The sequence below is a fragment of the Glycine max genome, chromosome 16, assembly GCF_000004515.6.
Source record: "Glycine max cultivar Williams 82 chromosome 16, Glycine_max_v4.0, whole genome shotgun sequence".
In the NCBI taxonomy this organism is placed as follows: Eukaryota; Viridiplantae; Streptophyta; class Magnoliopsida; order Fabales; family Fabaceae; genus Glycine; species Glycine max.
Genome location: NC_038252.2, coordinates 9,125,347 through 9,197,435, shown reverse-complemented (window position 1 = coordinate 9,197,435; position 72,089 = coordinate 9,125,347). Strand labels below are relative to the sequence as shown.

At 36.6% G+C, this 72,089-nt stretch overlaps 2 protein-coding genes across 2 annotated transcripts; one reads left to right on the top strand and one right to left on the bottom strand.

Annotated features, from left to right (window-relative positions):
* The first annotated feature begins 18,640 nt into the window (after positions 1 to 18,640).
* On the top strand, positions 18,641 to 29,040 carry LOC100793997 (linoleate 9S-lipoxygenase 6). Its single transcript, XM_006599073.3, has 9 exons — positions 18,641 to 19,048; positions 19,775 to 20,055; positions 20,578 to 20,818; positions 21,253 to 21,594; positions 21,854 to 21,939; positions 22,603 to 22,692; positions 26,046 to 26,344; positions 26,980 to 27,243; positions 27,964 to 29,040. The coding sequence occupies exons 1-9, from the start codon at positions 18,826 to 18,828 to the stop codon at positions 28,736 to 28,738; spliced, it is 2,601 nt and encodes an 866-aa protein (XP_006599136.1). The 5' UTR covers positions 18,641 to 18,825; the 3' UTR covers positions 28,739 to 29,040.
* A 4,028-nt stretch (positions 29,041 to 33,068) lies between these two features.
* On the bottom strand, positions 33,069 to 58,010 carry LOC100791527 (protein transport protein SEC23). The gene is made up of 12 exons (XM_003547710.5): positions 57,092 to 58,010; positions 56,141 to 56,314; positions 54,302 to 54,463; positions 52,839 to 52,981; positions 51,754 to 51,829; positions 51,500 to 51,675; positions 51,321 to 51,402; positions 38,887 to 38,964; positions 35,388 to 35,549; positions 35,022 to 35,285; positions 34,314 to 34,418; positions 33,069 to 33,390 (listed from the first exon to the last, which is right to left on the bottom strand). Exons 1-12 carry the CDS (start codon positions 57,824 to 57,826, stop codon positions 33,250 to 33,252), a joined length of 2,298 nt encoding a protein of 765 aa, XP_003547758.1. The 5' UTR covers positions 57,827 to 58,010; the 3' UTR covers positions 33,069 to 33,249.
* Positions 58,011 to 72,089: the final 14,079 nt, after the last annotated feature.

Here is a 72,089-nt window from a genome sequence, read left to right as displayed (position 1 = left end):
GCATATCTAAGGTATCTTTCTACCTAAACATACATATATATGTTTTGTGAGATATTTTTGCTATATACATGCATATCCAAGGTATCTTGCTACCTAAACATACATATATATGTTTTGTGAGATATTTTTGCTATATACATGCATATCCAAGGTATCTTGCTACCTAAACATACATATATATGTTTTGTGAGGTATGTTTGTTATATACATGCATATCCAAGGTATCTTGCTACCTAAACATACATACATACATACATACATACATACATACATATATATATATATATATATATATATATATATATATATATATATATATATATATATATATATATATTGTGAGATATTTTTTTGCTACATGCATGCATATCTAAGGTATCTTGCTACCTAAACACACATACATATATTTTGTGAGGTATGACTACCTTCTGAGCTCGTGCTTGTTTTATTTAAATTCCTAGGATCATGAGCAACTAGGTGTGTCCTACTATGACTTGCGAAACAAAAGGTGATCAAATAACAAGCAGAAATTTAAAAGTTACTAGGTTGCCTCCTAGTAGCGCTTCTTTAACGTCTTGAGCTGGACGCCTGATGTGGCGTCCCCAAAATAATGACTGGTTTAATAGTAATGATTTAATTAACAAAAACCATGGTGAAATTTTTTTTTTCCTTTTTCTTTTTCATTTCTTTCTCTTTTCACCAAAACAAGGTTTCGAAGGAAAATCCTCACTACAGAGTCCTGAATGGCCAGTTCACAACTCTATTCGGAGTCATTTCTTTCTCACCGCTCATAATCTCTAAACTATTTTGCTTTTTCAAAAGAAAGAATGTACCAGCCATTACTTTAGGTCGTCACGTGAAAATAAAAGAATAAAATACGGTCGATAAACTCTTTTACAAATAAAGTTGCTAACGCTTTCTTTTCAAATAACAAGATCGATCATAAATGCATTCATCATTTAAAGCTGTCCAAAATATGGGAGTTTTACAAAATATATAGTGTCATCCAGAGCAAAGGTGTCCATAGTGGTGGCTTCAGCCACATGTATACAATCATCAAATTCCTATACATCAGGTCTACCCATACAAAAACAAAAGAGTAAACCTAACAGTCAGTCCTAGATACACCCACCCTCAAAAAGTATACAAAACTAATCCAAGGAGCTGTCCACTCCACCGTGCGCTGAAGCGTCCGTGCAGGTTCATCTGGATGCACCAAAGAAGTAGCCGTGAATCGAATGGTGCCCCGAAATCGGCACCTCGTGTTGCCTTCGAGGGTCTCCCAAGCTCCCTCTAGGCACTCCATCTCTACTCGATCACGGATTAGCTGCGCCGCCATCACGATCTACAAGAAAGAAGAGAAAGGGGTAGACTCTTTCACAAGAATCTAACTGTGCTGCACACAATTTGTCTCATAACCACTACATGCAAGTAAAAGGAGTATTTTAAGGCTTTCCATCTCTGGTAATCGATTACACAACCTTGGTAATCGATTACCAGAGGCTAAACTTGAATTACACAGCCTCAGGACATGAAATATGCAATAATACACTGTGTAATCGATTACACATGCCTGGTAATCGATTACCAGTGACCCATTCCTCTGTGTAATCGATTACACAGGCTAGTAATCGATTACCAGAGGCTCCCTAAGTTTCCTGACTTCATTTTCAAGCCTGGTAATCGATTACACCCCTTGGTAATCGATTACCAGAGACCATCTTAGCCTCCTGTCTTCAATTTTAAGCCTTGTAATCGATTACCCACCCTTGGTAATCGATTACCAGAGGCCACAATCCACATATTACACAAAATTCACAGCTGGCCAGCCACCACAAGCCTCCTTGCTTTGTGGTCTTGTTTTCCTTTTATCTGTTGACTGCCAGGAGCTCGCCTGCTTAGGTACATCACAGGTTCTCACTGACCGACTATGCCCGGGTTGGGTCGGGATTGGTCAAGCTTGGTTTTGGGCAATAGCACTCCACCTGACGTCCCCAAGGTCTCCTGACCCCCGCGACATATCTCCAGGTACCACTCTGTGATCAACAATAAAAGCAGGAAGTTTCACCTTTCAACACTTCCTCATCTCAAGCTTGTAGGATTATGGGGTACCCATCACATGTGGTACTAGGTGGCGGTCGGGCGATGGTGCACAACAAGTTTTCCACATCCAAAAAGCGCGCATAACCCACCATCCCCTGTTGCCCACCTCCATCTGAGCTCACGTACTCCCACGTAGCCCATATCCTCGTTTCTCTCAACACCGGGTCCCCATCAATCCTCCCAAGCTTCCACAACATCCAAGCAAAACAACATTCACACAGCACAAGCTATCACAGCCAAGAAAAACAGAGCAAAGGCAGAAAACTCTGCCAAAACACCAACCAAAAATCACAGCTTTTCCCACTCAAAGACCCCAGTAACAATTCCTTCGATCCAATTCGTTAACCGTTGGATCGACTCCAAAATTTTACTGGAAGTCTATAGTGCATAAGCCTACATTTTGACCGTTGGGATCTACTAGCAAACATCTAGAACTCATTCTACATTAGACTTTCCACAGCCAACCACACACAAGCATTTTCTGCACTAAGCTAAAATCCTGCTGCACCTATTTTGACAGCAAAATTCTGCATAAGTGCAGATTTCGAAATTCACACTTCCCCTCATCCAATCTTGCTCAAATCAAATCCTACAAGTCCCAAATCGTGTATCAAACATGTCTAAACCAAAGCCAAGCTTCAAACCACAGCAACACAAAATCTAGGTGTCCAAAACCCCTCAATTCAATGACTTTTCTAGGTTTGAAAGGTGAAATTTAGAATGAGGTAAATTTGAAGCAAACTCTCACCTCACACAAGTCCATAACATCAATCTAAACTTTCCCAAACTGGATTTACACCTAAAATTCCACCAAATCAAAATTTGACTCTTCAACACCCAATTTTGCCCTAGAAATGGCTCTTGGTTCACTTTGGTCATTTGTTTTTCTCTCTAGCTCAGCCTAACCTTTCTCACATGTCCTAAATGACATTTCAAGCTAGTATTAACTCACTTTAACCTCCATTTACCACAGAATTCAGACTTAGCCTTCCAACTCTCAAAGTCTCACTCTTTTTCCACTCATAACATCATATTCTCACTTTCTAACCCTAGGTTAGTTCTACCCTTCATCTCTAACAGTTTTCCATCAGCCATTTCAGCATATAAACATCACAAACATCATCACAAAAACCCTAAAACAGAATGGGTATGTCTAACTCATCCAAACATGGCAATTTCGACAAGTTTTCAGCAAATGCCTTCACAAATAATCATCACACAGCAGAAAACTAACAAAACCACCCATCATATCTCCCAAAACCCCATACCCACGAAATTTAAGAGAGAAAAAAGTCCACCCAAACTTGGATTTTCGAAGTCCCACTCGTAGCCACGCACTTCACGACTCCGAAAATGCCCTCCTTTCGCGATTTGGAGCAGAAATGAGCACCAAAGGTTGGAGCTTTGTTGGGCAACAATGGTGGATGGGAGAAAAGAAGAAGAAGGCTGCGTGAGAGAGAGAGAGCTGTCTGAAATTTTGTGGGGCTGAGTGAAGAGAGAGAGAAAAGCTTTTTGGCCTTAAATAAAAAGGGTTTTCTCTTTTTCTATTATTTTATTCAAGCTCTGCCACATGTCCCTATTTGATTGGAGCAAAAAGGGCCCACTTTCTCTTTTTGACTGTGACCCATACTCAGTCACAAAAGTGAGAAAAATCTGACCTTTGAAACGCTAAAATCCTGCCTCGGTTTGCGTGCCGTTTCTCTGATTCCAGTTTCTCGCGTTTCTCTGCGTCCGCCGGGGCCAGTTTTCGAAAGCAAGCAATATATATATCAAAACGCTCAGAATAAAACCCCGAGCGTGGTTCAGAGGTTGGTTTCGTTAAATTATAAGTTGCACCCAAAACGATGATTTTTAACTAATTAATTAGGAATTAACCCATAACCCCCAGTTATGGATTTCTCTCCCTTAATTAGTCCAACCCGCATATCTTGCCTCCACTATTCCTATTTCTACCAAGAACATATCTATACATATACACTGAATAATACTTATATATATATATATATATATATATATATATATATATATATATATATATAATCATTCAAAATACATCGTTTCCAAAAATTCCGGGTGAAATTTCCAGGATGTTACACCTGATGACTTGTCGGTCACAGACCTAGTACTTTTGCTTACCTTTGACTTTGGACTTTGGTCGCCTATTGGTCGGTCATGTGTCATAGGCAACGCTCTAACCTTTTTGTGGATGAGCTGAGGTGAACTCTAGAGGTGGTGGCGGTGCGTCTATTGCCCGCTACCGGCCATCCCAATGCTGTTGTGGTGTCTCGCCCTACGCCTGCCTGGGGGCGCAGTACTTCTTGATGAAACCCGGTTAATGCGGGGCCTAATGACCTTGTTGGGGGTGATGGGCACTCCGTAAAACTGACAGAGGCTCGTAATCAGAGCTGGAAACCCCAGGACCCTGTTGGACTTCTCCGGGTCCACTGGGTGTCTTGTGGGCGCGATCCCTGCAAACAATAGATGACATCAGATATCAATTGAGCGATGTGCATACTTACCTATGTCATGATGGCGTGACCTTGCTGGGGGGAACGGGCACCCTGTAGGACTGATAGAGGCCCGTAACTAGAGCTAGAAACCCCAGAGCCCTGTTGGACTTCTTTGGGTCCACTAGGTGTCTTGTGGGCGCGACCCTTGCAAATAGTAGATGGCATTAGAAATTAGTTGGAAATAATGCATACCTACCTATGTCGGGACGGCACAGACCAACTGATACTTCCGTAGGGGGAGATCGGTATTACGGTCGCTGGGCAGAATGTTGCTAAGTAGCAATGTCATTCATATCTGGGTAATAGTGGTCATGTTGGTGCGCATGATCCGCACTCGTTTCTTTGCAGCGGCACGGGTGAAATCTTGCCCCGGTATGCATAGGAGCTGCACGATAGCCTCCTCCTCTGGTTGTACTTGCATAGGTGGCCCTCCTCCAGGATCAGGGGGTGGTCCAAGAACTGATAAAAGGAAACTATTGGCCCCTTAACCAGGAATGCAAGTCTCGGTTAAGCATTTAAGGGTAAAGGACCTTAAATTCTCTTCAGGTGCGGACGTGGAGTCCACTGAAGGCGAGAGTGTGTAGCCCTCTGAAGGCGAGGACGTGTAGTCCTCTCAAGTTGAGGATGTGTAGTCCTCTGAAGGTGAGGACGTATAGTCCTCTGATGGCGAGGACGTGTAGTCCTCTGAAGGCGAGGGCGTGCAGCCCTCTTAAGGCGAGGACGTGAAGCCCTCTGAAGGCGAGGGCATATAGCCCTTTAAAGGCGAGGACGTGAAGTCCTCTGATGGGGAGGACATGCAGTCCTCTGAATTTGAGGACGCCTAGTCCTTCGAAGGCGAAGGCATGCAGCCCTCTGAAAGTGAGGACGTGAAGTCCTCTGAAGGCGAGGACGTGTAGTCCTCCAACGGTGAGGGAGTGTACCCCTCTGAAGGCGAGGGCGTGCAACCCTCTTAAGGTGAGGACGTGTAGTCCTCTGAAGGCAAGGGCATATAGCCCTTTAAAGGCGAGGACGTGCAGTCCTCTGATAGCGAGAACGTGCAATCCTCTTATAGCGAGAACGTGCAGTCCTCTAAATTTTGAGGACGCCAAGTCCTACGAAGGAGAAGGCGTGTAGCCCTCTGAAGGTGAGGATGTGAAGTCCTCTGAAGGCGATGACGCGTAGCCCTCTTAAGGCGAGGGCGTGTAGCCCTCTGAAGGCAAGGACATATAGCCCTTTAAAGGCGAGGACGTGCAGTCCTCTGAATTTGAGGATGCCTAGTCCTACGAAGGCGAAGGCGTGTAGCCCTCTGAAGGTGAGGACATGAAGTCCTCTGAAGGCGAGGACGTGTAGTCCTCTGACGGTGAGGGCGTGTAGCCCTCTAAAGGCTAGGGCGTGCAGCCCTCTTAAGGTGGGGACGTGTAGTCCTATGAAGGCGAGGGCATATAGCCCTTTAAAGGCGAGGACGTGCAGTCCTCTGATGGCGAGGACGTGCAGTCCTCTAAATTTGAGGACGCCTAGTCCTACGAAGGCGAAGGTGTGTAGCCCTCTAAAGGTGAGGATATAAAGTCCTCTGAAGGCAAGGACGTGTAGTCCTCTGACGGTGAGGGCGTGTAGCCCTCTAAAGGCTAGGGCGTGCAGCCCTCTTAAGGTGAGGACGTGCAGTCCTCTGAATTTTGAGGACGCCAAGTCCTACGAAGGAGAAGGCGTGTAGCCCTCTGAAGGTGAGGATGTGAAGTCCTCTGAAGGCGAGGACGTGTAGCCCTCTTAAGGCAAGGTCATGTAGCCCTCTGAAGGCAAGGACATATAGCCCTTTAAAGGCGAGGACGTGCAGTCCTCTGAATTTGAGGATGCCTAGTCCTACGAAGGCGAAGGCGTGTAGCCCTCTGAAGGTGAGGACATGAAGTCCTCTGAAGGCGAGGACGTGTAGTCCTCTGACGGTGAGGGCGTGTAGCCCTCTAAAGGCTAGGGCGTGCAGCCCTCTTAAGGTGGGGACGTGTAGTCCTATGAAGGCGAGGGCATATAGCCCTTTAAAGGCGAGGACGTGCAGTCCTCTGATGGCGAGGACGTGCAGTCCTCTGAATTTGAGGACGCCTAGTCCTACGAAGGCGAAGGCGTATAGCCCTCTGAAGGTGAGGATGTGAAGTCCTCTGAAGGCGAGGACGTGTAGTCCTCTGAGGGCGTGTAGCCCTCTGAAGGCGAGGGTGTGCAGCCCTCTTAAGGTGAGGACGTGTAGTCCTCTGAAGGTGAGGACATATAGTACTCTGACGGTGAGGACGTGTAGTCCTCTGAAGGCAAGGGCGTGCAGCCCTCTTAAGGCAAGGGCGTGTAGCACTATGAAGGTGAGGACGTGTAGTCCTCTAAAGATGAGGATGTTTGGTCCTCTGAAGGTGAGGGCGTGCTGCCCTCTGAAGGTGAGGACGTGTAGTCCTCAGAAGGTGAGGGCGTGCAGCCCTCTGAAGGCGAGGACGTGTAGTCCTCTGAAGGTGAGGGCGTGCAGCCCTCTGATGGGGAGGACGTGTAGTCCTCTGAAGGTGATAGGAACTAGTACCCAAGGGTACCCTTATGAGAAAGCAAGAGATCGACTCATGGAGAGGGCCGGTCATCCCAAATTCAAAATTTTGGACATTAGATGTAGGAAATCTATGCAGTTAACATGATTTTTAGGGATGAGATGCATGCAACCTTTGTCATGTGATTTGGTACATGCGGACTTCATATGAAACAATGCAATGCAATGTAAAGTTGTACAATGTTCATGTCATTCTTTCCTTGTTTTGTGAAAAAAAAAAATTTGGAAAACACAGATTGACTGTCCTTTTGAAAAAGGTGATAATTCATGCAACCTTATCCTATCTTTTGCAAATCTCTCCGGGAACTTCCTCAGAGTGTATGTTCTGTTTGATTTAGTCACTTGACCATTTTGGAGTGACGGTCATGGAGTCGTTTGATGTTTAATCAATCCATTGAAATTCCAGGGTTTGTCCCCCTTTTTTTTGTTTAAAAACATCGACGGGTGAGAACTTTTGATTTGCCCCTATGTTTACTTGAGGCTCATGCACGGTGTCCCTCATTGCCCCAGTGTAAGGCTTTGAGGTACCAATCGTTATCTTTCGTCATGACCTTGTAGCTGGGAACCTATTGGGTGAGAACTTCTAATCTGCCCCTAGGTTTACTTGAGGTTGATGCACGGTGCCCCTCATTGTCCCAGTGTAAGGCTTTGAGGTACCAATCGTTGTCTTTCGTCATGACCTTGTAGCAAGGAACCTATTGGGTGAGAACTTCTAATCTGCCCCTAGGTTCGCTTGAGGTTTATGCATGGTGCCTTTCATTGCCCCAGTGTAGGGCTATGAGGTAACCATCGTTGTCTTGTCATGACCTTGTAGCAGGGAACCTATTGGGTGGAAACTTCTAATCTGCCCTTAGGTTTACTTGAGGCTCATGCACGGTGTCCCTCATTGCCCCAGTGTAAGGCTTTGAGGTACCAATCGTTATCTTTCGTCATGACCTTGTAGTTGGGAACCTGTTAGGTGAGAACTTCTAATCTGCCCCTAGGTTTACTTAAGGCTCATGCATGGTGCCCCTCATTGCCCCAGTGTAAGGCTTTGAGGTACCAATCGTTGTCTTTTGTCATGACCTTGTAGCAGGGAACCTATTGGGTGGGAACTTCTAATCTGCCCCTAGGTTCACTTGAGGTTTATGCACGATGCCCCTCATTGCCCCAGTGTAGGGCTTTGAGGTATCAATCGTTGTCGTGTTTTCACAACCTTGTAGCAAGGAAGAACGAAAGAAGCGATTGATTCTCGAGAAATAATTGAAGGATTTTTTTCAGTTGATGGATTAAGTCAAATGACTCCTATTCTTGATAACTCACTTCTCTCTAAAAAGACAAACTTTCCAGAATGATAAAATGAGGTCTCATGAACGTCTATATTTTTACTTGAAAACACAGTGAATCAAATGCCTTTTTTATTTTTATTTTGAAACTTATTTTTGCTTTACTTGTTGTTTTACGGCACCCTCACCAAATGTGTAGCACGAGTAATTTCTGATTGAACGGTCTTGGAAGTCCAAACTCAGGAGCGCAGGTCGCTTGAGCAAACAAACCAATGGCTTGCACCCACATTCCGGTGAAAGTTGAATAAGCAAAGATGCATTTGTGAGAGGATGAGGGAGACAAGGATGTTCAATTCATCTATTTTAGCATTGTAACTGTGGTTTACAATAATGGCATAAACTTGGAAATCCTGATGAGTCATTAGAGACACCTAACAACAGCTTTCAAAATTTCCCCATGTGTGGTGTCGCTTGTCAATGTCGGGACTTATACGCGATTCTCCTCAAATTTCTGCCAGCCCGCATCAATTAGACTTTGCACCTTACGCTTCAGGGTCATACAATGCTCAATGGAATGCCCCGGGGCTCCTCCATGATAAGCACACGTTGCGTTCGTGTCGTATCCTTAGAAAAATGGAGGTTGAGGAAACCTAGCAGGGGTTATGGCTACCATTGCATTATTAAGTAGATATGGGAGCAAGTCAGCATAGGACACCGGAATTGGGTGAATTCTACAGGCTTTTTCGCTGCAAAATTCATTTCTTGGTTGGTGTTTTGGTTTGTGCTAAAGGTGGTGTTCGTCATTGGAAGTGCGGTAGACAGGCTTTGTGGTTGATTTAGGGATGGCCTTTGTGGATAACTGGGTGGTGGGTAAAGAGAGGGTTTGTTATTGGCTGAGTAATGACATTGTTGGGTTGGTGGGAAACTTGGTCATATAGGAATGACAGTCACAGCATGGGTTTCTCCTTCACTCTCACCCTCTTCATTCGCCCCAGTTTTCTCATTCGTCCAAGCAGGATGATTAAATTTTCCTCTTTTCAGACCCACTTCGATCCTTTCGTAAGTGAAAACTAAATCAACAAAGCTTGAAGATGTGTAACCCACCATTTTTCATAGTAGACCACTGTTAATATGTCTACTACCATTGTGATAATCTCTTTCTCTGTTATTGGGGGCGCTACTTGAGCTGCCAGATCCCTCCACCTTTGGGCATATTCCTTGAAGGATTCATGCTCTTTTTTGCACATGTTCTATAGTTGCATCCTATCCGAAGCCATATCAGAATTGTACTGACACTTCCTAACGAAGGCAACCATTAGGTCCTTCCAAGAATGGACTCGGGAAGGTTCCAAGTTAGTGTACCAGGTAACAGCTACCCCAGTAAGACTTTCTTGGAAGAAATGTATTAGCAGTTCCTCATCTTTTGTGTATGCCCCCATCTTCCGACAATACATCTTTAGATGGTTCTTGGGACAAGTAGTCCCCTTGTACTTGTCAAAGTCTGGCACCTTGAACTTGGGAGGGATGATGACATTGGGTACTAGGAACAACTCTTCTAGGTTAGCAAAGGCATAATCTTCACCTCCTTCAATGGCCCCGAGCCTTTCCTCTAGATGATCCAACTTTCCCATTTCTGCCATAGCATGAGGGTTTTTACTTGTTGTGGAATGCAAGAGGTGTGGTTGTGGGTGATACTGAGGGCCCTCCAAAGTGTTTTGCAGGAGTATACCACCAACTGCTCACCCTTCAGTGGCATATCCGAGGCAAGGCTCGAAGTCGGCTAGATTGTGGTGGGGCATTCCATGTGTCTCCCCCATGGGTTGAGAGACATGTGCATGATCAGCTTGAGGTTGTTGGCTTTCAATGAGTATGGGAGCGAAGTTATTGACATCCTCCTTGGGAGGCGAGCCATATGGCGGGATGGCGTGCTTGTTTTGAATTTGCACATCATGGGGCCGTCCGTACTTCCTAAATCTTTGCCCACCATATCTGAGGTTGGATGATTCATTTGGTTGAGATCAGATGGGGGCATCGGGTTTACCTTAGCAACAGCGCTGGTAGCGGCAACTGCAACCGTATTGGCTTCCATTATCTTCTTCATGCTCATCATGGCCTCCATCATTGTGGCCATTTGCTCTTTTATGGCCTCCATGTCGGCCTTCCTCTACTCTTGCACCTCCTCTACTTCACTCATTACTCTAGCTCTAGCACAAGTTCGGTAAGGGCGTCGTAAAGTGTGTTCTTTTCTTTTTGATAACAATGATTAGGTTCGTTTTTTTTTTCAAGGAAAGAATGCAATGAGCAATGCAACCAATGAAAAGGATGGATGTATGTGAATGATGCATAGTTTGAAGTATTGCGAATTTTTACGCAGGACATAGGGTTGAATCAATTTAGATTTTCAACATGGTCCATGACATCTTTGTCAGGGTGAAACTGGAAGTAACAAGGACATGAACAGTCCTAAATGTGTTTGGCAGTAGATGAAGCAGCGATGTAACTCGATCCATCTTTTGCCCCAATTTTTGAAAGATGGTTACTTCCATGCTTCAACTTGACTTGATGAACATTTTCATAAAAGCATGAGCTTGGTTCAATCCCGTAATCCAAGGAATGGCAATTCCGATCGCCAATACTTCAACAATATTTCATAGAGATGAAAGACTTGGGAATACGTGTGCTATGCATGGAAAATGTAATTATGAAATTGAGATGCCCGAAGAAACATCTTTCCTTAGTTAGCCATGCATTAGGTACCATGTTCAATCATTTTGTTTTTAAGTGAAATGGGTTTATGATCCCAACATGGTTGACTCATGGTACCGAATATATGCAACTAAGAATGCAGCGTGAATTTTCATGCTTTTTTTTTTGTTTTAGTTTTGCAGAGGAAAATGCAAGGATCATGCATGAGCGAACATGAAAACAAAAGGTATGCAGTTTGTAGAACAAAAAGAATGTTGAACGCATATGCATGATGATGCAATGACTCATGCAAAATGTGATGTTGGAACATGATAACGGACAAACGCAGGAACGATATGTTCATTATGATGCCATGAAGAGATGCTTATGCGATGAATGCATGCTAGAGATAAAATGCAGGAGTGATTTGATTCACACTAATCTTTGGAGTAAAAACACGAGATAAACTCATTTTATTCAGAAAGTTATAACTAGTCAAGATCTGAGTGACAATACAAACTTCCTAGCGGTTTCATATGGGCCATTAAGTCTATCATATGTTGACAATAGCTGAGAAGTCCGTGGATCTCCTCGGGGGCGGAGTAGGTGTCCGTCATTGCTTTGGCCTTGGCTAGCAATCGGGAAAGTTCTTGACTCCCGTTCAAGGTAAGAGCAAATCGGTCCATCCACATTGTTGCCTCTTGATGTAACAAGTTGATCACCCTTCCTTAGTGTGTCTATGAGATAAAAGATGTGAACTGTAGTATTTTGTGGAGGACCTTTAAAGTTACTTTTGAGTTCTGTTGCTTGAAGTAACTATGTTTAGTGAATTTAATCTATAATCTTTTTCTTTTAATGTATGACTATTTGGATAATAGTCTTGTGGTCGTGGAATTTCAGTGTGAAATTTCATTTGCATTATTCTACATGGACAAAGTACGTAGGTTAAAAAAAATATGAATATTTCACTTTTCTTTTTTTTACAAATTCGTTGCTTTCAATGAAAAATCCTTCTTTATAGAAATTAATCCTATATACAGTACAGTATATTTTTTAAAAAAAAATTGATGCCACTTGAACAATGAATATGTTTAAATATGTTTATAGCTCTTCAAAATATTTTAGTCGTTAAGAAAATCTTATTCATGTTAAATATGATTTTAATTTCCCATTACATAGTTTTCAGCTTCTTAGGCAGACTAAATCACATCATTTTGTTAATTATAGAGATAAAAAAATGAATAAAATTTTAATAAGGAGAAAAATTAAAAATCATGATATTTTGAGTTATAAAAGGTACAATTTGTTTTAGGATAAAAATTGTTTATGATAGTGTGGCACACATAAAAGAAAGTTAAATTGTAATTTTGATCCTGTAATTTTGAATTTGTGATTTTATTCAATCTATTTCTAAATCAAGACATTTAATTTTTATATTTTTTAAAATAAATAATTTTTATCTTTTTGTCAATTGATCATTTAAAGTCAAATGTTAACTCAACTTTTTATTTAAGGACAAAGCAATAAATCAGTAAAACACTTGGTTTGTTAAATTATTTTTTATAAACTCTATTTTACACGTACCATAAGTTAAGAGTTATTAAGTTTTTGAATGATTAAAATTTACAAATTAAAAAATAATATTTAATATTTAAATATATTTTATATTTAATTTTAGATGCATATATTTTTATTGCAAAATTTTATATTTAATATAAATTAATAAATTATTATACATAAAAAATTGTTCATAATTTATTACAATTTTTTAAAATTACATAAGCTAAGAAATAGATTATTTAAAAAAATTATTTTATGTAATTTATACAAATTATGTAAATTTAAAATAATATTTAAATTATCTAAAAAATTAAAACTTTGTTACTTATTATAGTTAAAATAAATGTTTTTTAAAAATTTATTGTAATTTATTGTTCATTCAAGTAATAATGGTGGTGCAATATATATCTTTTGAAAAATAAATGTACATAAATAAAATTATTCAGTTTAAAGATTTTTAGTAGTGAAACAAATATATAAATATTATATTTTTCATGAGTACCATGTTCTCTTTAAACTTATTAAGTATGTTGAATTTTATTATAATTTATTTTTTCTCTAAGTAATAATATTAATGCAATACCAATATGAAACATAAAAGTTAAGGAATATATATATATATATATATATATATATATATATATATATATATATATATATATATATATAATATTTATTTAAATTTGAGTGTACATTTATGATAAAAAAAATTAAATATTTTTTAAAGTTGTACAATATAATAGAATTTCTTCATGTCTTGGTGAACAAATATAATGTTAAAGTAAAATTTCTAATACAATAGTTATAGAAGAAATATGAAATATATATAAAAAACTTAAACAATAATAATAATTAAAACTTATAATAACATAACACTAAAATGAAGAGGAAGAAAAAAAATAGAAGCGATTCTTGCAAAGAAAAAAGAAAAAATAATGAAAGACAAAGAGAAAGATTATTCATATAAAAACTTTCTAATAAAAGCATCATATTGATTCAAATGTTTATTTAATTTCATAAAAATTATTTAAAGAAACAATTAGACCTAAAATCAAAATATAAATATTAAAAGCACTAAAAATAAAAATTCAAATAATTTTTTTTATCAATGATGAATATAGATCCATATTATACCTTATTAATTTAAAAGAGTTAAATTTTGATTTTTGACGATAATCGATGACACGTTCAAAGTTTCCTTTCATACATAAAAAATGAAGAATAAAAGAAATGACATTATATCAAAACATATAATAACATAACATTAAAACAGAGAAAAGAAAAATAATGAGAGTTATAATTGCAAAAAAAAATAATGATAGAAGATAAAGAGTAAGATGATATACCTGATTAAATATGATCTCCAATTTCCATTTTTCATCCCTCACAAAATGTATTCAATAAATAATTCATATAAATAACTTTATAATAAAAATATGATATTGATTCAAATGTTTATTCAATCTCACAAAAGTCATTCAAAGAAACATTTAGACCTAAAGTCAAAATATAAATATAAATGATTGAAAATAAAAATTTAAACATGTGAATTTTTATCAATTATGAATATAGATCCACCTTATACCTTGCAAATCTAAAAGAGCTAAATTATCAATTTTGATGATAATCAATAACACATTCAAATATCCTTTTATATGCATAAAAATAAAAATAAAAATAAAGAATGAAAGAAATGATATTATAATAATGAAAGAAGAAGAAGAAGAAGAGGATATGAAGCACACAGGAAAGAAATTGGGTGGATATTTACAACCCTTTGAAGTAGAGTTTGTATAGAAAATAAAGCCATCAATTTGATAATGAATGTTGAAAATGGAAATTCAATTTTAATTATAATCAATGACTATAAATATTATTAATTTTAAAAATAATTTCATTATTAAAAGATTTAAATAATAGTAAATTTTTTATAAAGAACCATGTGAAAAAAAGTAAGAAACAAATAATATATTATACTATTTTAATATATAATAATAATAATAATAATATCTACTATTTTATTATATATAATAATAATAATGTCTTAGACAATTTTAATATATATTATTTTACAGTATATAATATTATAAATATTTTTAGTTATTTTGAGAAATATATACTGTACCTTTTTTTAAAAAAAATAAAATTAAGCACAGTCAAATATTATTTAATTTACTATTAATTTGAAAATTATAATTTGAAAATTTACTATTATATTTCACAAATAAGTTAGCTTAGAATTTAGATTTATTTATTTATTTATTTTACATAAAATTCAATCTTAAAACTCATTCATGTATATATAACTGTTTTCTATTAATCTTGTTTAATATGATTCAATAGTATTTTAATAGATGTAACCATTAAATTTTATTGGTATTCATTGTGTAACTTCAATATGATATTAAAATAATCTAAAATATAATTAATTTTTTTATTATTGAACAAAAATTTATTTTAGAAAACAGTATTTAAAATTGAAAAATATTGTTAACTTTATCGTATGATAAATTTTGCAACATATTTTTTTACATATAGCTATTTTTATATAAAAGTGAAGCCAATAATATTTATTATTTAATTATTACATTTATACCTTTTTAAAGAATTAGATTATAAAATAAAATTTACAATAAAAATAATGTAAAAAATCTTATATTTATATTAACTATTAGTCTTCTATCATTAACTTACATTTATCTAACTAGTTGTAATTTAAAGAATTAACATTGAATATAACTATTAATAATTTTTTTTAATTATATATATATATAATTATTTTTTTCATATTATATCATATTATTTTATTCCTTTAAAGTCATAAATTTAATTTATTATTTTTCCAGAAATATATTTTACATTTAAATTAATATTAAAGAATAATATTAAATTTGTGCATTATAGTATATTAAATTTATGCATAAATAATAATATTAAATTAGTGTAAATTTTTGCATTTATTTTATTTAAGAATTTTCTCTTCATAATAATTCAATATATAAAATTAAATATTATAAATAATATAAATTATTATTAATGTGAAAAGTTATTGATTTTATTAAAAATATATCAATGACTATTTATAATATATAAAAGCCGAACTCCATACTAATACGGTGTCATGTCAGCACAATTGATGACTTGGAGGAAGAAGAACATTTTTCTTGTGTTTATCACTTCTCTTTACCTTCACCCTTCTTTAATTCTTTAATGTTACTCACAACTTCAATTTTACTCACAACATAACAAAATCCTATACCAAACTAGTAAATATATTATCCTTACTATATCATTAACTATAAATTTTGTTTAAATAATAAATTTTTATAATTCATTAATATATATTTCTTTACACAATAAAATGTAATATAAAATAATATATTTTGACATCTCCCTTTTTAATAGGTTATTTTCAGAAATGAAGTTGTTAAAGTTAATTTGCGGACAAACATAGCCTAAAAAAATGTATCTTTTCTTTTCTTACTATTCTTTTCTTTTCTTTATATAGATAGATAATTCAGCCAAAAAAATATGAATATTCTTTTCTTACTACTTTTTTCTTTTCTTTATATATACATATAATTCAGCGAAAAAATATGAATAACTAGATAAATGGATGGTTAAATTATACTTAATATTTATATTATACGATTATCATATGCCATTTCACTTTAGAAATTGAAATTATTTTTCTAAATTTAATTTTTATATTAATTTTTAAATATATATAATCTTTAAATAAAATTTAAATAAAAATTGATCCATAATTTCCTATCTCTTTATTTCTATATTAGCATGTTTATTTAATTTGATATTTATTTATTTATTTGAGATATTTTTTTACTATCATAAGTATTGTTTTCAATTCAACTTATTTAATAAATAAATAATTTTAATTCAATTAAGTCTATATCATATGAGTATTCAATCAACTTAACTCCAAGTACTAAGATCTATATCAACCTAAACAATCCTGATTTTGCAAAGTTCAAGATAGGGTATAATGAACTTCATTCTTTTATTTTATCTTATTTTACACATTTTGTAACATCCAACAAACAAAATCGTTAGTTTATTCTAATTCTTTGATTGATATAGTTAAAAAATTATAAATTTTATTCTAAATAACTACTTTACAGAAAAAAAATGAAGCAACATCAAATAAAAGAACTATCTTCTTCAAGTTTTGCCAACATTGGTCTTGGCAAGAGAATGTCGAAGAATAAAAGATCTTTGCAATATATAATGTGTATGAAATGGGTATCAGAATCATCACATGTATGCTAACCCACCATAACCTTCATATTCATAATATTCAATAATACTTGATTTTTTCTTAGTTTTAACATATATAAGATAATAGGATAATGTATTCACAATTCATGTAAAAATCAATGAGATCGACGACACATTTGATTGAAATTATGTTGCATGTGAGAGATGCCAAAAGAAAGTTACAAAAGAGGAAAATCAATATACTGATAGAGAATGCAACCAGTCATCCAAGTATCCAACAACAAGGTTTAATATTTGTATATAATGAATTATTTTTTATAACATAATTAAATAAATATTACAATTTTTAAATTTTTTTTTAGGTTCAAGATACAATTGAAAGTCTCTGATGACACCGGTGTAACAACATTCACAATGTTCAATTGAGATGCATAACAAATTCTAAACACAACAGGATCTGAAACTCTTTCACACCCAAAATGCAAATAAGGCTGACATACCCCTAATATTGTATACCCTTTGCAAACACACTTTTAATTTTGAAATCAAGCTTACAATTGGAAGGAAGGATTTTAAACCTATACCATCACAAGGACTTTTATCACAAAAAATATCATTTAGCATGATTCTCTTCTCAAAGAAATTAAACAAGTAACCATATTTATAATTTATTTACATTTTTACTTCTTGTACAAAATATTAATAGTTTTTTCCACTAATTAATATTTTTATTAAAAAAAGAGTCCACTTCACCACAACAAATATCATCAAATGAGTGAGATGAAGAACTAATCATAAGTCAAAGCACAAAGCTACAAGCATTCAATAAGTCAAAAGGTGCATCTTCATAATCTAATGAAGAAGTTTATCAAATCTCACAAAGTTCATTAAGAAAAAAGGCGAATAAAAAAACTGTCACAAGTCAAAATCAAAAGCTAAAATTATCCAAGAAATGCATCTTTATCATCAAAAGAAGAAGAAAGTCCATTAAAGAAAATTCTGAAATAACAATCTGTCATAAGTAAAAGCTTAAAGCTACTAGCATCCAAGAAGTCAAAAGATGCATCTTCATCATCAAATGAAGTTTATTCAATTTCAGGAAGTCAATTAAGGAGAAAGACGAATAAACAAATTTTTCTGACATCAAAATTTAAAAAGGAGCACACCAAAGAAAACAAAATTCAACATGTCACCAGCAAAAGAAAATAAATATAAAAAGTCTATTTAAATGAATAATTTTTTGTGTTTATTCACATCATTTTTATATGTTTTACCATTATGATTGACTATTTTTCTTTCATTAAATATATTTTTTTTACTGTTTTATTATGTCAATTTCACTTTATTATTATATTGTTCTTATAAAATTTATACACAATGCTTACTTTTATCTTCACATTAATCAATTTTAGTTGAGTGGTCAGACTATAATTTTGAAATATTTCCATATAAATATATTGATAAATAAAAGATATCTTAATTTATACATATTTTTTTATCTCCTTTAACAGAAAATGACATAAAATATCATTGACAATTATATTTTTAAATTTGATTTATCAAATAAATAATTTATTTAAATATTTTTTTAATTATTTATAAGCCCGCACATCGTGCGGGTAATGTTCTATTTTCTTCAAATTACTAATTTTAATGACGTGACAACATGATATTGAGAAACTCACTTTTATATATGATAAATAGATACATAGATTGGTTGGTGGCATTTTCTTGGACAAGAAAACCACATGGTCAAGACAAGCAACGTATCAGATGCTATTACTAACGAGAAGCTAAGTATTAGAACACAGCTAAACTAAGGGGCAAAATTTGATCACTATGGCTTATACAAATGCTTTCATTGCAGATTTTTGTTAGAGACAAAGAGAAACAAACACCAACAAAGTAAGGAAGAAATATGAATATCAATGGAATGCCAAAAAAGGCTTCAAGTAGTGTGCCCAAATGGCAGTACTCTTCTTCCGTCACAACCAAAATGTTGAATAACTTGAATCCTATATGCCAAGCTACCCAACAATTAACTCTCAAGGGGAAGTTTGTGATCACGCACAATCATAGCAAATCAATACCTGGAAAATTAATTTCTGTTCAGATTTATAGTGGGACAGAGGTGGATCCTGGTTAGTGCCCCTTTTACATTAGTTTAGGAATCTCTTTCATGAGAAATAATCACTTATTTTTGTTAACTTTAGGAAAGAGTTTTTTGAAAATAAGCCGTATTAATTTATCCAAAAAAGCTGAACCAGAGGTTTTATATTTTTTAATGTTATTGAAAAAATTTAATCTATCATTTTTATAAATTTGTAATTTAGTCTAGGTAATTTTTTCTTTTCATGTAATCTCTTTATTAATCCTTTGTTCTGTGTGATATATCCGGAAAACACACCAGCAATTAAAAAGGGAATGAACTTTGACATATATAATTATGTAAGTAAATTACAAAATTATAATTTTTTTTGTATAAAAAGTCAGTGTCTGTGCATAATTTAATTAAAAGAAAAATTGAGGAGGGGCTATGAAACACTGGTTCTTGAAAGTTAAACACTGAATGAGAAATTTTGTGACAATTAGAGGGAAGATATATGAAACTCATGCTATTTTTAGATAGCAAAAAAAGTAAGCACACTTCATAGATACACAAACGAAAGATGATGAGAGTGGCTATACGAAAAATATGAAGACTAGATACAACTTTATATTAAGAAATTAAATAAAAATGCACAATACTTAGAAGGACAAAAATATATTTAAACTGTTTTGCTTTTGAAGGACTAGTTTTAATTGCATGATTTACTATACTTTTATATGCTTATTATTATGTTCTCAACTTTGTGTTGCATTGACAGAGACTGGTAAAGGGAAGTTGAGTGAAAAAGCATGTTTCAAACAGTGTGAGAGCATGAAACATAGCCATGATGCACAAACCATGATATATAAAATCAAGATTCATATTGACTCACATTTTGGAACTCCAAGAGCTTTTCTGATTCAAAACAAGCACAAGAAGAAATTCTTCCTTCAATCTGCATCTATTGAGACTAATGACCACATCATTCACTTTGATTGCAATTCCTGGATATATCCAATCAAGAAGACCAAATCTGATAGACTCTTCTTCTCAAATAGAGTATGTTCCATATTCTTTTCCTATTAAACTAATCAGTTGATTCATATAGGTGACACTTATGTAGGAATTAGTCCCTATATGATAAAAAATTGAAGCTTTTGTCCATTGACGTGCTTTATTAGTACACATCAGTCCTACTATTACTATGGGTGTGTTTGATTTATATTTTCAAAAACTGTTTTTGGTTTTCAAAATGCAACTAAATGAGCTTGGTTTTTAAAACACTTGTGTTGGTAATTGATTGCCAAGTAGTGTACAATTGTTTTAGAAAAGAGTCTTTGAAACCAAAAAGTGAGAACAGAATCAAATAGGCGCTAAGTTTCTTAAGTTTTATCCTCCAAAAATACTCCAGTTTTAGTCCTTATATGCCCTTATAGGAGCTAAAACTCAAGTTTCTTCATACAGGATTGATTCCGAAATGAGTTTCATCTATAGAGACCAAATGATCAGTTTAACCTTCTTTTCCTGTTTTACTGCCAATTTTATGTTACATTAAAGTGCATAACTGTGTGATCATGACAGTGCTGTCTTCCAAGTCACACACCAAGAGCACTAGTGGAACTAAGAAAGGAAGAGCTTGATAGATTGAGGGGAAATGGAATGGGAGAAAGAAAGGAATGGGATAGAATTTATGACTATGACTGCTATAATGACCTTGGTGATCCTGACAAAGGTCCAGAGCACCTTAGACCTGTCCTTGGTGGCTCAAGGTTATTTCCATATCCTCGTAGAGGAAGAACAGGTCGAAAACATAGTACAGCAGGTACTTAGTTTACTTTCTCCTTAAATTCAGTTCAAGGTAGAAATCTAAATTGACATGAACCATTGGAATTGTAGCCTATTAACACGCTTTAAAACACTTGGTTTAAGGTTGGTTGAGTTTACAAGGTATTTTTGAATGAAGGGTGGAGACACCCTTAGTTTCTTACCATATACAATCTTACTTTAAAGGAGTGAAATCCTTATAAAATATGTCTGTGTTACAGACTAAGCTTAACAATTCCAGTTTCATTATCTGCTTTGGTACTTTTTTCCTTGCATTTGTGATTGGAGAACCCCAGTGGAAAATGAACCTAAGTAAGAATATAGTCCTTAGAATTTAAGGGTATGTGTTACATCAAGTTTGCATTAATAGTCTAGCAGCTTTTTGAGTTGATTTTCATTCCTTTGCTCATGTATATCCATTGAAAATTTTAGGTCCATCGTGTGAGAGCCGACCACAACCAATGAACTTTGACATATATGTTCCATCAGATGAGAGATTTGGCCCCAATAAATTGAAGGAGTTGAAATCAAATTGTGTCCATGCTATGGTACATTTTTTATCACCAAAGGCAGAATTCTTACCACGACGAATTTCTGCTGACTTTCATTCATTCGAAGAGTTGCTTGACATGTTTTCTAGCAATAGGAACCAAACAATAGAGGGATGGATGAGAGACAACTTGAAGAAACTGATACCTGTTGAGCACTTAAAGGAAATCAATCATGCAATGAAAGAAAACCATGGGCAATTACCTATCCCTCAAATCATATCTGGTAAAAAAATCTTGATTCCATTTGTTTGTATATAAATATTTTAGTTAGTTGGTTACAATTTTAGTTCAGGAGATCAGTTGCATAGTAAATAACTCTTGGATGAAAAAGGTAACTCATAAGGAAATTGTACATTTGGTAAACTTAAATTTCCAGTTTACTCTCCTTAAATTAAAGAGAAGAGAATTTGTGTTCTATCAGAGCTACTAATTATGCTCAATTATTTTAATGACATTTTTTTCTGGGATCTATTGCTTTTCAGAAAATGAATGGGCTTGGAAAGATGATATGGAGTTTGGACGACAAATGATTGCAGGAACTCACCCCACCAGAATCCAGTGCTTAACGGTACTTCATACACTTATGACCTAGGTGTTAGAAATAATCTGTTATATATGTATAAAAGAGCCATTATGTTGCCTTTATGTCCCTGGGAGGAAAAAACGGTCGTGTATCGGAGTAGAAGCCATAGGGTAAACATCCACTATAGAAATAAAGAAAAGTAAAAGTAAAATTTCTTACACTGGAAACATGTAATATCTTGAATTCATTAGAATGCAGTGTCAATGTAAAAGTTTTTTACACTATTTTCCAATTTTGAATACTTATATATGATAAGATTATTGACTTCTATAATAATTACTTTAAAAGTTATATTTAGAGTATTTTTTAATTGAGTGACAATGTAAATATTGTTACACTGTCAATGTATCAAAATCTCTAATATCATTTGAAATAGTTGTAAGCATTGCTCAACTTGCTTGAATCTCATGCAATGAATGTAAGTAATATGTCATTAGTTTTCTCACTGTCCTAAATTTTCTTTTGAATAAGTACATGGCTAGATAGTTTCAGTTCAGCTTTCACATGTTGGTCAATCCTGTTGGTCATACTTCATCACTTTAGCAACATATCCAGTCTAATAATTGTTAGTTCTATAGTTGTGTAATGAAAATGGTATTTAAACTCACATTTTGACCTAACTATTGTTGATTTCAATTTTCCTTTCAGACATTCCCGCCTCAAAACAAATTCGGAATACAGAGTTCGATAAAACAATCAATCATAGAACAGAGGCTAGAAGGATGGACACTTTCTCAAGTAAGTAACAAATCTCAGGAAACTGTGATATTTGGGAAGATCATTTTTTTTCATTTCTCTTAGGAGATAGTAAATAATTTTGAAGTTGTAACAACTCTCGTTTTAGTCACAATCGTTGTTTATTTAATTTTTTTTTACCTTTCACGAAACCTAAAATTAGAAAACTAAAATGCAAGTTGTAAAACATGAGCCCTTTTGGAACAGTAAGTATCATGGTTCAGAAATGCGCCTCAGGAATTTGAAGAGTAATTTATGAGATCGATGATTAGTTATATGTGACACCCTCTACCCCTCACATATATATTAATAAAGGAATAAAAATTCAAATATTAATTAAAAGTATTTTTAAAACATTTTTAAATACAAGCTTTTCAAATGGGTTAAAGGCTCACATTCACTTTCTTCTACATCATATTCAAACTTGTCCAAATAAATAATAAAGTCATCTCGACTCAAAGAAGGTCATCTAAGTCTCAAACAATTAATATAGAACCTATATCTTAATGTCACATCCTATCAGAGCGTGGTGTTCCTGTGTCCTCTAGCATGAGGTTCTTCATAGTCATCCACCTATTCATCTGCTCCCCCGAACACAAAGTTCAAGATCATCACAGGATCCAAACACAAACAGCAAACCAGGAGTGAGTTATCACATTTCTAACTACTAGAGAGAAACAACACAACATATAGTAGCCAAATATAATTTACTTAGCATATTTCACATTATTTCATCACTTTGTCATTCATCAATCACACTTTTCATCCATCAATCACACCTTTCAATCATCAATCACTATACACAGGAATCACACACTCCGATCAAGACATAATAACACATCAATTTCATAATAAACAATTAGCAAGTGTATGCGACAGTTATGCTAAGACTCAAGCCTATATGCAATGTGGTACAATGTCAGTGAAAAACCTCGTCGGGCGCCTAGGAGTACATGACAAGACAAACCACACAATAATAAGTCAAGTCACTCTCATTAGGTAATATCATAGGGAGACCAGTCAGGGTCACAGTGTTTTACGAGAATGCTCCAACCATATGGGATCAACATAGGCTTAAAGGAGCACTCAAACCGTGTGACCCCCAAGGCCTACACTCCGAAGAGTCTGTTAGGGCTTTTCCCTCCTGATTTAGGTCCAACCCAGAAAACATTTTAGCACACAGACTCTATCTATGAACTGTACAAAACACACGACTCCTCAATTGTTCTCAAAATAATTTTAACTCGTCGCCCTTTAAGGGTCTTATCATTAACTCGTCGCCCTTAAAGGGACTTAACATCAACTCGTCGCCCTAAAAGGGACTTAGCATCAACTCGTCACCCTAAAAGGGACTTAGCATTAACTTGTCGCCCTTGAAGGGACTTATGATTGTGTGATTGTACAATTCATAGTTCACAACTCAATGCACACAACACTTCAATGCACATATATATCTCAATCATATACATACTCAATTTATCACATACACTTAATCCCAATCACAATGGTATAATCTCAATTTAACATGTTATCACACCTCATGAATCATATACACTTTATCTATGAACTATGCAATATACACATTTACTCAATTGTTTTCAAAATCATTTTAACTCGTCGGGTTCCCACAGTGGATCCCATCACAATACTCGTCGCCCTTAAAGGGTTTTACAATTGTGTGATTGCACAGTTCATAGTTCACAACTCAATACACACATCTCATCTCAATACACATGTATTTCATTATCCGTCACATGTTCAATTTATCACATACTCACAGTTTGAATCATCATTTCATAACCTCAACATAACAATTTATACAAAAGATTTTATCACAACATGGGATGTCAAGCCTCTAAAATAGTTTCTCACAATTGTATCAAAATCAATTAATCAAAATTATGGGTTAAACACAAAGACATCAAGAGCACTCAAGTTTATCAATCAATTCTCATCAGGACATCAATTGGTACATAGAACACAATAATATTGCATTCATAATCATAAAGAAAAATTATAATTCAATAAATATCCTAAAATAAATCCAAATTTAATTCTCTAAGGATCCCTACACATGTTCTCACTAATCCCCAATTGTGAATAACTCATCCCTTACCTCTGAGCGGACTCACGTGTCTTCAGCCAGTGATAGTAACATCTCTAGCGGTTTCCTGAGATTCCTTTAGTTATTCCTCCGACTGCTCCGATAGAATTCCTAAACGTCGGAGAGACTGAGAAGAGATTGAAACCTCCACTTGTACTGTCTTCATGCGATTCCTTTTTTTCCCTCCACAAATATTATCTCGAACATCCCAACGATTGAAGTGTGCGCAATTGAATTTAGAACAACATATCCAAATTTCATGAAAATCCAACGGTTAACGAAACCGAGATCGTAGTTTTACGGAGACAGTTCTGGGTTTCTACGGGAAATTAAAATGCTACAATGCGAAGGGTTTTCCTCTAAGCTCAGATAAGATTTTGAAATTCCCAACGGTGAGAAAGTTAGAAATTTGGTTGCGAACGTGGTACTCAAATTTCACGACGATCCAACGGTGAAAGAGTCCGAGATCGTCATTTTTCTGAGACAGGTTTGGTGGGCTGCGGGAAAAAGAAAGGGTTTTGAGAGGAGAAGGGGAAAAACGAAAATGATGCCAAAAGGAGACACTTGACTTAACATAACAATTTATACCTAGGATATTCAGCCTATTATTTGCTCTATATTTATTTATTTTTTTATTTTATAAAAACAAACTCTATTTTATTTTCTATCAAACAAATAAATGAAATACCTTTTTTATTTTATCTCAAATCATTATTTTAATTAATAATTATATCTCCTTATTTATTTATTTATAAAATCTCATCATTTTTCTAAAATTCTATTTATTTATAAATAACAATCTTTTTTAATCTAGATTAAAAAATTGGGATGTTACATTATATCTCATGTTCTGCATGTCCAACCTCAGCTTTAGGAGCAGGTGAACCTTAGAAGCTTTCGAATTTGTTTTTCTTCTTTTCATTAAGTTTGTCCTGTTGGGTCAAATTCCACCATGGAATAAGCCCAATGGTGTCCTTTTGAGCTTAGAGTTTATTTGTGATGTTATGTTTCAAGGGTATGCTATAAGGGAATAAAGTATGTGGTGAGTTCTTTATGCTATGTATTATTCCATTCCATCCCTTTTTATCTATCCAAAGAAATCTTAAGACTTTCTGCGTGCATGCTATTATAATAGTTAATATAGCAAAATTTAATAAAGCACCTTTGCTTAATTGATGGGTAGTTTATGGCGGTTTTTGTTCAATGGTGGTGTTGTTTATATATTGTTCTCTTTCCTTTCAAAATTGTGTAGGCAATGGAACATGGAAGAATATTCATGCTGGACCACCATGACTATCTCATTCCATATTTGAACAGAATAAATGCAAATGGGGTATGTGCTTATGCATCCAGGACTCTTCTATTCTTAAGGAGTGATGGCATGCTTAAACCATTGACAATAGAACTTAGCTTGCCAGGCCAATATCCTCACCTTGAAATCCATAGAGTTTTTCTTCCAGCCAAGCAGGGAACACAAGCAGCACTTTGGCAGCTAGCTAAAGCTCATGTTTTAGCTAATGATGTTGTTTACCATCAACTAATTAGCCATTGGTGAGTTATAAATCCTTCCACAATCACAGTTAGTAACTCATTTTAACTCTACAAAGATTCTTGAACATAATTTGCTCCACATTATGTTTTATACACTTTCTTTTACACCACCGGCACCTCATGTAAAATGTCAAATCATGTGAGATAGAGAGAAAAGAGGAAAAAGACTTTCTTTTGATAGATGTAAAGCCAAGTATGTAAAAAAGTGAAGTGAATAATCATGTTTAATACTCTAGAATTCCTCAAAATTTGTTTTCTTTGTAGGAGGCAATAATTATCCTTTTACATATTATTAAAATTGTAAAAACGGTTATCCTTTTCCAATATTCATTTCTAACATTCTTGTTGGTTGCTAGTGGCCAATGAATCTTTCCTGACTTTGTCAATGAAAAATGAATTCTTGATTAAACAAAGGATCGTTTGTATGTGAAACATTGAGCCTTCAAAAGCTAAAGAAATATTGCTTTATTATCGAAAACAATTAATTAATTCACAAGCAAAAGTAAAGGTATAAGGTAATGGGGTAACGAGGGAAAAAGGGAGATAATTAGCGACTCTTTAGCAACTAACACTTTATCGATTACCACCACATTACTTACGGCTTTTTAAGTGTTCTGTAATGAAAACTTTTGTAGGTTATACACCCATGCAGTTATTGAACCATTTATCATTGCCACCAAAAGAAGGCTAAGTGTTATGCATCCAATCCATCGGTTGTTGAATCCACATTTCAAAGACACCATGCACATAAATGCATTGGCAAGACTGATACTTATAAACTCAGGAGGAATTTTCGAGAGAATATTATTTCCTGGTGAGATCTGTATGCAGATATCATGTGACCTCTATAAAGAGTGGAGATTTAAGGAACAAGGACTTCCTGCCGATCTACTCAAAAGGTATCAGAAACCACCACCTTCGTTTACAAGGTTTAAACTTTCAAAAAATATGTGATACATAAAAGAAAGGTTAAATTACTTATCTGGTCTCTATAAGTGACACTCATTCAAGAATTGAACCCTAAACGAATGAGAAAACATAAATTTAACCCCTATGCACTCTTATTAGTATACATTGGTCTTTGTTGTTACTATGTTTTCTAAGTTTTAGTTCTTATAGTATACGTCCTTATAGGGACTAAAATTATTTTTTGTAGAGGGACTGATGCATAAATGTGTGACACACATAAGAACCATATTATTATTTAACCTAAAATAAAAATGCCAATGTGTAAAAGAGGTGTAGTAAAAGGTAGCAATAAGATTAATGTATTCACTTGGTCCCTATAGTTGTTTTGTCCCAAATTTATAATTTAGCCCCCCTATATGAGAAAATGATAGGTTTTAGTCCCTACATAGTTTTTTTTTTTTTTTTGCAATATGGTGTATCATCATTAGAAAGTTTGTAGCTGTTTACATCGCCAGAAAGTCTTCTTTGGTGTTAACAATTGGAATGATATATGTAGAGACTAAAGCTTACAGTTTTCTAGTATATGGACTTAAAATTGGAATTTGGAACTATAGGGATGAAGTGAATAGTTTAATCAAGTGAGAAAATATCATGGTTCTATTACTTTCTCCTTCACACATGTGCTAATCTAAAAACAACTAATATTGCAGGAGCATGGCTGTAAAAGATTCAGACATAAATAACCCCACTGGGATTCAACTTCTATTGCTGGACTATCCCTATGCCACTGATGGACTTGAAATATGGGTAGTCATCAAAGAATGGGTCAAAGACTTCTGCTCATTCTTCTACAAAGACAATGAGGCCATTGAGGGTGATGTTGAACTCCAAGCCTGGTGGTCAGAGATTAGAACAAATGGCCATGGTGACAAACACAACGACACATGGTGGTACCAACTGACAACACTCTCAAACCTTGTGGAGGCACTAACAACCCTCATATGGATTGCTTCTGCCAAGCATGCATCTCTAAACTATGGCCAACATGCATACAATGGTTACCCTCCAAACCGCCCCACGCTATGCCGAAAGTTTGTGCCTCTAGAAGGCAGAGTGGAGTTTGGTGAGTTCCTTAAGGACCCAGATAAGTTCTTCCTTGGGATGCTACCTAATAGGTTTGAGATGAGTCTTGCAGTGGCATTGGTGGATGTGCTCTCACGACACACTAGTGATGAGGTCTACTTGGGGTGCCAGCAATCACCAGGTTGGATAGACAATGAAGTGATTCAAAATAGGTTTGCTGAGTTCAAGCAAGAAATAAAGGAGATTCAGTCAAGGATCATGCAAAGGAATAGGGACCTTAAGCTTAAGAATAGACGTGGTCCTGCAAACATTGAGTACACTCTTTTGTACCCTGACACCTCTAGTTCTGCCTCAACAAGTGGAATCACTGGAAGGGGGATACCTAATAGCATATCAATTTGACTTGTTTTTAGTCTAATGTAACTTGCATTTCCTTTTAATAAGTGGAATCATTGGAAGGGGGATACCTAATAGCATATCAACAAGTGGAATCTCCTTTTAACATTTAAAGTAACATCTTCTTGTATGGGAATACACCTTGTAATGTTTATAAACAATTAATGAGTTAGTCTAATGTATAAGTAGTGTGAGTAGAATTTTTTAAAGTGTTAGTTTAGGGATTAAAAAGAGGATCTTTGATTATTAGTGGAATGTGGTAGATGTAGATATCTTTTAAAGCTATGGTATGTTTATTAATTCCTAAAGTGTGACATTTCTTACTGAACAAATCACTTTGCCTTAACATTTCTAGTGTGGTAAATGTGCAATGAAGAAACCCTACCTAACTTCAGAACTCTGATTTTGGCATACAGAACTATAGAAATGAAATCCCACACAGTGAAAACCACTATTGCAGACAAAAGTAAAGACATAGGACGAGAATATGGACTAAGGTACTATTCAGTCATACAATGGAAACAAAGCATTGATCATCAAATGGAGTAACTAATGATTCTTCAAATCTTAACAGACAATACCATACTTTTCTTTAGGTCATTAATTAATCACACACCACTGATAGACAAGGTCACAAGAAACCTCAGAAACATAATTTATTAATAGGCATATGCATAGTATACAACAACAAGCAAGCCTAAATCAAAACATTTAAACATCTATGGAGAACTTAGTTAGATGGGAAGGCAGAACTAAGGAACTCCTCATCCTCACAGTGCAAGTTCTTCGACTCCATAAGAAATTCAATTGCCTAACTGTTGAATTTCAGCACAAAAGCCAGTGTGATAAGCTCGGAGAGTGCAGGAACATGATCATGATTCTCGCACAAAACACCCTCTAAGATGGCTTCCCAGAAATATGTAGCACATTTTATTAAACTTGCATTTCCACTTTGCCAGTGTGACACCCTCTATCCTGATACATATTTATATAATAGCATACATGAAAATACGGAATTACATAAAATGAGATTTTATTCAATGAACATAACAGAGTTCATGTGGGTAAAAAGTTCACATTCACTTCACCATTACAAATAAAACTTGTTAGAAATATTTTCGACTTAAAACATCCTGCATTTAAAACAAAAGCTCATGCCCTAATGTCACATCCTATCAAAGCATTACGTTCCATCGTCCTCTAGCATGAGGTTCTCCATAGTTATGCACTTAACCATTTGCTCCCACAAACACAAAGTTCGAGATCATCACAAGATCCAAACACAAACAACACAAAGGGAGTGAGTTATCACATTCCTAACTAATAGAGAGAAACAAAACAACATAAATATACATATCATATAAATAAAATACAACTTACTTAAACACAACTCACGTCATTCCACCACTTATCGCGTGACATCACATCTCAACACTACTCGTTTCACACATTTTTACATCATTCACATACTCAAGAATCAAAACGCAATATCACTCAACCAACCAATATTGATCAATACACATGTGTTATGCAACAAATGTACTAAGACTCAACCTTATATGCAATGTGGGACCATGTCAATGAAAAACCTTGTCGGACGCCTAGGAGTACATGACAAGATAGACCATACACTAGTAAGTCAGGTCACTCTCATTAGGTAAAATCATAGGAAGACCAGTTAGAAAGAGAACCAAATAAATTTTTTTCTCCTATGAAAAGCTATCGTGTTATATCCTCTCTTTTAGAAGTGAATCCATTTCTTAGTAGTTTCAAAGGAGCCAAAATTTCAATTCGCTAATTTTGTAATTACTCGTAATCAAAAGTAAATTACTCAAAACAGCCTTATCTTTGCTGGGTCTGCTAATTCTAGCCTGTACATTTTTTTCTTACTATATTATTTTCAGCACCAATTCCTTAACCTTGTGTTTGGATTAGAAATTTCAAAATTTCAAAGAATTTGAAATGCCTAGAATTTGAATTGCTTTAATTTTAATTTCCTTCATTTTTCAAATGCTTTGTTTGGATAAATCAATTTAAATTTCTTCCATTTTAAATTCTTTGTTTAGATAGGGCAATTTAATTTCCTCCATATGTAAAATTTCAATTTTATATTTTAAATAGATGAAATTTTAATATTAAACTTTATAGAAAATAAACACAATCTAATTTTGAAATAATTAAAAAATATTTTCAATTTTTAATAATTTATGAATATAAAATATTGATAATTTTAACTAGGGTTGTTTTGCCTAACCACAACCAGTGATGTTTTTAAATCGACATCAACCAAGGCTATTTTTTGGTCGACATCAAATAGGGTTTTTTTTTGTCAAAGTATGCCAGAAATATTTGTCAACTGGGGTTATTTTTTTTGCTAACGTTGGTTGAGTCTATCTTTCAGCCGATGTTGGTTAGATTTTTTTTACTAACGTCGGTTAGGGTTTTTTTGGCCAACACCGGCTAGGGTCTTTTTGAACGACATTGACCAAGGCTATTTTGAGCCAACGTCGGCCTAAAAAATCCTAGCAGGCGTTGACAAAAAAATCTACCCAATATCAACTAAAAAATAGCTTGGTCGATGCCGACCAATAGAACCTACCCAATGTCGGCCAAAAAACATCATTGGTCAACATTGGCTGAAAAATCTATAGTCGAAGTTGGCTAAAAAATAGCTTTGATCAATGTCGGATAAAAAATCCTACCCAACATCGACTATAAAATAGTATTGGCTAATGTTGGCTAAAAAATAGCTTTGATCGATGTTGACCGAAAAAACTCTAGTGGATGTCAACTATAAGAACCTAGTCGATTTCGACTAAAAATAATCATGCCAGATGTTGGTCAAAAATACCTAGCTGGTGTTAGCAAAAAAAATCCTAGTCAACATCAACCAAAAAACCTAGCTAATGTGGTTAAGAAATAGCTCTGGCTAATGTCAGCCAGAAAACCCTAGTCGATGTCAGCAAAAAAATTCTAACCAACGTCGGCTAAGAAAATCTAGTTGACATCAACCAAAACACCCTAGCTAACATCGGCTAAAAAATAACCTTAACCGATATTGGCTAAAAATAACTTTGACTAATGTTGGCTGGAAAAACCTAGCTAATGTCAACTGAAAAACCCTAATAGGTGTTTACTCAAAAGTTAGTCATGACCGATGTCAGTAGAAAAAATTTAGCCAACGTCGGCAAAAAAAATCATTGGTCAACATCAACTGAAAAAACCTGGATGACAACGGCCAAAAAAATCCTTGGTCAACATTAGCAAAAATTTCCCTGAATGACGCCAATGAGAAAATAACCCTAATCAATATCACCTAAAAAATCTTAGCCGATATCAGCAAAAAATAACTTTAGTTGACATCATACAAAAAAATTCTAACGGAAAAAACCTCGACTAACGTCAGTGAAAAACAACTTATGTCGATATTGGCTGTAAAAACTTTGGTCACCCGTAATTGTGAGTGTTGAGCAAAAAAAAGTTACGAACAAGAACGTGAGTTAAAGTGAGTATCTCCGGAAAAAAATTTAAATTCTATATTTTGAGAGAATTTAAAATCCCACTATTTTAGTTAATCAAAATTATTCATAAAAATACCATAAATTAAATCTCATTTCAAATATTCTATCCAAATAAGTTATTTTATCATGAATCATTTTAAATTCCTTGAAAAAAATGAATTCTCCTCCTATGCTTCATCTAAACACAAGATAAATGATTCAAGACACGATTCAATTATCATAGGTTTTGGACCCTGGCCTAACATAGCCAAGGCTGTTTTTTCCTTCACCCCCATAAATTTCATGTATGACCCTCTTTTAATTTCTGAAAGGATAATCCAGAATATAATTTTACATTCCAAATAATAAAAAATGGGGGTGGTGCTTGAGATTTACGAAGAAACAACCTATTGTGGAAGTAATCTTAATGAGTAGAGCCTTGTGTGATGGGTAGAGTCCAATCCATTTTCTTCCAACATCCCACTCCTTTCCTTCAACATGAGAAGACCACACCTTTTTTAATTTAAGAAACATGCCAACAACATATTTTTTAACACGCCCTTTTAATTACAACCTCCCTTAGACTATTTGGTTGAAGGGAGAAGGAGAGAAATGCAGAAGAAATTGTGTTTCATGTAAGTCTCACCTTACACCTTAATAATTAAAAAAAAAAAAAAAAAACTTCTATTTCCGTTCTCTAAACCAAGCATGACATTAATGATTGAAAATTGTAGGAGATTATACAAATTTGTGGATTCCGTGTCTTACTTAATGACTCGTGATTTTATAATCAATAGTATTTATAAAACTGTGCAACCACCAAACAATATTCCACCTGTCACAAAACTAGACAATAGATTTAATACTCATGTCATCGATTTGAGAATGCATGATTCCAAATAATTACAACATTTTGCACAAAATTGGAAATTATAACAGCATACTAAAATGAAGGTAATGTACAAGCAGCAATCGAAGGAAAATTTTACATAAAAAGTCCAAGGTAAAACTGTAATTTTATTGAACTACTAATCTCTGTAAGTGATCCAGGAAGACCTCAAAGCTAACATCATCGGTAAAGATAATATCCCCTCCAGGATTATAAGATTCAGTGTTATAAGTAGCAGAAGGGTTTAACTTTGCTAGTAGAAATCGAGCCTGCACGTGATTAACATGGACATCAGTACAGGAACATCAGACATCTTAGATTAACAGAAAACAAATGGAGAAAGTCAAACTAGAAAAATACAAATATGCATAAAGCCAGTTCAAAGCATATGGGCCACATCTTAAATTACAGCCATATTCCAAGGAACAAAATAACTGAATTATTCTGAGCACGTATAAACAATTTGCTTAGTGAAGGCCTTCGATAAAAAAACTGATAGGTGAATTGTCTTTTTTTTCCTTGCTTTGGATCTTAAGGAAACCATTACCCGCAGAAAACCAGGGCATGAAAAGTTCTTCCTCACCCATAAATTTTAATGCAAGCTAGTCAATCATTGGACCTCTGAGTGGCTAGGAAGGGTTTATACATCAGTTACTTAAAGCAAATGAACAAAGCTGCAATTCATTATAATGTTGTCAGTGTGTGAAAGAGGTCCAATGATTGACAAGCATGCTTAACCTTAAGAAAATTTTAATTTGTATGTAAGAGTCTATTATTGAAAGCAATCAATCCAAGCCATGGAGAACCTAGAAAGTACATAGCAAATTTAGAAATGCATATATTTAAACAGGTAGAAAATTCATAATATATCCTTTAAATTATAATTCTTATTATTACAACTGCATAAATTATTAAAAGAAATTATGATATTTCGGGGAGAAAGACAAGAAAAAATTGAGAATACTTGGAGTTCTTAGTGGGTGTACATGTACAGAAGTGCTGAGTGAAATACAAAAAGAGGAAAACGAAAAGAAAAAATTGAGAAAAATAATTCCGGGAAGATGTTTTATGAAAAAACAATGAAAAGGGTAATTAGTTAGTAGCAATGAATAAACAACAGTAGCAAGCAAGCCAACTCTATTGTATATTTGTATTACCAGATGATCAGTGGTAAGAAGGAATAGAGGGTAACCTGAGAGCCATGCTGATCACAAACAACCAGGCGAGGCACAGGAAATCTCTCCTTTATTATTAAATCTGAATCATCATGAGGAGCTAGTAGCAATTGAGCAAATGCCTGCAAAATATAGTGACTTAATAAAATATATTGTCAAAGTGAAGGTAAGAGCATTGGTGACGCAGTGCAAATTCCAGACATTATGACCTCAAGAAAACACTGATAGAAGCTTACAAAGAACTGGGAATGGTGTCCGAAGACCAACTCCAATTATCAAGTTGGTTTGACACAGGCCATAGCACGGATATTGGATTTTGCATTCAAGAGTTAAGACATGAATGACAAAAACTCAGAAAATAAAATAAGGCTCAAGTAGTATAAAACTGATTCCCAACTGCAGCCAAGGAGCTGCCATATTTATTAAAACCTTGCAATGCAGCAAACATAACCCTATACCTGAAAATATAAACTTAAGCCCAAGCACCTTACTGAATTTAATCTTAAACCAATATGATCAAGTAAAGCCCATAATCTACAATAATTTATCCAGAACACTGAAATTAACAAAAATACTGAAACAATTTCACCAATGATTAATCTTACACTTTCTTGGTGATATATTGACCCTATTAGTTGGATACTGTAATTCTCCAACAAAAACCTCAGAACAAAACTAAATAGAATAACTATTCTGAGATTAGCTATAGCATTTTCAAAGAATACCTGATGTTCCGGTTCATTATGATATCCAGCCTTACGCCACTGAGCAATGGTTGAACCATGAAAAATGACAACAGTGAAAAATGAATCCAAAAGCAGGATCTTATCTGCCGCAATGGCCGCAACATCAAGAAGAGCTGGTTCAGGACCAGCATGGAATGAATAACAAATCAACGAAGGCTGAACCATGACAACAGAATTTGTAACATTTTCACGGTTCAGTATCATTCTAAAGTAAGCAGTCTCATCTGGGCTGTTGTTAAAGACCTGTGATAAATATAATTAAGGAAAATAAGTAAACATTGAAGTACCAAATATCACTGGCAAATATCACAAACTTATATAGCTCCGACAATACACAACACATACCTGAACAAATTGAGAGCGTCGTAAATGAAACATAAATTGAGGGAATATTGACAACCTGGGAGACAAACTGAAAGAAGATGGAGTGTCTTTTTGAAATTCCCCAAACCGAGAACACAAATTTATCAATGCCTTGTCCAACCATCTGATAGGATCGAATTCAGCCTGATTCCAGAATCACATCATTACAAAACATTACAACATTAAAAGAGCACAAAACCAAATCAAGCAGATAAGTGAGAAAGAGATAAGCAGGTTCTCAGTTCTCACCACTACAGGTGTGTGACTGTGTGTCATGTGTATCAAGTGGCAAAGAATACTTCTGAGACTCTTGATTCTTTATGTCAATGTACTTTTCAACTATACAAAAGTATAATGGGTTTCAATTCACTGTAGTTCTTGTTTCTTTTTATTAGAGTAATGTACAGAGAGTTGCAGTATTCAACTGCACTCTCGGTTAAAGTGAGTTAGTTTACTACTTGAGTTTGTTAGTTAGTTGTTATAACTAACTTTTCTAGCCTACATATACCAAACTGTACTACGGAGTTCAGTGGCTTAATATCATTTTACCCTTCTCTTTATTGACTTTCTCTCTCTCTCAAATATCTCTCTTATCTCTTTTATGATTCTGTTAGATATCTAATATGGTATCCAGAGCTTGGTGAGATCTTCCATGGCTTCTCAACAGAATGCGTTTCTCACTACCTCCTCCTTTCCTAACTCAATTTCACACAAACTCGATGATTCAACTCTTCTTCTCTGGCGTCAACAAGTTGAGTCGATTATTAAATCTCATTGCCTTCAGTGATTTGTAGTCAATCCTCAGATTCCGTTATGATTTCTTTCTCAAGATGATCGGAAGCAGGAATAGAAAATCCTGAGTATGAAATGTGGGAGCAACAGGATAAAGTTCTCCTAACGTGGCTTCAATCAATGCTCTCTATGCTGATTCTCTCTCGAGTGCTCGGATGCGCTCATTCATACAAAGTCTGGAAGCGGATTCACGATTATTTCCATAAGCAAACGTGAGCAACTGCACGTCAGCTTCAAACAGAGCTCCGATCTATGACGCTTGGAGTCAAGTCGATGCATGAGTATCTGTCGCAGATCACAGCCATTTATGATTCCCTTGCTTCAGTAGGAAGTCCAATTATGCTTCAGGAGCATATCGATTCTATCCTTGAAGGTCTCTCTTCAGATTATCACTCGATCATTGTGATCATTGAGAGTAAGTTTGAACCTCAGCCTATCATACAGGTTGAAGTGCTTCTTCTCACTCATGAAACTTGTTTGAACAAGTTCAAACAATCTCTCTCTGAATCTCCCTCTATCAACTACACGCAAGCTCAAACAGTCCCAAACAAACAGGAACCTGAAAGTTTTTCTAATTTCCATGGAGGATCTAGTCACGGTGGTGGTTTTGGTGGCGGTTTCAACTCCAGTGGTGAAAAAAAAGGAAACCCCATGCCACTTTTCATGCGGTAATGTAGTTATTAGCTGGGTAAACTCAATGTTGTTGGATTTTTTTTCCTCTTGCACAATTTTATTTTAAAATTTCAATTAACAGAATAATTTCAAAAAACTTCCATACATACTTTTTCTGAATGTGGTATCTATATCTATAACATGCAGTAATTAATTATAATGCATTTTTAGTTCTGTAAATTAATTTGCACACACATGGAGGGGATCCACTTATTCAAGGAGAAAGCATTTTCAAACTTGAACATGATTTTCCTGGTTTGTGAGACACAGTCACTGTTATCAGAGACCAAGTGATAAGATCAATTCCTATCCAAGAGGGAGACAGTATTATTGAACTAAACTGAAAGTGTTCTTAAGAGGAAAATAAGAGCATAATCTCCCCGATATGGAGGAAATCCCATAGCCCAATACGTATATGGGCTTGGAAATCCCATTTCTCTTTCCTCTAATTGTTTCTCTGACTCGCCTCATTGGCGCCTCCTTTCACTTTGGACCTGTGGGAATAGAATTGTAGGTCTTTGGGCTTGGAAATGAGAATGGGAATGGGCTGCCCAGGTGACCCATAACCATAGCAGAAGAATCAACTGACCAGAGTCTTGTTCACAATCACCAGTTGATTTGGCTGGTTCATCCAACAGGATGGACCAGATATACAGTTCAAAAGGGCACATACAAAGCCCACAGCATGAAAAAGAGGCTGCCCATGCCACTTGGCAGGGGTATCAACAGGTAGCAGGAGTTCATTAAAGTCATGAAGTGCAATAGAATTTTGCCTAAATAATCAACCATAGGAATAAAGTCGTCAGGGGGCAATAATACTTATGAGGTTTTGGCAAACCCCATACAAACCTTATGACACTCCCCAATAATTCCACATGTCTCGTGAGCGTGAAGAATATGCATCCAAGAGGAATGAATAGTGAATTTGATTATGCTACAAAGTTCGTCATTGATCTTATTCCACTCGGGGAGATTAGCAACTACAACAAAATTGGGCTTCATGGTGAGGTGGTCAAAATAATCTTGTGATCCTGTCTGTTGAGCCAAAGCTTGAAGTCAAAACCCAGGTATAATGGATTGTCCAACTTGTCAATATACAACAGAACACTAACATAGTTGGTAAAAATAATCATCTCAGCCTTGGGAGGGCATCCAGATGTAGAAGTAAAACCCACCATGGGTCAGCATCAGCAAACCTAGGAGAAAATAAACCAACAGCCCCAAAAGTGAAGAGAAGAGTGGTGCAAGACCCCAAACAGACAAAGTAAACACAGATCAGACATGAGCAAGCAGAGATAAGTCTGGCCGCATTAGCAAAGGCCAGAAAAAAACGACCCACACAGCCACACATGGCTGACAATGCAGTGAGGAGGAAGTCACAGCCTAGATGCACATATAAGCATGTCACAGCCCAAATGGCCACGAAACTCCCAGGGACAACAATGTTGATCCTAGTGATGATGTCCAGAAAACTCATTGAAAAAGTGGTCAGAGCAGGGAATAGTGCTAAACATCTGAACAGGAGAAAAAGGGCAGCTGGAATGAGGCACATGGCCAGGAACGAAGACTGAGACCAGAAACTGGAGAAGGAATACAGTTTCCAGAAGTAAAAAAATCACCAAGGACAAACCATGCAGAAAGAGACAAATACATGTGTCCAATATACTCACTGGAGGACTTTATTTATAATGGGAGACATAAATACAATGGATAACAGTTATCCTAATTACCGATTTGCCATAATTAGATAGGGCTTATAATATCACCAATTAAAATATTTACATAATCTCTAACACCCATGAATGTGCGATTTATCAAAAATTTAATATGCAGGGTCAAGATAATATTTCGTAATTCAACAATAAGGTATATTAAATTTTTATTCAACAAAAAATTATGAAGCAAAGTAAATGTTCATGACTTCAGCAATAAGTGGATCCCTTCCACACACACGCACACAGCAGGTTGATACATTTATCCAAATACAACATAAGTGAAGGAAACATCCAGCACTAACCTCTGTTTCCATTTTAAAAGAGACTTGGCGTGCCATGACTATAGCAGCTGCTTCTTGGTCAAATCCAGCAATCAAGTCCTACATTTTAGACATACATGATATAGAAACATTGAAAAATTTCAGAAAATAACAAACAATGAATGAATAAATTTTTATAATTTCAAGAAAGGAATAGAGTACTCAAGTTACTTGAAAATTCATCTCATGAAACAGCAAACCACCATAAGCACTGATTATCACACATAAAAGGCTTTGAAGACCCCACATCGTCTAGGTATATGGGCAAACTACTCTACAACTAGCTTTGAGGAACACCCCCACCTCATCTCAAGCTAGCTTTTAGTTAAACTCAGTTACTTATAACTTGGTATTGGACATGGTATCAAAACTTATCCAGCGTTAACAATGGGCCACCTGCAATGTCTAATCCAACAAACTACATGCTCCAAATATCCAATCCAAGCAGCAAAGGGTGTGTTAAGATCGCACATCATCTTAGCATATAGCCATAGTACTCCTTTTTTTTTTTTGGTCAGCAAAGATATATATATATATATATATATATATATATATATATATATATATATATATATATATATCCAAGTACCAGAGGTACAATGATTACATAAAGATCCAGTCAATTGGTTCCATAAATCAGACTAACAACAGTCTCAATGGGAACCAAAATCTGGGAAGTAACAGTATTATAAAGCTACCAGAAACCTATGGCTTCTACCCTCGGCTAATACACAAAAGCATCTCTAAGATTAGATGACCAATGATTATAATGAATTACAAAATCTTTCTCGAAATTTCGAAGCCATGTCCACAATAAGAATATAGCATCCTCCATCAATTTATTGCCATTGAAGGTGTCATTGGAGAAAATGATCTTGTTCCTCAGCAGCCATATAGACCATGTAAAAGCCAACCACCAACACCTCCACCTATTAGCCCGAATTCCGTCAGCCACAGCAGTCACATGTTGGGAGAAATGTTGCCTTGGGTTCTGCAGAAAAGCACTAAGAATATTCACCCATGACATAGATTCCCACCATATAGGGAGAATTTTGCTGCAGTGAAGGAATAAGTGTGCTGCATTCTCCTCTATGCTCCTACAAAATGGGCATCTTGAATCATTAATTTCCACCTGTCACCTTCGCAAATTTACTTTAGTTGGCAGTCTATCTCTAAGTAATCTCCATGCAAAAACTAAAACTTTGGTTGGGATCCTTAGCTTCCATAGTTCTTCGAAAACTGCATCATCATTCCCCTTTGTTAGATCTCCCTTCAACACATCATAGGCACTTTTTGCTGAATATTGGCCACTTGGATCTGGTTTCCAAGCCCAATCATCCCTTCTATTAGGTTGAATTTGGCTGCCTACCACATCATTTAGGAAACTAGCAGCCATAGTTAATTCACTGTCAAACAAGTGTCTCCTCCATTTGAAATCCCACTACCACCCTGTGTCTTTATGAGCTCCCATCTGCTGAATGAGCTGATTCTGTTGGCAGGAATTGAGGTATAACCTAGGGTATTTGGCTAGTAATGTTGCCTCACCATCAATCCACCTATCCTCCCATAACTTAATTCTATCACCACACCCCACCCTCCACACCATTCCATTATGAAAAGCATTTTCCTGTTGCGGATGGTGAAGAGCCATTTTTAAATCCCTCCACCATATGGAATCATTAGTATCTCGTGATGCTTCATCTAAGCTCCTACAACCACCATACTTTGACTCCAATACCCTAGCCCATAATTCTCTATGATTTTGGAATAAACTCCATTTCCATTTGCCAAGCAGTGCAAGGTTGAAGTTGTTGATGTCCTTGATTCCCAACCCCCCTTTTTCTTTTGGAAGACAAATTGTCTCCCATTTGACCCAAGCAATCTTGTTTTGGTCAAGTCCACCACCCCAAAGAAATCTGCGTTGTATGCACTCCAACCTTTCCACCACCCTTCTAAGAAGCCTGAAAAATGAGAAAAAATAAATGGGAATAGATGTTAAGACTGACTGTATAAGAGTAACTCTCCCCCAAAAGATGTGTCTTTGCTTCCATTTTGCTAATTTCCTCTCACACTTATTGATGATGGGATCCCACAGTTGACACCGCCTTGGGTTTGCCCCAATGGGTATCCCCAAGTAAACAAAAGGAATGGACTGGCTACAATTCAAGAAATCAGCTGCATTTTGCTTCCACGATTCTGGCATACCAATTGCTCCAAAACTGCTTTTTGCAAAGTTAATTTTGAGACCTGATGCAAGTTCAAAGGTCCTCAAGAGGACTCCCATTCACCAGAATCGAAACAGCCGCAGATGATAAGCACCCCTCAATCCATTGGATCCATTTGGGGCAAAAACCCATCCTTCTCATCATGTATTTCAAAAACTCCCATGAAACTGAGTCATATGCCTTCTCATAATCAACTTTTGTTAGAGAGAAGTCTTAAATTCAGTTAGTTTTCAGTTAGTTGTAAAAACTGTTTGTGGTTACTATTAGCTGTCTCTTCTTAGTTAGTTAGTATGCTGTGATTCTGTTAGTTACTAACAGAATCAGTTAGTAATTGTTAGAGTCAGAGTTAGGCCTCATTGTGAACTCTGCTCTATATATAGACCTTTGTTGTAATCATCAAATCAATAATGAAAACACAATTATGATTTCTATCAGTTCTCTATCTCTCTCTAAATGTAACATGGTATCAAGAGCCTTCTGATTCTTCCACAAGCGTGGCAAGATCCTCCTTTTCTTTCCTCTTTCCTCTTTCCTCTGAATCTTCCCTTCTTCAATGGATTCCCAACCTCACACACCTCGTACACCACCAATCTTGGCGACACCCAACTCAACAATCACACCTCTATCTTCTTTCAACTACAAGATTTCTGTCAAATTAGATGCAACAAACTATCTTGTATGGCTGCAACAGATTGAACCAGTCCTAAGGGCTCATCGCCTTCATCGTTTCTGTGTCACTCCTGAGATACCTCCTCAATACGCTTCGGAACACGATCGCCTTGCCAATATTGAAAACCCAGCTTTCAGCAACTGGGAATTACAGGACCAGCTCCTCTTAGCATGGCTGCAATCATCTCTTTCCCCTGCCATTCTTCCTTCTGTCATTGGTTGCAAGCACACATTCCAACTCTGGGAAAATATCCATCAATCCTTTCAATCGAAAACCAAGGCTCAGGCGCGACAATTGCGAACTCAGCTACGCACCACGAAGAAAGGATCATCTTCAATTTCTGAATTCTTGGCAAAAATCAAACACATTTCAGATTCGTTGACATCAATTGGTGAGTCTGTTTCCCTTCAAGATCAACTTGATGTGATTCTTGAAGGTCTTCCTAATGAATTTGAAAGTCTCGTAACCCTAATCAACTCAAAGATCGAATGGTTCGATTTAGAGGAAATTAGGGCCCTTCTTCTAGCTCATGAGCAGCGATTGGACAAGGCGCGTATCACTGAAGAAGCTACATCCCTCAATTTTACTCAATCTCAGCCAAATTCAAAAACCCCCAATTCTGTGAACCCTAATTTTGCGACAGAAACCCAGATTGCTCCTCAAGCCAATTGGACAACTGGGAACTCAAATTCAGGCAATTACGACTCTCAAAACAACAATTTCAAGAACAACAATCAATCTAGAGGCCGTGGAGGAAGAAATGGCCGTGGCAATCGTGGTGGTCGTGGGGGTCGTTCCACTGTTCAGTGTCAAGTCTGTCATCGCACAGGCCATGATGCTTCCTACTGTTATCACAGGTTTAATGCTGCTTATGGAAGCAATCAACCTTATGTTCATGGCAACCCTTATCAGTATGTAAGGAACACTACACCAAATAACAACAATTGGGCTCAAAGTAACCCTCAGTGGCAGCACGCAGCACCTCAGGCCAACTTCACTAGATATGCACCTCAGACCAATTTCACTGGTTATGCCATGCACCCTACCATGAACAACAATCTTGACACAGCTGCTACTCAGCATGTTACTCTCATGCAACCTCCTCCAGGCTCTGCTCCTCCTCCTTCTCACCTTGAGCACATATTCCTTGGCAATGGTCAAGGTTTGCGTGTCACTGGAATTTCCTCTTATGTTTTTCCTTCACCTTCTCATCCTCATCATACATTGCATTTAAATAATGTTTTGCATGTTCCTAGCATCAACAAAAATCTGATCAGTGTTTCAAAATTTGCATCTGATAATAATGCATACATTCAATTTCATCCATCTCACTTTGTCATGAAATCTCAGGACAATGATCAAATCTTGCTTCAAGGAAAATTGGACAAGGATGGACTTTATCCCATTCACTCTCAGTCATCAACTACTTCTAGTCTTTCTTCTAGACACCATTCTGTTCATTCTATTGTAACTAGTCACAATGACTTGTATTTTCAATGGCATCACAGGCTAGGCCATACAAATCTAGACACTATGAATAATGTCTTGAAATCATGTAATATGCCTACATTCAATAAAAACAAAACTGATTTTTGTATCTCTTGTTGTCTGGGCAAGTCACACAGATTGCCTTCCCAACTGTCTCAAAGCACTTATAATTCTCCTCTTGAGTTAATTTATTGTGATTTATGGGGTCCAGCCCCCATGCAGTCCTCTATGGGCTACAAATACTACATCTCATTCATTGATGCTTTTAGCAAATATATTTGGGTCTATTTTCTTCATGACAAATCAGAAACACTTACTATTTTCAAACAATTCAAAGCATTAGCTGAATTACAGCTTAACACTAAGATAAAAGCCATTCAATCTGACTGGGGGGGTGAATTCAGAAGTTTTACATCATATCTCAGTCAGTTAGGAATCATTCATCGCATTATCTGCCCTCACACCCACCATCAGAATGGTGTGGTCGAAAGAAAGCATAGGCACATTGTGGAGATGGGCCTCTCCTTACTCTCCCACTCCTCTCTCCCTTATCATTACTGGGACCATGCTTTTCATACTGCTGTGTACATCATAAACAGACTCCCTGCATCTCATAATCATTGCATTCCCCTCAAAGTTCTATTCAATAATGTTCCTGATTATAACTTCCTCAGAGCCTTTGGTTGTGCTTGTTATCCTCTTCTAACCCCTTACAACAATCCTAAGTTCCAATACAGGTCAAAAGAATGCATCTTTCTGGGCTATTCTACTTCTCACAGGGGTTACAAGTGTCTTGACAATAAGTCTGGCCGCATCTATATCTCCAAGGATGTGTTGTTTAATGAGAAGCACTTCCCTTATCAAATCACTCCACCTACCACCTGCTCTCCTAACCAAACAGTCACATCAGCAGCTCCCCTTGGAGTTGTCAACCATATTCCCCAACAAACTCCTCACACACCAAACAATCTCACACCAAACACACCAACTACCTTTCCCAGCCACACATCTTCACCATACATCAGTGCCTCTGCCTCTCCAACTCCAACCTTACCCTCCACAGCTTCCTCCACCATTGATCCTAACTCCACTCCCACTTCCTCTCCTTCACCTACAACCAACACCCATCATATGCTTACAAGATCCAAAACTGGCCATCTCAAACCTCCTCTCTTTCCCACAATCAATCTAACAACCACTGAACCAACCACTGTGCAGCAAGCTCTTTCATCTATCCACTGGACTGAAACTATGCAACAAGAGTATCAAGCTCTTCAAGCTAACAAAACATGGAGCTTGGTACCTCTTCCTCCTCATAAAAGAGCCATCGGGTGCAAATGGATTTTCAGGATCAAAGAGAACCCGGATGGTACCATACACAAATATAAAGCACGCTTGGTCGCCAAAGGAATCAACCAGAAATATGGTCAAGATTACAGTGACACCTACTCTCCAGTGGTGAAACCAATCACAGTGAGAATTGTCCTCACCATTGCTCTTACCTCCAAATGGCCCCTTATTCAACTTGATGTCAACAATGCCTTTCTTAATGGGCAACTCCATGAAGATGTCTACATGCAACAGCCTCAAGGCTTTATTCAGGGTGAATCCACTCTTGTATGCAAACTTCACAAGGCAATATATGGTTTAAAACAAGCCCCAAGGGCTTGGTATGAGAGTTTGACAAATACTCTCATCTCCTTTGGTTTTCAACAATCCAAGTGTGATCCCTCTCTTCTCATATTCAACAAACATGGTTGCTGCCTGCTTATTCTCATTTATGTAGATGATATAATCATCACGGGTTCCTCCAACACTGCTATTAACCTCATTGTGAACAAGTTGAATGCTACCTTTTCTCTTAAGCAGCTTGGCACTCTTGAGTACTTTCTGGGCATAGAATGCAAGCTTACTCCATCTGGTGCTCTTCATTTATCTCAAGCTAAATACATTAGAGATATACTTCACAGAGCAGGCATGGAAGACTGCAAAGGGATTTCCACTCCTTTACCTGCAAATCTTAAGTTGTCCAAAACTGGTGCTGACCCCTTTGACAACCCCACTCTGTACAGAAGCATTGTAGGAGCCCTGCAGTATGCTACAATTACCAGACCTGAACTTGGATACTCAGTCAGCAAGGTGTGTCAGTTTTTCGCTCAGCCACTGGTCTCTCATTGGAGTGCAGTCAAAAGGATCTTAAGATACTTAAAGGGCTCCATTGATCATGGTCTCACCCTTCTGCCTGCCACCACCAGTGCCCCTCTCAGCATTAATGCTTTCTGTGATGCAGATTGGGCCTCTGATATTGATGATAGGAGGTCCACTTCAGGTGCTTGTATCTTTTTTGGTCCTAATCTTGTGTCCTGGTGGTCTAAAAAGCAAACTCTGGTTGCTAAATCTAGTGCAGAGGCCGAATACAGGAGCCTAGCACATGCTGCATCTGAAGTTCTATGGCTCCAGTCTCTTCTCCACGAGCTCAAAGTTCCCATCCCTCCTCCAGTTATCTATTGTGACAACCAAAGTGCTGTTGCTATTAGTCACAACCCTGTGCTTCACTCCAGAACGAAACACATGGAATTAGACATTTTTTTTGTGAGGGAAAAGGTTCTGAACAAGTCTTTGGTTGTTTCCTACATTCCTGCACAACTCCAAGTTGCTGACATACTCACCAAATCACTCAGCAAGCATTTGTTCTACAACTTCCGCTCCAAACTCAGAGTACTTAGTACTGCTGAGCTTGTGGGGGGAGTGTTAGAGAGAAGTTTTAAATTCAGTTAGTTTTCAGTTAGTTGTAAAAACTGTTTGTGGTTACTATTAGCTGTCTCTTCTTAGTTAGTTAGTATGCTGTGATTCTGTTAGTTACTAACAGAATCAGTTAGTAATTGTTAGAGTCAGAGTTAGGCCTCATTGTGAACTCTGCTCTATATATAGACCTTTGTTGTAATCATCAAATCAATAATGAAAACACAATTATGATTTCTATCAGTTCTCTATCTCTCTCTAAATGTAACAACTTTGAACACAAGGCAAGGTTTTTGACTTCTCTTAGCTTCCTCCACCACTTCATTTGCTATTATGACACTATGCAACAAGTGCCTGCCTCCTATGAATGTAAATTGTCGTTCATCTGTCCAGCTTGCTTCTAGCAGATCCATTCGGTCAAAACCAAGTGAATTTTCTTCCCACCAAGGTGCATCCTCTACCTCCATTTCATCAATTCATTCATTAAACTCCTTAATGTTATTATCCCCCTCCCCACTCTGACAATGATCCAGCCTCTTTGATGGACTTCTTACATTGTTGAAATCACCCAAAATGCACCATAGTCCCCCATTGTGTGAATTTCTCAGCTGCTTGATATTTTCCCATAAGATTCTTTTATTCTGAATATCACATGGTGAGTAAATGCTAACAATATGGACTTGCTAGTCCTCCTTAAGCCATTGGCCTCTCAGCAAAATAAAACCTCCTCTAATGACTTTGCTTTGTAGTTTGAAAGTTTCTTCACTCCACATACATAAGATCCCTCCTGCTGTGTTAGATGCAGGCTGCACTTCCCAACTCACTTCAGCGTCCCCCCACAATGCTTGGCATATGCTCTTGTCAATGTTCTCCTTCTTTGTCTCTTGGATACATATCATATCAATATGTTCTTCCTTGATCATTCTCCTAATTGCAGCCCATTTTACCCCCCTTCCTAAACCTCTGACATTGTAAGAGATAATATTCATGGGGTATGACTTCTATCTCCCAATCTCTCTGCCTCCTTCCTATCTCAATCCTCCATTGCCCTTATTTTATTGATTATCTCCCCATGTTCTATCTCACATGTTGCCCCCAACTCTTGAGCCATGTTCCATATAACTGCTACCTCCTCCAACTGATTCTTCCCATCCTTTTCATTCACCATTTCATGCTGTACTTGTGTGCATTCCTTTTGAACTTTGGGTCCACTGTATGGTCGTTATTTTTAATTGTGAGGTTGTGTCACAAAGTTCCTCATTTGAAGAGCCCGAATTCAATTGCTTTTGACACCTCCTGGTTTGAGAGTAGACCTTCCAGTTGTTGCTGAGTGCATTCTTTTTTAGTTGTGGGCTGCTACTAATAAGGCCTTTTGGTTTAGTGGGGGTGTGGATAGGAAAGCCCGACTCACTATTACCCACTCCTTCATCCAGATGCAGATCTCGTGTCTCCTCCCCAGAAAAATCCTGCACCTCTGCCACGTCATCTTCTTTTCCATCTATTTTATTTCCGTTTTTGTGAAAAAAGTTTGCCTCCTCATTTGAATCCTCTCTGTTGCTGCTGAGTGCACTCTTTTTTAGTTGTGGGCTGCTACTAATATGGCCTTTTGCTTTAGTGGGGGTGTGGATAGGAAAGTCCAACCCACTATTACCCACTCCTTCATCCTGATGTAAGTCTCGTGTCTCCACCCCAGAAAACTCCTGCACCACTGCCATGTCACCTTCTTTTCCAGCTACTATATTTCCTTTTTTGTGAAAAAAGTTTGCCTCCTCATTTGAACCCACTCTCCCGACAGCCTGTGCTCCATACATTTTGCACCTTTCTTTGACTGGGCTCATCTCATTTGCCACCAACCCCTGACGTGCCACCTGGTCTTCGTCCTTATCTATGCATGTGACCGTTACCCTCGGGTTAAAGCAGTTACCCAGCGGACTAAGGTGTATGGTTAGACCATTGGGTATAGCCGCTGTCCCGAGGTCGTCTCTCCTGATACTGAAGTCGGAAAAGGTCCGTCGTCGGCCAGCCGTGTTTGGCGGCACCGTGATGGCTTGCGCCTCGTCGTCGTTGTATGGGGCACGTCTCATTCCTGATACCGACGTTCTGATACTGCTGTCGTCGGACTTGACCTCCTCCGACGACCACAGAACACTCCTTCGCCGGCAGTGGCATGTCTCGATGCTTTGACTGTATTTCTCCACTACCTGAACCTTGTACACCTCCCCACCTACGTATACAGTTATCGTGCGTTGTATTGCGGGGCTCCATGGAGTGCGAATGAGCACTCGTGCTCTGTCCACCCTTCGAGCTGCGTCGACATCGTCATCGACATCCACCAAATCCCCGATAGCAGCGACAATCTTTTGGATGTGCGTCTTATCCCAAGCTAGCAAAGGAATTCCCCAACATTGGACCCAAGTTAGTCTTTGACCCATACGTAGGCTCGGATTCCATTTCTCCAACGAGTAGAACATGGACTCTTCTCCCTCTCGTGCCTCCTGCATCATTCTTTTGGCTTTAGCATCCGTAAGCCCAAGTAACAACACCATGTCATCCCCCATGTACTTCGGAGTTATGTCTGCTCCGAAATCCCACAATGGGTCGTCTTCAACTCTATCAAACCACGCACGGTTTTTCAGCCGCCCTACCCAAGCTTCACTGAACCATTTCTTGTCATTCAGTGATATGTCAAGGTGTATTGATGATAGGGAGGGGACACGGTTGTGATGCTGAATGTGTGTTTCCTTCGATTGCCCAACCCCTCGCTTGTTTCTGGCCACCACTGCCACGTACGAGGTCGAAGCTGGTGTTGCGTGAGGTTGTCTCCAATATGCTGCTGTATTTTGATGTTTCTCCTCATACCTCTGTGGTTTAGGTTGTGCCGCTACCATCCTCGCCATGTCTCTCCCATACTTGGGTATGTTAACGTACATCTTCAGTCCGCCGATGACCATTTGGTCCAGCTCCCTTGCTAGCTTGTGTGCGTCCTTCACTCCTTTGAATCTAGCAAAATCGTATCTCCTGCCGTTTTTGTTTTTTTGCTTAGAGATGAAAATCTCCCTCACATCACCCCACTTCTTGAAATGATACCACAGGTCCTTCTCTGTGATGTCCTCAGAAAATCACGTGAAATAAAATGATGATACGTCCTTCTTGTCCCGCCAATTTGCTCGATTGTAGCCTTGCTGTTGTTCATCCATGTTTCCGGCGTGTGTCCGTCGAGGATCCTCATGGAAGCTCACTCTACCCCTCACTCTTGCCTCACCTCTACTCCTAACTCTCTCCCACCCACTATTTCTCTCTCTGTTACTTCTCTCTCTACTCATGTTTCTCTAGTGATTCAGAGTAAATGATATACGAGAAAATGCAGACTTGTCCATAGTACTCCTTAAACTGAACTGGGTAAACTTGCTCCTTTTGGGGGTTAAATTAAGCTCAATTCATTCTCAATTATAAAGACAAAATAAAAACTGGACAAATAAAATTTACAACAATTTTGGTATAAGAAATAAGAATATCAAGCCTCATAAAACTCACACCCATAAGATCATCAGACATCTCAAACCTTGCACATCTCTTGAGCCACTAAAGCTAACTTAAAGCCCTTCTTCCCTCAAGGGTTCCCCAATGCAAATACACAAGCAACCTGTAGCAAACTCTCATTTTTTTGGATAAAATACCTTTAAATTCTTAGCAGATAAGAGGTCCTGGTCCTGGATCATCATACCTCAAAAATGACCTCAGCTTCCCAAATACACAACTAAATTAGTAATAACAACGGTCATCACTTCACAAATACAGTAACTCCATTGCTCCAAACATTAATTGAGAATTTACCATGTCCTCCCATAAAAAAACAACTCCAAATTGATGCTGATATAAATTATATTATACTATTATTAGAATTTGGGTAATTCAACCCAACAAAAACTAGCCTGTAAAGTGAGGATTGTCCAAGTCATACCTCTAGTTGATGTGAGATCTCAACACACACCCTCACACTAGGGACTGGACTGGATATCTAGTATGTGGACAAAAGCAGGTGGCCCAATAACAACACCCTCTCACACCTAGGTATAAGCATCTATAGCATAGACAAATACAAGTTCCACAATAAAGAATTTAGGATTAACTCTCATACCATCATAGAATTTGGGCTTCAAACCTAGCTCAACTCTACAAAACAAGCTTATAAGGTGCGAACTGTCCAGGCCTTATAAGGGCTACACTTGCCGTACCTCTGGTCAATGTGGGATCCCAACAGCTACCATCACCTACTTGGAATCTTTTCTCCATTTTTCCATGAGTATAGGAAGCCAATGGGTACTAAATTTTACAGTCAGAACTCAGAAGATTATAGAGTTTGGGCCGCACCAGAGTCATTTTGACAATGAGGTGGGAAATAACCTGCTCACATGGCATGAGATCAGGATCATGCAGTAGGGGAATCATAAGAAAAGAAGATAAAAAGCAAGGCATGGAATTAGTGAGGAACTAAGAAGAACAGGCCACTCGGATTGCCAGGACTTTATGTATTTTCGTTCATTCCTGAGAATTCTAAATTTGTGAATATTTAATAGACCCATTGATCTGATATCACCTTCAGTCCTACCAGACATCTGTTCAGGAGAGGAGATACATAGCTCGGTTTCTGTGTGCTGAGAGAATCTGATCCAGTTCTTTTACAATATAACCCAACACACTTTTTGCACCACTACAGGATTGATTATAACAACAATCCAACTTATTGCCATATGGTTGCCCTACTTCCTAAGAACTCTGCTCCAGTTAAATATTCCCAACCATCCACTACAAAAATGACTAGAAAACAAGAGAATCATGATGAGTCCATTTACAAACACAAAAAGAACAAATTACAAATACTTCATCCCAAAGGAGCAAAGCAGCCCATTTGCATATCATACAAGGAAGCAACCTACATTAAGAAAATAGTTCTTAAATATCAACCCATTCACCAGTTGTCTTAACTTCTCTTCAACTCCAACATCTAGACAAGGCACTTACCAATCAACTCAACCAATTTCCCCAAAACAACCAATGAGCTTCCAACCAACAAGAAGCTAACCAAGGGAAGAAACGGGTAGAAAAAGTAAACAAAAGAAAGGCTTTGATTTGCTTCTTAATCTATATATGTAATAAAAAATGTACAGTGCATCATTCCAAAACTATTATCACTTTTGCAATTTGAAAACTCCAAACAAATTGTTTTAGTGATGAATGCAGATCAAAAGAATCAGGTATAATGAATCAAAAGGTTGCAGATGAAACCTTACCTGTATACTTTCTGGTCCAGCAACCCATCTACGTGAAAGGGTCGTAACCCGTAATCTCATTTGCCCACTGTTATTCTGATAACTGAAGCAAAACATCTGTGATGAGTGAGAAATATTTTATGTACATTACCATAACAGGCAAAAGATTACTCAAAGCAGGATTAAGATGGTTTTCATACTACGTCAAAAATTGGAAGTAAAATTGATTGCTTGTGGACTGCATTGTTGCATCAGGAGTTTCCTTCCTCACAACGTCGAAAAATAGACACAATGATGTGGATTTGTCAAGGCCACACATCTTCCATGCACTTGTACCCCCTTGACCAATAACAACATCTGAGCATAATGGGCCTTTCTACAGATACAAAGAAACAGATAAGCATCTATGTTGGGGGGATAAGTAGCAGAAAGAGGTGAGATCTTCAAGACATACCTTTTCAAGAGATGCACAAGGGCCAATAATACCTTGGACTTTCAAGTCCTTAGAGCAGTTTATCTCAAATATTCCACTGCGAATAGAAGTTAGATAAGAAATAAAAGTCAATATATAAAGGAAAACATGACAATCAGGGCTATCTATACTAACTGTTAAAAGAGTTTAATATGTCTTAGAACTTGGAAATTGGAATAGTATACATTTGTCGTAAGGCTATGTCATGGTAGCATTTATGGTCTATTATCCAGCACTAACTAGGTGTCAGAGCTAGGTTCTTCTGATACGTAAAAGAATGGAGCTAATTAAGTCAGGCAGTTAGAAGCCAAAGGACATGCTGGTTAGCACCAAAATATATTGCTGGCTAGAACCAGAGTATACTTAGGGAACTGGTACAACTAAAAGTGCTGATTAACTCCTTCACATTCACTGTTTTTCTTTTGGTTAGAAAGCATGTTTCTACTAAACTTGTAGCAAGCTTAAACTTAAGAGAGAGTATTAAAAGATATATGGATTAATAGTTTTATTGTTAGATTGCTTGGGGGCTAGTACTAGTAGTACTAGTGCTTGACCTAAGTATTAGTACAAATAGGAGTTTAAGGTTATGAACTTATGATATTTTATTACATCATCAATAATATATTCAATGTTAATATAGTCAGCGGTCTTTTTTCTCTGTTAGGATGTATAATGAGAGTGAATAGAGTTTAGTTGGTTGGTTAGAAGAAATTGGTTATAAATATGTGAAATAAGATTGAGATTTGGGAGATAGCATTCAATGAATTTGATAGATTGCGTAAAAGAAAGGAGAGATCCTTTGTGAAGGGAAAACCCTTGGGGAGAATTCTATTCTTTATCATTTGAACAAAAATCAACTTGTTTTCCAATTTTAAGCAATTATACACTGTACACTAATCACACAAATGTAACTATAATACTATTTAGTATTTAACTAACATAGTAGCTCAACTAGCAATAATAAATTTATGCATAGAGTTATCCTTATTACATCAACAAGAAACACAACTCAGGAATATTAGTATATCAGATAACAAAAATAAAAATGAAAATCTTTAAAGACTTACTTTGAAGATAGACCCAAATCATAATCACCCGATTGGAAAACACGCTTTAGTGAATCCTTGAACACTGAATGGCCAAAACTTTCAGCAAGTACAACAAGACCTCCGGTTCTTTCAACAGCTGTTTTAAGTTCAGCAATTCCAACCTGGAGGATAAAGTAAAGAGCAGAAATTTAATATTTTTTAATAAATGAAAATTATGCAAAGTAAAACAACCACATGCAAAAATTTCTATGAACATTTATCGAAATTGAGTAATAATGCATTTGTCAGCCTATATAGACCACTTAAAACTATAAAGCTTAGCGTCACACAACTTCACCAGAAATGAAATCCGATAGCATAGTTAACAAAATGATCCACTTTTTTTTTTATTTTATCCATAAAATCAACCAGGGATTTCAGAATATGGGAATTATGAATTTGGACAATCTAATTATTAATGATAAGAGGCATTAAACTGATGGCTCAATGGCAGGATCGCCTCAAATATCAAACACCACTTAAGCTTCATTTAAAAATAACGAATAATGATTGAAACAATTCTTTTCTATAAAATTAAAATTTAACAAATAACAATAGAAGAGAAGATTACAGGCCAGAAAGATCAGGAATCCTCCTAAAAAAAGAAAACAGGGGGAAGAAAAAATCAACTTGGCCAAAAGAAAATATGTTTGCAAAAAAAAAAATCATAATCAGTCTACTCAGAGACAGATGTTTCACATCATTTTGTTTACTAGTTCTAGTTCTAAACAATAATATAAAATAAGTGAACTGTTATAAAAGTCATCTCCACGGAATCTTTTCTTTTCATAGCATAGAATATAATAGATATCAGTATTTTTAAGGACTGGAGAATAGCAAGAGATGAAAAGATTGTAGCAGTAAAGGGCATGTTTCATAGCCATCTTCCTTACATTTTTTTGCTGCTACTTTATGGAATACATTGTTCGCCCTTTTCATTGAGTGCTACATGTGCCCTAGGTCCCTTGACCAATTCTTGGTTACTAGCATTAATGATTTGGATAGAAGTACAAGTAAAGCGACTAAATTTATATGCAACATGCAATTCTTGCTACAATTTGAATCATTTGTTTAAGCACAACACTAATATTTAAAGTTCATTAAGGTCTTAACCCAACCATTATTATTGAACAAAAGATGCAAGGACGTTATAGCACCAAGGTTTGACATACAGCAGAAACTTCTGCATACCCCCCTTCAGAACATTAAATATATTCAAGAATGGGAAGAAGTAAATTACAAGTTAAACCATCATTACAAACTCTTGATTACACTGGATGTACCTGGAAGTTGGACAGTCATTTAAATATTATATGCTTGACAAAAACTTAACAGTGAAAAGTTCTTTAGGTGGAAAACAGACAAACATTAGTCAACTTATAAACAGGCAAATTGCTGTGTACCAACCAGAAAGGGTCAGTTGATAAAAGTGAGAACATTACCTGATCAAGAGCACAAGCAAAAAGATCTAGTACATGGCCTTGATGAACAAGCTGCTTCGAAAGTCCATCATAGAATTTCACACAGTTATGGTAATGTGGCACAGAATCTTTATCCAGATCCTTGTGAGAGCGAATTGGTTCAGAAAGTTGTTTGGATACAATCTGCAATATGCAATAGTTCATATAGAGAGAATCAGCTTAATGCCATCAACCAATCAAGTGAGACGGAAATCATTCTTGCCCATGGTATCAAGAGAAGGAAACAAATAAAAACCTGAAACCATGATCCTACAACTCATATGAAAGTAAATGTTAATTCATACAATTATGTTTTTATTTTATATTTGTAGGCATTAAATATACAGAAGCTCTCTCGGACTACGTAGCACCAACATGTCTGAGTGTCCAAGATGTGTCACAGATGCAGACACTTGTGTGAAACACGTATGAAACATGTCAGTCACTTGGTCATAGAGACTATAATACCAAATCATGATTCATGAACCAACAATAACAAAAACTTAAGCTGTTAAGTGAAGGTGCATTAGTTTTATTCGTTCATAACGATTCTAGCAATAAATATAACATTACCCATAGGTGGATTTAGCATGCAGGTAATTTCTGTCCAGAAAGTTAGATATCTCTATATCAAATACCTACAATTCAAGATCTGATTTGGTATGTAAACTAAGCATCCATTTGGATTTCAGTTAAGCCAACAAAGCAAAATTAATGGCTCCTGTTGTCTATGGCACAAGATGTGAGACTAATTTTAATTGTAGAAAATTTTCTGCTGTGACCAAACTCCTTTTCACCACCTCAACAAATTGGACACCAAGTAGTTAAAGACATTCCCAAGGCATTTAAAAAAAGGGATTCATTGTACTTGCCAGTGAATGCCAACATAGCAAATGCATCCAAAACTACTAAAATATTTCTATCTAGATTAAGAGAAATTGCTAAAGAGAATGGGGGGAAAGTATAACAGAGGGTGTGATATACTCCAAAAGAAACCAAAAGGCTGAGAAGGGACAAAAAGGAAAAACCCACACAAGAAACCTCCGTTCAGACTACTCCAAAATCATAAGATGAACTGAAATGGAGCTACAACTGCCATCATAAAATAAAACTAGATAACTTCATCAAAAAAGAACTTCCAAATGTAAAGGAAGATTCTAAACTACAAGCCCAAAACAACTTTCCCTTACCCTCAACACAAAAGTCAAATTCAAAAGTTCAATAAAATCCTATTTAAAAGTTCATTTCCCATACACCCATCCACAACTCACTGTAATGACTAATCTTTGTAGTTCCTTCTCTGCTCCCTTCATCATATTCTAGCTCTATGGCAATAAAAACACCTCAACAACCTTACCAACAAATTAACCAGTCTTTACCCCCAATGAGTCAAGAAAATATCATTCATCACAGAATTAACTTGCAATGCCTACTCACATATTGGACACTTTTTTCCCCATGATCTTTTCACTTTGACTGAAAGACATCACATTTTGAGCAAATGGACAAGAGAGAATTCCTTCTATAATACAGACATGAATAGAAGGATCTAAGTCTAACGTATAATCTTGTCCTTAAATCTTGGAAGCCAAAACTAAAGTATAATTATTAACCATTACCTCAGCATTTTTTGCTTAAAAGGTTCCTTCACTACCAGCCTAAACACTCCATTGATCATTCCTTTGCTCATCATGGTTTACCCAGATAAAACCACAACAACTAATTTTAGAACTCATATATTGCCACATATATAACTACAACATTAAATAGCACATTGCCAAGCTTATACATAACTACACAAGCTTCATGAGTAGCTCTTACAGGAGCAGGTCCTTCAGTAGCTGGTCCTCCAATAAATGCCATTATTCTTGCAGCAGAGCCAGGGACACATGCCCCCAACAAACTCGCCGCAATACTCAGTGCCGTGCTGGTGCACCGAGCAGCCCGCTGATCCGCCGGCACCGCCCAAGGATCCTTCTGCAGCTCCTCCAATACCTGCCAACCAAACCACAAACAAACCACACACAAATTAACATGAAATACACTCAAAATTCATTTCATTCCACTACAAGTGACACTCAACACACAAATTAACACCAATACAGTCCAAATTCATTCCATTCCACTACAAGAGACTCTCAACAAACATTACCAAATTGAGAGTGGAGACAAATTAACACCCAATACAGTTATACACTCCAAATTCATTTCATTTCACTACAAGAGACTCAACAAACATTCCTGAATTGAAAGTGAAGTGCGCACACACAAATTGAAAACCAAATACCAAGGTTTCGAAAACAGTCTGTGGCCACGATTTTGACCACAACATCAAGGTTTTTGGAGTCTCTGCAGTCATATCGCATCTACAATGGAGACTGCATCAGCCACACTAGTCTTCAATTTCCTCACAACATCAAGCATTGTGATGAAACCAAATACAGTCCAAATTCATTCAATCCCACTACAATAGACACTCAACAAACATTACTGAATTAAAAGTGGAAAGCCAAGCACACACAAATTAACATCAAACATATACAGTCCAAGTCCATTCCATTCCACTGCTATACACACTCAACAAACATTACCGAATTGAGAGTGAAATGTAAGTGCAGACACACATGTTAACACCAAACAGATACAGTCCAAACCAAATCCATTCCATTCCACTGCTTTACACACTCAACTAACAATATCAAATTGAGAGCAGCAAACGTGCGCACACACAAATCCACACCAAACACACACACCAAAACCAACAGCCATTACCGAATTGAGAGTGAACTCGCACTCCGACGCCGGCACGAGGAACCGCGAAATACTCTCCGTAGAGAGCCCGTCCCTCGCGCCAGCGACCACGCCGACCGCCGGGCGCGGCTTCTTCGCAAAAAAACTCATCTGCTCGAGCAACTGGTCCTTGGTAACATCCTTAGATCCCTTGAAAACGTAAGTCTTCGGCACCGCACCGAACCCTAATTCGTGAACATGAGCAAACATCCCGAAGGTAATGAGTCCAACGAGCGAGTTCTCAGGCAAAAGCTCCACGGCCTGGGCTAACGCCGAGCGCAGGAACCCGATCTCCTCTTCGATGACGCACGTGTCGACGACGAAGAGGAAGACTGGGGGCACGGAGGGGGTATTGGTGGGGCCCACGGCGTCGGAGTTGTATTCGACGGTGGTGTACTGAGGGAAGAGCTCGGCGGGGAGGGAGTCGTCGGAGATGGATGCGTAGTGAGGGGGGAAGTGGTTGCGCTGGAAGCAGAAGGGGCAGATCCAGATCTTGGCGGCGAAGTCGACGATGCAGAAGGGGTTGAGGACGGAGCGGCAAGTGCGGCACCGGAGAGGGGAGTAGTTGAGGAGCGGCATCGAGGTGAAGTGCTTTATGGGAGTGTAGACGGCGGAGACGGGGACGACGGCGTTTTGGGCGTCCTGCTTCGTGCCAGGGATCACGTTCCACGGCATTCGCACGCCGTCTTGGGATTCGAGATCCAGAAATTCGGCCATGGTGAAAGGGAAGGGAAGAAAAGTTTCGATCTGCTGCACTGGAATGTGCAGTTCTTCTGCTTCTGCTTCTTCTTAGCGAATCAGTGTCGACTGAACAATAGTGTATCCTAAGGGTGATTTTGATTGGTTGGTTAATGCATAGCTTAACTAACAAGTGATTTTCGAAGAGGATGAAAGATTCACTTTATTATTAGTGAAAACATATACAGTGTATGTTTGCATTTTTATTTTAAAAATTTAGTTTATAATGCATTGGCTTGTATATACTAATATTAGTGTAATATGATTTTTTTATACTGTATGCATGGTATAAAGAAGTGAAATCATTATATTCACAAACGCAAGAAATATGATAGAATAGAAATAATTCTTAGGTGATGTGTCTATGTGTTTCTATTGGATTAAAATTACAAATTTTTTTTACATAACTTATGTGTCCGTATTTTTATTTTATTATTATATTTTTTTAGTTAAAATTGATATTTGTTTTAATTTATTGTACTATGAATTGACATGTATAACAATAAAATAGAGAACTTTAATTATATAAACATGAATTTTAATTAATTTTTTTTGTCATTATTTGATATGTTTTGTTTTGAATCAAAATTGTTAATATGACGGATATCACTTGATATTATATTTTCAAGTCTCTTAATTTGACAAAAAACTATTAATATGAATTGATTAAATTTCAAAAAAAATTACATCTACATGTATGCGTGTATTAAATTAGCATAGATAATATTTTGAAGTAGTCTTATCATATTACATTTTTATCTTTTGAGATAATATTTTAGTTTTACTATTTTTTAAAGTTGAGTCTTATTCGCTATTAAAGTAGAATCTCACCCAATAAAATAGATTTTTAGATACTGAACCTATTTTAAAGAAAATTATAAATTGAGGTTGAAGGATTGAAAATGACATAACATGAAGATTGTTAGTAACAAATTTAATATAACTGTATTGTCAATTAGACAAATTGTTCCGAGTGAATACTCATCCTTCCAAATATTCCATAACTTTTTTAATTTACCTTCCTAAAAAAGATAAGTAATTTTATTGAAAATTTGTAAAAAAAAAAAAAAACTAAAAAATGAGTATATATTTTGCCACTTATTTGTTTGTCAAAGTACATGCCCAAATGCTTTGTTTTCAACTCTTTGTATGATTGAAAGATTTCCTTAAATCTTAAGTTGCCTTTAAAACCATCAAAAATATATATAATCAATGTAATTTTGTTTTTGTCTATTAAAATGCTTCTTAATTTATTTTGATAATCGAACAAATAAATAAATAAATTCATCAATATCATTATGAAAAGGGATAATACTTAAGTTTGAGATAATAAAATCTCTTTAAAAACAACATTTTTTGGGAAGTTCCCATCTTCTCCTTCGAGTTTTCCTTCTCTAATAAGGATTTTTGTGGAAACTTGAGAAACACCTCTTGACAAAGCAACATTTAATTGACCATGGCTAAAAACATGTTGTGGAAGATAAATTCCAACATTGGGTATGGTTTGTCCTTGTGACTTATTGATGGTAATTGCAAAACTAAGTTCGACAAGAAACTACTTCCTAAGAAGAACATAGGGAAGTCTCACACCCTCTGTTGTCTTATGTTTAGTTCTAGGCAAGAAAGTTCTTCTTCCAGTGGTCTGATAAGATTTCAACATCCAACATGTGCATAAAAAAATCCATGACACAATAGTCTTGCCCTATTACACAAGTTGGATTTAGGGTTTATGTTTCGCAATAACATCAAAGATGCACCTTTTTTTAACCTTTAAAATATTTGGAGGCAGACCACCTAGAGGAATGGAGTGCAAGTACTCATGTTGATATAAGTTGTGTGTATCCCCTTCCACCTCATCATTTGTGATAGGTCATAAAGGAGACTTAACAATACATGCAGAAATCATTTGTGTCTTAGTACCTTTTTGAACAACAAGAAGTACTTGATGAAAATCCTCTCCTAATACCATCACTTTCCCCCCAAATGGAGCATCACAATCTAGAATATCCTTTAACAAACAATCTAATGCTTCCAAAGCATATCTATTTGTCACGGGTGCTTCATCCCAAATGATTGTTATTGTTTCTCTAATTAGCTTTGCAAGATTAGACTGTTTACTTATTGAGCAAAATGAATTTGTCTCTACATTGATAGGTATCTTAAATCGAGAATAACCACCAGGTAATAGTGTCCTACCTATCCCAAATGAGTTAGTTGCTAAGACAATTTGACCCCCCAAAAATTTGCAATTAAAGTGCAATACAGGAATGTTTTACCTGTTCTTCCTGGACCATCCACAAAAAAAAAACTTGACTTTGTTTACAGCGAATAACATCCATAATGACATTAAAACCAATTAATTGGTCGTTATTTAACTTTCATACACATTCCACATCTTCATTGGGTACTTAGACCAATAACTCCTCTTGTATAACCCTTGGAATTGAATTATTTTCAATGTTCTCTAGTGATAATGCTGGCAAATTATAATTTGTGATTTGTTTTCCATGTTGAATAAAAAGGTCATTCAAATCCATCAATAACATATTAGTCAAGGTTGATCCATGTGGTCATGCTTGTTGAAGGATAATCTTCTACCATATAGATGTAAAACTCATCCTAAAGGGTCCTAACATCAGTTGGTTCACAAAAAATTAATATAGTGAGAAACAACCTCCTTAAAACATAAGCCATTCATAGACTTGACGCTTCAACTAAGCATTCACAACTACTTTTTTGAATGTGGGAAAACATGTTTCATTGGATGAAAGTAATTAGGTATTCCCAACTGCTTGGACCTCTTAAACGAGATAACAAAATACGCAAGTAGAATTTCTCCCCTTCAGAAGGAGATATTTATAGATCCTACCAACAACTTTCTTATTTTACCTTCTTTAGTGTCATTCCTTATCCCCTTTGTGCCAACAATAATGCTCCATAATCTCTCTATACAAATAGTTCCTAGCTTGTGGATCTCTATAGTTTAGAGCAAAGAATTATATCAACATGATTTTGGAGTTACAATCATCGTTCAATACATTAGTGATTCTTTAATGTCTATAGAATTGCACTTGATGACGATGCAGTAAATGAATTTGTAATCTCTCAACACACATATATATTCTGTAAAGGGTAAATCTAAATATCTTCCACAAAACTTCTAGAGCAAAAATCCATCTTGCATCAATATATTGTTGAACCTCATCTACATGTGATGGAAACTTGCTTGTGGAGCTTGCTTGTCGACCCTAAAAAAATAAAAAAAATATAAAAAAGGAAAATACACAATTTTCAAGTCATGTTGATGGAAGCTTGCTTGTGGAGCTTCTATGGAGGCTAGATCTTTGAGCTTCAATGATGATTTTCCACCATGGAGATGCAGCGGAAGGCAAAGGAGAAGAGGAGAGGGGAGGCACCATCCACTAGGGAATAAGCCATGGAAGAAGAAGCTTCACCACCAAGAACGTGCCTTGGATAAGAAGCTTAAAGAGGATGCTTTAATGGAGGAAAAGAAAGAGAGAAGGGGGGAGCACGAAATTAAAGGAATAAAAGAGGGAGAGAAGTGGAACTTTGAAGTGTGTCTCATAAGACTTTCATTCATCAAAGTTACAACAAGTGTTACACATGCTTCTATTTATAGACTAGGTAGCTTCCTTGAGAAGCTTTCTTGAGAAAACTTCCTTGAGAAGCTTCTTTGAGAAAACTTCCTTGAGAAGCTAGAGCTTAGCTACACACACCCCTCTAATAACTAAGCTCACCTCCTTGAGAAGATTCCTAAAGAAGCTTGAGCTTAGCTACACACACCTCTCTAATAGCTAAACTCACCTCCTTGAGATGAGAAGCTAGAGCTTAGCTACACACCCCCTATAATAGCTAAGCTCACCCCCATTCCAAAAATACATTAAAAAAAAGTCCCTACTACAAAGACTACTCAAAATGCCCTGAAATACAAGGTTAAAACCCTATACTACTAGAATGGCCAAAATACAAGGCCCAAAAGAAGGAAAAACCTATTCTAATATTTACAAAGAAGAGTGGACCCAACCTTGGCCCATGGGCTAAAAAAATCTACCCTTAGGTTCATGAGAACCCCAGGGCTTTCTTTAGCAGCTCTAGCCCAATCCTTTTGAAGTCTTCTATCCAATACCCTTGGGGGGTAGGATTGCATCACATGTTTTGCACACTCGATCAAAGGTTGTTGTCCCTTATGACGGGTGCGTGGGGGTGCTAATACCTTCCCCATGCGTAAACAACTCCCGAACCCTTATTTTCAATATTCGCAGACCCCTTTTTGGTTTTTCTAATGTTTTCCTCGAATAAACGTTGGTGGCGACTCCCGCACATTTTCCTTTTTGGACGACGCTCCTTTGGCTTTTTGCCTCGCCCTCCCGTCGTAGGGTAGGTTGCGACAGATGGTGACTCCGCTGGGGAGTGTTAGAAAGTTAAGCCATTCAATCAATGTTCAATGTTTTATCGTGACTTCTTCTTTATTTTCCCTCTTTTCTTTTGTCCATATTTGTGTATAAACTTTGCTATGTTATTGTGTTTGGTGTGTGTCTGTCTATCTATTACATTCGTAGTTAGAAATATTTTTTCTATGCACATATGACACCTACACCTTTGCACACACATTGAGATACTAGGCCCTATACCCGGGTCTATATGAGCCATAAGGAGTGGAGGTCGATCTGTGGTCATGTTGGGTCTCCGACTCGCTTGATAACAGTGAAGCTTCATCTAGAGTTTTCCTCTTTTAGTGATGCATTGTCGCTGATAGTCCCTATCGCCACAATGTATTACCTAAGAGGATGATATCTCTAGAAGCCAGTAAAGTTACATGAAATAACCCTTGGGAGTTGTCACTAGAAGGAGACTTTTGGATCCTTTCCATTAGGTTCCTAAATTAGGGGGGCACATTGCAAACTCACTCTGGCTTATTCCTTGATCGCATCATGCATCTCTTCATGGCATCATAATGGATATATCATTCCTGCATTTATCATTTTCATATTCATGCATTGCATTTGCATGAGTCATTGCATTATCATACATCTTTATTTAGCATGCTTTTGTTCTACCAACTGCATACATTCTATTTTCATCGTTCGCATGTTATGTTCACTCATGCATGATCCTTGCATTTTCCTCTACAAAAAAAAAACAAAAAACAAAAAAAAAAGAACAAAAAAGAAAGTCACAATGAAGAATGAAGTTTATACCACATTCTTAGTTACATGTGTTGGGTACCATGATGACAACTATAAACAAACCATGTTGGGATTATACACTCATTTCTCTTAAAAAAATGATTGAAAATCATGTGAACATGGTACCTAATGCATTGTTAACCAGGAAATGATGGTTCTTCGGGCATCTCATGTCAATCTCATAATTATATTTGTCATGCATAACATAAGTATGCGCTAGTCATTCATCTCTATGATATATTGTTGAAGTATTGAAAATCAAAATTTCTATTCCTTGGATTTTGAGGTCAAACCAAGCACATGCTTTAAAGAAAAGGGTTTCATCAAGTCAAGGTCAAGTGTGGAAGTAACCAGCTTGCAAAAGTGGGGGCAGAAGATGGATTGAGTTTACATAGCTTCTTTGGCTACTGCCAACACATGATTGAGCTAAATAATTTACAAAATTGAGGACTGTTGATGTCCATGTTTTATTTCCAGTTTCACTTTGACTCTGACAAGATGTGATGAACCATGTTGCTTTAATGAAAATCTGAATTGATTCGACCCTATGTTCTACTGAATGACCTGTGTAAAATTTGCAATACTTCAACAATGTATCATTCACATACATCCATGCTTATTTTTCTTTTCACATTGGTTGCATTGCCATTGCATTCTTTCCTTGAATTCAGAACTGTAATCATTGTAATCAAAAGGAAAGAACGAGCTTTACGGCACCCTTACTAAACGCGTGCCAGAGCTAAAGTAATGAGTGAAATAAAGGAGGTGCAAGAGCAAATGAAGGCTGACATGGAGGCCATGAAAGAGCAAATGACCACAATGATGGAAGCCATGATGAGTATGAGAAGGATGATGGAGGTCAATGCAGCTACAATTGTTGCCTCAAGTACCGCCACAGAAGTGGACCCGACCCACCCACCTAGCTTCAATCAAGTAAATCATCCAGCCTTGGATGTGGTAGGTCAGGGAGGCAAAACGTTAGGAAGTGCAGGCGACCCCCATTTTGTACAGGTTCAGAACAAGCATTCCTTCCCACTATATGGCTTGCCTCCTAACTATACACCACCCAATGTTGCACACACTCCTGATGAGAATGTTGACAACCCGCACCCATACCCATTGAGAGCCAACAACCCCAATCTGATCATGCACATGTCTCTCAACCCATGGAGAGACACATGAAGCACCCTGAGACCACAATCTAGCCGACTTCGAACCTTACCCCGGATATGCCACTGAGGGGCAAGCAGTTAGTAGTGTACCCCTACCAAACACTTTAGGGGCCCTCAATATCGCCCGCAACCACAACCCTTGCATTTTGCGGTGGGAAGAGTCCCTCCTGCTATGATGGAAAGGGAGAAATTTGATCATATAGAGGAAAGGCTAAGGGTCATTGAAGGAGGTGGAAATTATGCCTTTGCTGACATGGTAGAGTTGTGCCTAGTGCCCAATGTGGTCATTCCTCTGAAGTTCAAGGTGTTGAGCTTCGATAAGTACAAGGGGACTACATGCCCTAAGAATCACTTGAAGATGTATTGCAGGAAAATGGGGGCATACGCAAAAGATGAAAAATTGTTGATGCATTTCTTCCAGGAAAGTCTTATTGGGGCAGCCGTCACCTAGTACACCTATCTGAAGTCTTCCTGGGTCCGTTCCTGGAAAGACCTAATGGTTGCCTTCATTAGGTAGTATCAGTACAATTCTGATATGGCTTCGGATAGAATGCAGCTACAGAACATGTGTAAAAGGGAGCACAAATCTTTCAAAGAATATGCCCAAAGGTGGAGAGATCTAGCAGCTCAAGTAGTGCCCCTAATGATGGAGAAGGAGATGATAACAATGATAGTAGACACATTACTGGTGTTCTACTATGAGAAGATGGTGGGTTACATGCCTTCAAGCTTTGCCGATTTAGTGTTCATTAGTGAAAGGATCGGAGTGGGTTTGAGAAGAGGCAAATTTGATTATTTTGTTTTGATGAATAGGAAGCTTGGGGCAAATGGAGAGAATAAGAAGGAGGGATGCTGTGACTGCCATTCCTACATGGCCAAATTTCCCACCAGCTCAACAATATCAATACCTAGCCAATATCAGCCTTTTTTCATTACCCACCACTCTATCAGCCAAGAACACCCAATCATCCATAAAGGTCACCCCTAAATCAGCCACAAAACCCACTTGTTGCACATCCGATACCAAACACCACTCTTAACATGAACCAAAACACCAACCAGGGAAGGAATTTTCCAGAAAAGAAGCCTGTAGAATTCACCCCAATTCTGGTGTCGTATGCTAATTTACTCCCATATCTACTCAATAATGCAATGGTAGCCATAATCCCGACAAAGGTTCCTCAACCTCTATTTTCCTGAGGATACAACTCAAATGCAACATGTGCTTATCATGGAGGAGTTCTAGGGCATTCTATTGAGCATTGTATGACCCTGAAACATAAGGTGCAAAGTCTAATTGATGTAGGGTGGCTAAAATTCGAGGAGGACAATTGCTTGTGAATTCTGACATTGTCAAGCAACACTATGCGTGGAGCAATTTGAAGGTTGTTGTTAGATGTCTCCAATGACTCATTAGGATTTTCAAGTTTATGCCATTACTGTAAACAACAATCACAATGCTAATAATATGGATAAATTTGATGTCCTTGTCCCTCATTCTCTCATAATTACATCTTTGCTTATTTAACTTTCACTGGAATGTGAATGTAAGCTGTTGGTTTGTTTGCTCAAGTGATCTACGCTCCTGAGTTGATCTCTAAGTCTATTCAATCAGAAATTGCTCGTGATCCATGTTTGGTGAGGGTGTCGTAAACGACGAGTAAAGTAAAAAGTAAAAAAAAAGTTTGATTGACTATGTTACAAATCAAAAATAAGAAATACAGACATTCATGTGACCTCATTTTTCTTAAAAGTTGCCTTTTTGAGAGAAAAGTGAGTTTGTCAAGAACAAGAGTCATTTGATTTAATCTGTCAATTGAAAATCCTTTAAATATTTCTCGTCCTTGGAAATTCATTTTTGAGAACCTGCACGATTTCTTTTATTTTTCCTTGCTAGTAGGTCATGACAAATGACATGAATAGATACCTCAAAGTCTTACACTGGGGCAATGAGAGGCACCATGCATGAGCCTCAACAAACCTAGGGACAAATCAGAAGTTCTCACCCGATAGGTTGAAAACCCGAAAGGGCGGCCTAAGCAAAAATTAGGGTTGATAAAAAATAAAAAATAGAAAGAATCAAAGACATGTTTATCAGGGGTTTGGTCCCAAAATCCAAACTACATAAGTATCTAGTCAAGATTTGAAATGACACATGGTCGTGTTTCAGCATCCCAAACACTAATTTATCCCTTGCTACCCCTCCGAGCCAAAGCATATTTGTTTTCTAGAAACAACACACAAAAAAAACAAAAATTAGGAACCCTGAGTAGGAACCACCGCTAAACTGGCGGGAAGAGCAATGCAAACAACACATGCATGAAGTTGGGCAACAATGAAAGGAAAAAGAAAATAAAATCAACCAAAGGTGAGTAAAGAAAAAGAGAGATAAAAGATCTCCCAATTTTACAAGGAAGGCACAAAAGTGCAATAAGGATTAATGTATAAGACAAAAAGAGTAGAGCCCGACCCAAGAGTTGAAAGGAACAAAAGTACACGCAAGACTCACAAGGTTTTTACTCTATATAACCCTCAAACACTCTTTGAGCCTCTCTAATCCTTTCTTTCATAGCCCTCTTACCCATGATCATGTTACAAGCTCAATAAAGCCCATGTGGATCAAGGAATGACTAATTTTGCTTTTAAGTTGGGGTTCTAGAATGAAACTTGCACACACTTGTTATTGTTGAAAAAATATATATAAACAAAAGAGAATCCTCAAGGTTTCGCACTTGCACATTCGAGAAGGAAACTCATTTGACTAGGAGCTCGTGGAAAATACCCAATACAATTATGATAGTAGGGTACATTTGATGTTAGTCACTCATGAAGACTCCTTAGGATTCCTTTTGAATCCAAGGGTGGCCTTTGTTGTATAAATTCTTTCGGGATCAACCCATGTCATCAAGTTTCAGCGGGATCGACAGACCCTTGGTATCACTCTACGATCTTAAATCGGGAAAGTTTCACTTGCTCACATACCAAAGTGTGACAATCCATTGCCATCCTTCAATGGGGCGCACACTTGATCCCAAAGCCTTATGTTTTCTTGTTGTGCAGAATAATCAAAGTTTTTAAAAAAGGAAAGGGGAAAACCCTAGGATCGATATTTTGGTTGATTGATTAAATGTCAAATGGCTCTATTGCCGTCACTCCAAAATTGTCAAGTGACTAAATCAAACAAAACATACACTTTGAGGGAGTCCCCGAAGAGATTTGCAAAAAGATAGGATAAGGTCTGATGAGTTATCATGTCTTTCAGAAAGAGAGTTAATCTGTGTTTTCCACAAAAAGAAAAAAGCAAAAAAAAAAAAATCAAATCAAAATCACAAAAATAGGAAAGAATTTCATGAGCATTACACAATTTTCATGATTCAAAACCTTTTGCATTACTAGCATTTCAAGATGAAGGTTACATGCATCTGCATCCCAAAAATCATGTTCATATTAGGCTATAAGTGCATAGATTTCTCTTTATATACCAATTTCCCAAATCTAATGCCCTATCTTTGGAGTTTAGGATGAGAGGCTCTCTCAGAGAGTCAATCGCTTGCTTTCTCATAAGGTTGAGCCCTTTGGTACTAGTACCTATTGGCTTGTTTCATAGGACTCAACGTCCTTCACCTTTATCTTTCGCAGGACTCAAAGTCCTCACTTTTATCTTTCATAGGACTCAAAGTCCTCGCTTTTATCTTTCACAATGTCTCAAAGTCCTCGCTTTTATCTTTCATAGGACTCAAAGTCCTTGCCTCTATCTTTCATAGGACTCAAAGTCCTCTGTCTTTATGCTTTCATAGGACTCAAAGTCCTCTATCATTTACATTTCAAATACTTCAATGTCTTCAGTCATTTACGCTTTCAAAAAGCTACAATGTCTTCATTTACATTTCAAAGACTTCAATGTCTTCAGTCATTTACGCTTTCAAAAGACTACAATATCTTCATTTACATTTCAAAGACTTCAATGCCTTCAGTCATTTATGCTTTTAAAGACTACAATGTCTTCATTTACATTTCAAAGACTTCAATGTATTCAGTCATTTACGCTTTCAAAAGACTACAATGTCTTCATTTACATTTCAAAGACTTCAGTGTCTTCAGTCATTTACGCTTTCAAAAGACTATAATGTCTTCATTTACATTTCAAAGACTTCAATGTCTTCAATCATTTATGCTTTTAAAAAACTACAATGTCTTCATTTACATTTCAAAGACTTCCATGTCTTCCGTCTTTTACACTTTTATAAGACTTCAAAGTCTTTGGTCTTTTATAGGACTTAATGTCCTTGTCTTTGTGCTTCATAGGACTCGATATCCTCTGTTTCTATGCTTAGAAAAAAAAAACTTCAAAAGTCTTCTACTCTATAGGACTTCAATGTCCTTTTGTTTACAGGTTTTTCTTCCTTGGTTTTCGCCAGTTGCCTAGTGAAATAACAAGGTCACTCGAACGAAACTAGTGTCCTTATCTTTACTTCCCTAATTTTGTCCAGGGACTATAATTGATGTTTTTGATTCTCGCTAGCCAAACTGCATCGTTCGATACCAGTCACCGCACAAAACGAAGGATCATTCAATGTTTTGATCAAGAATGGGAAATATGCCAAAAGGAGGGGCAAAATGGTCTTTTCATTGAGTTTCCTGGCCCCTCGCTCGCCCAGAATAGCCTCTAGCTCGCCTGGGCCACCAAAAGACTTCCATGTTAAGTAACCAGCTCGCCTGGGCGAGTCAATTGCTTCATGGCTAAGTCTCAGCTCGCCTGGGCAAGCTACCATGGTCCTAAATGCTTGTTTTCCCTATAAATAGGCGTGAAGGAAGGCTGATCAAGGGGTTGGAAGGTCCAGAAGGTTAGGAATTGAGAGAAGAGAGAAAGAAGAAGAAGAAAGAAAAGGAAACAAGGCCGAAGCGCTACCAAATCGCGACCATGATCATTCCTTACTTTGTTTCTTGTTTGGCGTTCTTCATGCGACCGCCGGTTAGTTTTTATTTTTGAGGATTGAATGTGATCTATGTGGGGTCCCCCTTGTTAATTTGTGCTAATTCATCTTCTCCATCTATCATCGTCAATTTCAATTTCTTTGTAAAGTTCAATCTTAAACCGACCACTAAGTGTTGTAAAGTTGTCTTTGAAAAGATTGAAAGGTAATAAACAAAACCAAGATAAAACTAACGCATAACTAACTTTTTTTTATTTATCAAATATCACTTGAGAACATTTCAAGGTCCAACGCCTTAACGATTCTCTCCATTTTTGAAAATTTAAAACATTATTTCATGGTCCAACGCCTTAAATGACTTTTTGTTCGCAAATAAAATGAATCTTTTAAAAACATAAAAATCAATTTAACACACAAACATTTAGACTTAAAGAACTACATAGGTCTGAATTCCTCATCGCACCTGAGGATATGTAGGAGCAAGGGGCATCCCCCTTGTCGACCCAAAAAAAATAAAAAAATATAGAAAGGGAAAATACATAATTTTGAAGTCATGTTTTGCACACTCGATCAAAGGCTGTCGTCCCTTGTGACGAGCACGTGGGGTGCTAATACCTTCCTTATGTGTAAACAACTCCCGAACCCTTATTTTCAATATTCGTAGACCCCTTTTTGGTTTTTCTAATATTTTTCTTGAATAAACGTTGGTGGCGACTACCACGCGTTTTCCTTTTTGGAAGACACTCCTTTGGCTTTTGGCCTCGCCTTCCCGTCATAGGGTAGGTTGCGACAAAGGTATCTAGAACAATATCGGTTTCAAATATAACCGATGTTGACTGAGCACACACAACATTGGTTTTTAAAAAATTGACGTTAAATGAGTATTGAAAATATCAATTTTATAAAAACCAATGTTGAAAATCGATGTTAGTGATGACATTTTATTTACAAAAATGCCATTGCATTTTGTAAAATCGATTTTTGTCAAAATCGACATTAACTGGGTGATGTTAAATACTATTTTAGTAGTAGTGAAATTATCACTTAGAATTTTATATTATATTTTTGACAAATATATTGTTATAATATTGTACAAAACAATGTCATTTACCTGAAGCATGTAGCTATAATATTCATGACATGATATATTTTGTTTGTTATCATTTTTTGTGTTCAAGTCCCAACTATATGTCCCAAAAGGAAACAATAAAAGATATTGCAAAGGATCATAATACCCCACAGTTTCTTGAATCTTCATTAAATTTCGATCATGCCTTACCATGCTGATATCTCGGTCACTTGTCATTGATTCTGCATCTCCATCGATAATAACTGCGGCAACTTGTGGTGAAGTTGGGAGTTGATATTATGGTTGATTAGCAAGCCACTCTTTAACGAGTAAGCTAAATTCTTGAACATTTGGACGTAGTGCAAGTTGTCTAAATACATGCACAAAAGGATTGTATCGATGGAGTATATATTGCAACTTATAAACCATAGGTTGGTGAAGTCGAGGGTTTTCCAACATTCTATTTTGTAACTCATGCTCTGTATCATAGATGTACAATTGCAAAAACGTGGCCTAGAAGCCTTGTGTGGATAAAATCCTCCTATGTTGTGATACATTGCCCCTTGAGCTTGAAAAGTATATATACCACGTCCAGTTCCAAAATGCTTTCATCAATATGAACACCAAATGAAATGAATGAAAGTACATGATTGTAACTTCTAATATGCTGCCTAAAATGTCCTCCTTCTGATGAAGTGTCTTAAAATATTTGAAGCAACTCTTGTGGAGAACTAACATATGAAAATGACACATTTCCACCAAAGCAACACATATCACGCGATTCATGATAAAACAGTCGTGCATGACAACATCTACATGTACTTGGAGTAGGCAATTGAAATTTGAAATGACCATTCTTACAGTATTTTGAAAATTCCGGGCACTATTATGAGTTTGTCGAAATCTACATTGCAACTCTACATTATAAAAAAACCTTACACTTTATTTAAATTAGAAGAAATTTAATGGATTTCTTATTAACATAGGATTGTAAAATAGTTTGACTTTATCTACATTGATATGGACTAATATTTATTATTTTTATTTATAGTATTTGAAATTGAAGAAGAAGCAATTATTTAAAATGATCTAAAACACTATTAAAATTAAAATTGCTAACAAATATGGTCATCGATGCTTTTTTTTTGTTATATTAGTATATGTGCAACTATATTGGTATTGTAAAGAGTTTGTGTTATAACGTCTGAGATGGTAAGGTAATAATAAAAATAACATAAAATAGTATAAGACAAAAGCAATCACCAGACCTTGATTGTTAGTTGTGTTCTTAGTATGATCAGTTAACATGTCTACTTCCATAATATCTGAGTTGCTTTCTGGTTAAAAAAATGCATACACTTAATATGTGTAAGTTGACATAAATGTATCAAAGTATATGATAGTTTGTGATAAAAGTATTATAGTGACCTATGTCACTAACATGCCTATTGTTTGGTCCTGCTTTGTTGTCATTGTTTACCTAAAAACCTGTGTGTTCAAATAAAGAAAAAAAATATTAATAAGAAATAAAAAATAACTATACATGAATTATTATAAATCAATAATAATAATTAAATTTATAAATTCAAATGATAGAAATTTTTTTATTGGTATTAATAATGAAAATGATAAAATTTTAATTGACATTAAAACTTGTAAAAATATATACATGAATTTGAGAACTTTTATTGATTTACATAAAATATGATTTTAAAATAATTTGTTTAAATATAGTATAACATAAATACTCATGCAATAAAAATAACTTTTAAAAGTTTTTTCAATGACATATATAGACTATAATAAAAGTGTTGTACTAAATTTATGGAATATTGACATTCCTATCTTTTGATCCTACTT

Bases quoted from the DNA above. Each gene is read 5' to 3' on its own strand.
- LOC100793997 (XM_006599073.3), top strand. From the start codon at position 18,826: ATGAATATCAATGGAATGCCAAAAAAGGCTTCAAGTAGTGTGCCCAAA. The intron at 20,056-20,577 runs GTATGTTCCATA...TGATCATGACAG, and splicing joins GACTCTTCTTCTCAAATAGA to TGCTGTCTTCCAAGTCACAC. The intron at 22,693-26,045 runs GTAAGTAACAAA...AAAATTGTGTAG, and splicing joins AAGGATGGACACTTTCTCAA to GCAATGGAACATGGAAGAAT.
- LOC100791527 (XM_003547710.5), bottom strand. From the start codon at position 57,826: ATGGCCGAATTTCTGGATCTCGAATCCCAAGACGGCGTGCGAATGCCG. The intron at 38,965-51,320 runs GTAAGGTTTCAT...TCTAAAATGTAG, and splicing joins CTGGACCAGAAAGTATACAG to GACTTGATTGCTGGATTTGA. The intron at 34,419-35,021 runs GTATTCTTTGAA...TATATTTTGCAG, and splicing joins ATAATGAACCGGAACATCAG to GCATTTGCTCAATTGCTACT.